Source organism: Balaenoptera physalus, assembly GCF_965194825.1.
Source record: "Balaenoptera physalus genome assembly, chromosome: 4".
NCBI lineage: Eukaryota > Metazoa > Chordata > Mammalia > Artiodactyla > Balaenopteridae > Balaenoptera > Balaenoptera physalus.
In genome coordinates, this window is record NC_138891.1 from 121,839,018 (window position 1) to 121,911,106 (window position 72,089).

Genomic DNA, 72,089 nt, shown 5'->3' on the forward strand with positions numbered 1-72,089 from the left:
GTCAAGACATGGAAGCAACCTAAATGTTCATCAACAGATGAATGATAAAGAAGACGTGGTATATTTATATAATGGAATATTACTCAGCCATAAAAAAAGGAATGAAATAATGCCATTTACAGCAACATGGATGGACCTAGAGATTATCATACTAAGTGAAGTAAGCCAGACAGGGAAAGACAGATATCACACGATATCGCTTACATGTGGAATCTAACAATAACAACAAAAAAAGATACAAATGAACTTACATATAAAACAGAAATAGACCCACAGACGTAGAAAACAAACTTATGGTTACCAAAGGGGGAAGTAGAGGAGGGATTAAAGTAGGAGCTTGGGATAAACATAAACATACTACTATATATAAAATAGATAATCAACAAAGACCTACTGTATAGCACAAGAAACTATACTGAATATTTTGTAATAACCTATAAGGGGAAAGAATCTGAAAAAAAAATATATGTATAACAATCACTTTGCTTTTTACTGGAAACTAACACAACATTGCAAATAAACTATATTCAGTTAAAAAATTATTTAAAAAAAGAAAAAAAGAAGCATCCTTTATAACATTATTAAAATCTCAATGTATTGGATAAATGGCTCGCAGCTTCACTTCATTAAGAGTTTGAAACATTCTTCAGAATTTGGAAATATATCTAATAAATATATACTAAATCACAGATTATTTTTCAGAGCTCTAAAGATTGCTAAAATGTTAAATCTCTAATATCCAACTATAAATTAAATTAGGTGATATGTAGCCTCATTAAAATGGACCATATATACATATATATAAAATCTGTTTGATTTTATTAGGATCCTAATTTTTAATGGTGCTATTGACTTTTAATAAATGAATTTTTATCTGAATACTATTCAATTCAAATGGTATGCTAATACATATAGGCTTCATAGAGTATTAAGACACATATCCTGATTCAAAATAAAATAAAATTCAAAATTTTATTCAGGATCTAAAATCAATGACAGGCTTAATGCTTTTTAAAATAGATAGCACTGTTTTAATTAAAAATGTCAGCAATGTAATTACTCCTTAAGCAAAAGGCCACAGAGAGGAAAATTGGATGATACTTAAATTGAGCATATGAGAAAATTAATTTGCATTAAAAAATAGTAATTAGACATTTCCATGTCATTATGAGCGATCATACATTCAAGTTTTTCACTCCTGTGCAAAGTAGAAATTGTTGAATTTATTTCAAAGGAAAACTGAAAATCTCCAGAAGTATAGAATATACCACTAGTTGCCATATCCAAAAATGCATGCTATCTTAAAATATTTCTAGGGTATTTCAGATTGTACTTGACCCTTTAGGTCTTTTGTTTCTTCATTCCTGAAATAAATTATTCAGACTAAAGTTTTAAGTCCCCTTCAAGATCTAAAATGCTGAGATTTCTGTATAATTTTTGTGGTTTCTTAGATAATTGCCAAAATATATACTGCTCTTTTATCTGAGCAGACTGGCCATTTAAAGTTTACTTAGCAGGAAGAAACAGTTATTTTTCCCCTAAATTCTATTACACTCTGTAGACAGATTCTTTATTCTCAGTATCCTTCTTTCATAATTTATAAAAAGAGAAACTCAACAAAGGTAATTTATTCACTTATTTATCCATAGGTAAAATATCCATTTAACATTCCTGACAGAAAATCCTCAAAGGTGGAGTATTGGATTCATTTGATTGAAAGATACATTTGTTTATCAAGCATAATTGTTGCATTATAATTTTATAAATACAGGTAGTCTTACCACTTAGATACATTCTGCAATGGGCCATTTGACTAACTAGGAATGATTTCCATTTTGTCTTTGAATGCTTACTTCGTTTCTCTTTTCCTTTGACAGTCGTTGCTATAAGTGATAGATGGATGATGCATATGGTTATCTAGTACATTAAAAACACTACATCATTTCACTGATCATAGCCACAATCACCTTTTCTTCCCCTTCATCTGGTCCTGATTTCATACTACAAGGAAGAGAGTAACAATGTCCATTTTCCATTTATTTACTTATCATGTCTTTCTCTTTCTCTCTGAAACCTTATTTTGTTCCACTGCTTCTAGAGAAAAAGCTAAACTAAATGTTCATGTGCCTTTTGTGCTATATTTTACTAAAGCTTTATAAAGAATTACATTGTAAAATATTAAAGTAATGAAATAAAGCTTTTCTCCGTAAATATGAAATATCCTACACATTTAATGAGATCTGCCTGAAGCCATTATATTCTGACTCTGGGAGAGCAAAGTTTAAATGCCACTAATAATTTAGGTATTGTTTTCTTGTTTTCATGCTTCAACACATTTCCTGGTTGTAGCACCTCTAAATTTTCTACTCTTTCAAATCAATCTAACCTCATTAAAAGCCTTCTTTTTTCTTTTAAAAAACTTTTCATTTTTCTAAGTATTTATGAGACAAGATTATTTTAAAATTTACTTTTTCTTACAATGAATGTTCTCAGACAGTATTATTGAACTATAATGTTTCCTCTTGGAAGCAAATGAATCAAAATTCAGTGGGACACAGTGATGATTGATGATGTCTTGTTAATATAAGAGTGTTCCTATATTTTATTCCTTTCCACGGCAGCACTGTTGGTGGATTTTCTGAGTGGCATTCATCCTCATCATCAGTGATTAAATCTATCTTGAAAGAAATGCAAGTGTAATTTTTTTCCCTCAAATTATTCAATGTTGCTTTTACTTGAAATACTTTTAAATTTCAATTCTTTAGGTATTCACTTTTAAGAATCTAACTTAATTTCTTTGATTTTCTCCCCCCTGGAAGAGAAAGATCTGAGTGTTGAAATGTATGTTTATTCTTGTTCCTTTGGTTTGGATCATGTTGAATGTGAATGTCTGAAGAATCTCGTGGTGTGGCCAATAAGTATATGGCTGACAGAGAAATGTATGTCTGGAACTGACAAAAGTGGTTTGAAACAAATTTTAGATTTGACAATTATAAGAATACATGCAATACATGAAATCAGGCAATTAGGAGTGGATGTGTAGTGTGTTCATAGAGAAGCTGAGGAGGTACAGTTTGGTAATGGGATTCTGGGAAGAGCCAATAATAAGAGGACAGTCAAAGAAAGGAGATTAAACGAAGACACTTGAGAAAGAATGTTCAGAAAAACTGGAGTGAAAACCTTGATGTCATAAATAAAAAGAAAGAAGAGAGAGAACCACAATATAAAAGACATGCCAATGATATAGAACGCTTCAGAGAGATTAAACAAGAATTAACTTGTGTCCATTTGATTAAGCAATCAGTGGGTTTATGGGGGTCACATTTATGAGTCATTCAGTGGAATGGTAAAAATGGATGCTTAAATGCAGTACGTGAAAAAAGCTGATGAAGTGATGATTATAAATCATGGTTTGGATAGCCTCCATTGGATAGACTGGAAAACTGAACATAGGCAAGGAAACAGCAGAGTAATTATTGAAGGAAGGAAGGTTATACTACTGAGGTTTTGGTTTTTTTTTTTTCAGCCTCATGGCATCTATATTTTATCTGTTCAGGAGGAAGCAAAATCCCTGACAGACAAAAGGTGGGTGGGAAGAGGAGTTGCTTGTTTGGGTAAAGAAGCATGTAAGGTGAGTAGGTCAAAGTTTTGACGTAGTTACCTTGAGTAAAATTATGACTTAAAATCAATACAGGAAATCGATATTTAGCAAGAATGAAGGATAAATGAAGCTATGTATCAGACTCATGTGTAGATGCTGATCTGACAAATTTGTCTGTGTCAAAATCTTCTTGCATACTAAATTTTACAGCTCTTTAAATAAAGTGTAATGGTCAGCTGTGCCCACAGCCTCCTCAGTGGTGGTACCTGGGTCCTGGTGGCAACTGTAGCCCAAGACCATACTGATGAGGTACCATTTGAGCATTCACTCGGGGAGGAGGCAGTACATATGGCTGGCTATAGTCTCAACATTTGCACTTGGCACTGGATGACCAGTATGAGGATGGGAGAGCTTATGGCTCTTTGACTACAGAAGACCTGATATTTATTCCAACTCAGAGTATCCATGTATGTCTTAAAGAATGGTTGCAGAAAGCTAGACTGATATCAATAGGAGCTGGGCAGTGAGATGTGAAGCACAAGAGGGATTCACCATCCCATCACTGGCTTAAACATTGAGGCAGCCACGTGACATGGCATGTAGGTGGCCTCTAGATATTGTAGAGATGGCCAACTTAGCTACTTATATTTACAACAGCCATATTAGTGATTATTTTAGAAGTTCCTCAGATCACAGTAAGTGCTATTTTTCTTCATACTTTCTAAACAAAAGACTAAATCTTCATGGGAAAATTGAGTACTCCTTAAGCTGCCTTGGATCTTCAGTTACTTCATTCATGCTTCAAAAAAAGAGAGAACAGAGGCTTTAATACAATGTCTCACAAATTAATTGATTTGGATTTGGTATTTCTTGAAGCATTTATCGTCATTGTGTTCTTGATATTAACCTTTGCGGTAGGATCTTGCTCTAGACAGAGCAACATCTGTAAGACAATATGCTCTTTAATTGGAGCATTTTCAGTATCCTATTTTAAAGGCCTGGGCATTATTATTAAATAACTTTTTTGTGGGAAAGTCTGTACTGGACATCCCCTGGATTGGATTCTTCTGCTAAGCTTTATAATCTGTGTAATGCACACAGATTAATTAATTATCTAAATAGGGCCCTGGATATATTCAACACTTCTATAGTGATTCTATTATATTAGGTATTCTTTACAACATTAATTTTAACTAGTTCAGCTCTTATTTTTGAGGAGTGACAAGATATGCCTGTTGATAGTACTTTGAGTGTCTACAACTTTGTGGGAAAAATGTTTAATACTTTTGTGCCTTTAAAGATGTCAGTTTTCATCTACCACGTCAGGCTATGTCTCTTCAAAGAGATGAAAAAGTAATGAATAACAATCTCTTTAATATATATGCAATTCTTAATAATAATGAAGAAAACTTAACTGGTGTCATTGAACAGCAAACTGGAGAAAATCCCTAGAGAAATGGAAATCTGATAGTTTTACGAGGAAAAATATTTAAAAGGCTAATTTGTAATTCTGCTAGTAAATGAATTTGAATATCAAATGTGTCTGAAAAAGGATTTTCCTGTGTTAAGCAGAATTTTAAGATGTCCCCCATGACCTTTACCTCTAGGTGTTAGTCCCATGATTATGTTATATTACATGGAAAAAGAGATGTTGCAGATGTAGGTAAGATTAGAGAGGAGTTGACCATAAAAAAGAGAAATTATTCAGATGGTGCTAATCTAATCACATAGCTCTTTAAAAGAAGAGAGTTTTCTCACTATTGACAGATGAGGTCAGAGGGATTCAAAGCACATGAAAGACTGACCAGGCCATTGCTGGTTTGAAAATAGAGGGAGCATATGAAAAGGAATGCAGGTGACATCTAGAAACAGAAAGCAGTTCCTGGCTGACAGCCAGAAAGGGAACAGGGACTTCAGTCCTACAATGACAAGAAACTGAATTCAGCCAACAACCTGAATAAGTCTGGAATAAAATTCTTCCCCCGAGCCTCCAGGTAAGAACTTAGCATCTTGACTTAACATCTTAACTTTGGCCCTATGAGAAACTAAGCAGAGACCCAGTTGACCCTGCCTGTACTTCTCATCTACAAAAATTGTGAGTTAATAAAAGGAGGCTGTTTCAAGCCACTAAGTTTATGGTAATTTGTTAGCAATAGAAAACTAAACAGTCCTCAAATAACATTCCCTAAAGAAAATCATCTTCAGGTTTCCCAATTTAAAACAAGAGCAATTACCTCTCTTATAACTATGGCACAGTAGGTCACAAACATGACCTCAGTGCATGGTTGGTTTCTATTTCTATTAGCATTCTATTACTCTAGAGATATTTTATATGTTGACTCCTTCACCAAGAACTAAGTGAACTAATGGCAATTTTAAGAATAAACAAACAAATACTTTATCTCCTCACTGGTGAAATAAAACTTGTAAAAGTTTGAAATATACTATTAGGCTAAAGCCTCTTCACTGATGAACTTGCATTTTATTTGGTATTGAAACTTTGGGGGGAAAAAAGGCTATCCACTGCTGTTTGTGATAGACTATATTATTTGCCCCAAATTATTCCCGTTCTATCCAACTTCAATCACGGCTTCCTTGTGAGTTCATTATTCTTTCACATACCTCACTGACTAAACATGAGACTTACTCTGGCAGATGGAAAGAAGACAGAAGTAAAAGTGGGTCAGGTTGTGAAATAAAGCTGTAAGAGACATGGCCAGTTTCACTTAGTCCTTTTGGAGCTTTTGCTACTGCCATGAAAAAGTAGGCCCCAGGTTAATGTGGCAATTTCAGCCTGGATTCCACTTTCAGCCACGGTCCCACAATGAAGATAACATGGAGGTGACTTGGACTCAATTCAAAGTCTGGAGCCCAGCCCAGCATAGATGTATCCAGCCGACCCCAGATGAGATGGGCTTAATCTGAACCAACATGCATACCTCTAAGTATGAAATAAATGCTTGTTTTCTAGCTACTGATATTTTGGGAGTTTTTATAATGCAGCATTATCTCAAGAAAAATTTAATCAGTCCAGTATTATACCAGATATAATTTATGAAGAGTATATGACATAATGTCTTGGGGATAGGAGAGGTATTATCAATATTCTCATTGCAACCATATAAAATACTGCTTTTACTAATGAGTTTGAACCTGACCAAATAAATAACCAATAATAGCTAAACAGCTGAAGGTTCTATTTTATTTTCCATTTTGATATTAATCCCTTTCCATGTAGCTTCCTCTCATCAATGTACCATAGAAGTGGAACCTTAAAAATAATCAGCACCTATTACAGAATGTTTTATAACTTTTTAACTACATCATTCATATTTAAAATATAAACTTATTTCCTCTTAATTGAGGTTGATAGACTAGTCATAATCGCTTTAGGGGCAAAAAATATCTGTATTGGGCTCAAGACAATCATGGTAAATAATTATATTAAACAGCAAACTATCCATAAATGTTGACTGACTGAAAAATATACAACAACAAATAAATCAGTGATACAGTGAATAAAGCCAGTTCTTGGCCATTAAGTGCCATCCTTGTAGTTTGCTGAGAGTGAAAGGGAAAGTTTAAAATCCTCATATAATACAGGGAAGGAAAAGGTTAAGCAGCTGGACTATGAAACTTGTAATCCTATTATAGAGGGAAAGGCACTGCAAAGAAGGAAACAAGGCAGGTTACAAGACATCTCCTGTTAAGAATATTAAAGACAAGCATACTGGTCTTGGCAGCAATGGAGGACTTATCTTTCGAAAGCTTTTAGTAGAATACATCTGGTTGGCTAGGCTTACTTAAAGAAAACAAACCTAGAATCTTTGGATTTACCTGCATGTTTCCCTGGAAAACGTCATGTAAGCTACACAACCATCTGAGTGTAAAATGGAAATGTCTTATGAACTAAATTGCTCCACTTGGGTGTGCATGCCTTATGTAGAAACCTCATCTATTAACCTGGGTCAAAGATGGTCTGCAAAGAAAGGACCTGGAAGATGAACCAAGGCAGACCCAGACTCCCTGCTTTACCTGTGCAGCTTGATCTCTCGTATACCTAAATGATTAGTAAAGCTTGATGTTGGGCAATGTCTCTGATTCATGGGCGCCTGATTTGACAATCCAATTCTTTGTGGTATCCAAATCACTTAAAATAACTAAATTTAATTGCAGTATTATATATTTATAGAAATGGCTAAGAGATGAGAAAGGCACTGACCCTTTGTTTCTATTTCTTAAATAGGTTTCTAAGCTATGCCTAGTAAATTTTTAAAATCCCATTTGTATATAGATAAATATGTATCTAGACATACATAGGTGAGTTTGCCTAATTTTTAGACATTTTCGTTGTGTCAATCAATATAGTACAGGTCTTTTACACATGAAAATAGATTTTTAAAATTCCCTTTTAAATCAGTAAAACAGATGCCTTCTTCTAACCATTGTAATACAGAATGATGATATATACAAAATTATTTTACTAATGATACATACATTTGTATTCAAACTACAAATGATTTTTCCTAGTTTGAGCATTATGGAAAATAGAAAGTACCTTTATATAACAGAGCTACTTTGTGCCAGGACAGAGAATTATCTTTGAATGCCAAAGATTAGGCTCTGCTTCATTGGCCAAGTAATCAATTTCACAGTGCAACTATTTAGTCAGCTTTACAGATGAATGTAATACAGAGAAAAGCTTTGGAAATATATTATTAGGTGTACTTAAGAAAAATACATTTTAGAGTATAGTACTTAAGCTAAAAATTTTGCTATGCCTAATGGGAAACAAAGTGCACTAAAGGCTAAGTGGGAAGATTGTTCAATTTTGGCTATAGGGAAAAAATAGGTATGTATATTTAAAGAAAACTAAAACCCAACCAAATATGTCCTACCTATTTGATATCTAGTCCTTCCCTGAAACTTTTCTGAGACTGTAAATAAGTCCATACTATGCTGCTCTTAAACATAGCAAACAAAAGACATTTTACTGTAATAATTAAGACATGTGGCACTAATTGGAAATACTTTGCAATATTTGAGTACATACAAATATGAAAATATAAGCCTTTCATAGATCATTGAAAATAAAACATACAAGAATGCATGAGAAGAGTTGGCAATTTTTTATAGTATACAAAAACATAATATATGGTAATGAAACAACAAATTTTTTCTAGAGACATTTCAAAAGGAAATTTTAAAGGATTATGTGGTTGATATTAAATTTTTATTAAAATTAGATTAAGAAAAAATACTTCCTTTTAAATAGCAAAAAATGTGAAAAAGCATACTTTGAAACACTAGTTTCTATATATTTGCATAAGGATGAGAAGGGATACAGATGTGTTTAAATTATACAATTTTAAATGTTTAAAATTTTATATTAGAGAAAATCTCCAGAGGAATTATACCTGTGCAAATATTTATGTATATAAACAGATATTTATCCAGTTAGAAAATCTTTAAGCATTTTGATCCAAATTTCTTAGGTAATATAGTATTTTTTCTTATATAGTTATTAAAATCATAACAAAACATTCTAACGTGTAATCAGTGTTCTTTTATCCTTTTGATCTAAAAGTTAAGTTGGATTTTTTTTTATTGGAAAAAAAAGAATCTGGAGAACTCAGGGAGACAAATAGCTTGATAAGCAAACTAAGATTTTTATTTACAAATTCTGCATAAAATCCAGTCTCTTTCAGAGGAATTTTCTTAAATAAAGATATGTTCTTGACACATGAAATATCACCACTTTAGTATTCTCTTATGGATATAGAGCAACTTATAACCTACTCTTTTATATTTTTATTTATGCCTTTATGCATTTATTTATGTTTGCCCAGTTAATGCATTTTAAGCTTAGCTTTGTTTCTATTTACTAAGTAGCTAATATATCTATAGAAAATGTATATAGTTTTTTACTTGAAAGGAGAAGATTTGTCTCTTATCTTTTCTAATCACATTGAACTAAATAGAAACTAACTGAATAACCAGCATATCCTGCCATCTAATAAAATAAGCTCCAAATATCAGAAAACATGAGAGTGGCATCTCCCATATGTCTCATCATTTATGATCTGTCAGGAAACTCTGGCTATGAACTAGGGATATGGGTTGGCAAACGTCTTCTATACCGTACCTAACAAATATAGGCAATTCTATATACCAAGGTTTTTAGACAGTATTGAAAATGATTTTGTTTCTTTGTAGAAATCAGTATGATTAAAATACTTGATCCATGGATAAAGGAGCTTTATTTTTAAGGCAGGCCTAACTTTTGAAGAAGGAGAGAAAGTTTGTTAAGTACATCTTTAACTCACCTAATTAACCCTTTTCATCTAACTCGGTATTCCCTGGACATTTGTGCTCTAAATCAACAAACTTACTAAATTTATTTTACATAAATTTTAAATTCCACTATGATAAACAAAACAAAAATCTATTAGAAGATGCCCTGAGATGTTTGTTGTCATGAGATAGACAGACACAAGCAGCTGTAAGTGCTATGGCAGAATAAGTTAATGTTATTCTGTAAAATTAAAAGTAAATAACCTTAGGGTCTTTGAGTAGTCATACTTAATGCTCTGTCTTAGGGCAAGACATAGCTTTGCATGTATCTGCATATATCTATACATATGTAGGATTCCAGTTAGAAAGCCATTTGTAACTGAAATGTTTTTTGAGAATTATTAGAAAACCAATATTTTCATCATATGCAAATTTGCAATATGGACATTGCACGAGATGCAACATTGTTGTTTAAGGTTTTATTGGCATTAAGGCATTAAACCAATGTAATACAGGAAAGTAATATATTAGAATAATTAAAGACATTCAGTATCACAAAGTGTTAAGGGAACTAGAGATCATTTTAACCTAGAAAGAGTAGAAAAATTTTCATATAGGGTATATAAATTGAACTATACTTTCATAGGTGGGTAGGTTTTGGAAAAATGAAGAAAATATAGGGCATTCTAGATAATAGCATACTCTAATATAAAAGGGAAAAGAGTTTGATATGTGAATAAAATAGCACGTATAAAAATTTGCAAACCCCAATACCATCAAACCAAAGTAGATACAGTATATTGGATGACAGTAAGTTCTAGTGGAAAGTAGCAGATTTGTAACCATATATGTTTTCCATTTTTCCCTTTTCTAGTAATAAAACCTCTTTCTTGGTGAGAGTTAGTGTATTGACTTCACCTGAGACAAGAAAGAACAAGTGAGCTAGATCTAGTCAGATGCCCTAGTCCTCTGGACAAAGTGATTTGTTCACAGAGGGAAAAATGAACACAAGTATGTCAATTAGACTCCCACTATGATTTTTGATGCTGAGAAAGAAAGAACTTCTGGGATTTCTGGAGAGAGATATAGTCCTGGATAGTTTAATTTGCCATCTGGTTTGGCCTTATTTTGGCATCTTAACTTTAATATTTGCATCTAAATTTGTTTAAACCCAGACCTCTGCATGAAAAAGGGGCAGAGGTCAAGGGAAATGGAGTCCAGAGCTAGAGAAAAGGAGAAGCAGAAAACAGACAACCTCATTTTAGCATCCAAATTTATCCTTGCCTGATTATTCAAGTATGTGAAACAAAAAAATCTTCTTGCTTTTTTTGTTTCTTTTACATGCAATTAAAATAAACAGGCTTTAAAGTTGGAAAGGTTATAAACGTGGGCAAAATTTTTGGCCACAGAGGTGAGAAGGTGTTTAACATATTTAATGTCAGTAATAATAATAAATCACTTTTTGAACATGTTCCAGTATAACAATGTAAATAGGAAATGCCTTATACTTAAACTCAGGGATGTGCCTGGCCAAGTGTCTTCCTAGAATATAGAAAGTGGTCAATCAACATTTGTGTAACAAATGAGGAACTGAATGGTCATGCTATGAAAAACAAATGAAACATGTCACAAACTCCTTGTTCAGTGAAAGTGTTTATATGTTCTTTTTCTTCCTTTATCCTACCTACTTTTTCTTGGTTATTTCCATCCTAGTATAAAAGGTTTAATTTACTAATATAATTTGAATGAAGAAATAATACACAATAAATTATTTCTATGACAAGAGGCATATTACCTTAGTGTGTATGGTGGACAAAGAAACAATAGACCTAATAGAACAGAAATATCATCCATTTTCTAGATGATTGGCAGGCAAAGAAAAAAGAACAACTTGCTTGATAGTCTGATATATATCTGACTGATTAATTATCAAACCAAAGAATAAACCTTCATTTTGCAGAAAACAGAAAGTAACTGCCGAACAGTTAATGACATAATCAAATGCACAGAATAATGATATAATCAAAGCAAGTTTTTAAGATAATCAATCTTGCAGCCTTTACTGGAGACTGGAGTGTTGTGTGTGCATGCATGCAAGTGTTGAGAAAGGTAATTTGTAGGATGAGGAGAGAATATCTTAGATATACTGTGTTATTATAATTTCCCTGCTAGTTCAGTCTAGGTTCAAGAACTATGTGTTATTTTTTTCCTTTTAATCTCTCTAGTACAATAACAAAGTAAGCATGTAGTCAGCAAAGCTTATAGATCTGCCTATAAAAGTTTTTGAAAAGTCTGTAGTTGAGACTAGTCAGACAACTACTAGACAGACAACTACTAGATTCAGCTGGGTTCTCAGCTAAGGGCCTTACAAAGCCTAAACAAGGGGTTTACTGATTGGACTCCTATTTGAAGGCATCTACTTCCAAGCTCATTCAGGCTGTCAGAAGAATTGAGGTCTTTTTGGATGTATGACTGAGGTACTGGTTTCCTTTCTGGTTGTCAGCTAGAGAACATTCTCAGATTTTATAGGCCAACTGCATTCCTGGTCACATGGCCACCTTCATCTTCCAGCCAGTAATGGTGGACTGAATCTCTCCATGTTTCAAATCTGACTTCCTCTTCTGCCACCAGCTGAGAAAACTCTCTGCTTTGTAAGCATGAGATTAGATTAAGCCCGTTCAGTCAATGTCTCTTCCTAAAGATCAACAAATTAGTAACCTTAACTACATCTGCAAAATCCCCTTTTTGCCATTTCATATAAAATAATAACAGGAGTCACAACAGAGGCAAAGATTACAAAGGTCATTTTATTAAATTGTGGTAAGTACGCTAAACATGAGATCTACTGTCTTAACAAATTTTCAAGTACACAATACAGTATTGTTAACTATAGGTACAATGTTTCACAGCAGATCTCTAGAACATATTCATCTTGCATAACTGAAACTATATCCTTGAACAACAACTTCCCATTTCCCAGGTGGCCAACATTCTACTCTCTGCTTCTATGAATTTGACTATTCTAGATACCCCCAAAGTGGATTCATGCAGGATTTGCCCTTCTGTGACTGGTTTATTTCACTTAGTATAAAGTCCTCCAAGTTCATCCATGCTGTTGCATATTGCAGGATTTCCTTCTTTTTTTTTTTTTATTAACTTATTTATTTTTGGCTGTGTTGGGTCTTCGTTTCTGTGCGAGGGCTTTCTCTAATTGCGGCGAGCGGGGGCCACTCTTCATCGCCGTGCGCGGGCCTCTCACTATCGCGGCCTCTCTTGTTGCGGAGCACAGGCTCCAGACGCGCAGGCTCAGTAATTGTGGCTCACGGGGCCCAGCTGCTCCTCAGCATGTGGGATCTTCCCAGACCAGGGCTCGAACCCGTGTCCCCTGCATCGGCAAGCAGATTCTCAACCACTGCGCCACCAGGGAAGCCCTTTCCTTCTTTTTTAAAGTTGAATAATATTCCATTGTATGTATTTACCACATTTTCTTAATCCATTCATCAATAGATGGATATTTAGGTTGTATCCATACCTTGGCTATTGTGAATACTGCTGCAATGAACATGCGGATGCAGAAAATTCTTTGATATCTTAATTTCAAATTTATTGGAATATACACAGATGTGAGATTGTTGGGTTATATGGTAGTTTCATTTTTAATTTTTTGAGGAAACTCCATGTGTTTTCCCTAGTGGATACACCATTTTACATTCCCATCAACAGCATACAAGCATTCCAATTCTTCAAATCCTTGCGAACATTTATCTTTTGTTTTTGATAAAATAGCTATCTTAAGAGGTGTGAGGTGATGTCTCATTGTTTTGATTTGCATTTCCCTGTTGATTAGTGATGCTGAGCATCTTTTCATGTACTTGTTGGCCATGTGTATGTTTTCTTTGGAATAATGTCTATCCAAATTATTTGGCACTTTTTAAATCAAATTATTTGCTTTGTTGCTATAGAGTTAAAGAAGTTCCTTATATATTTTGGAGGTTAAACCACTACCAGATATATAGTTTGATTTTCTCCCATTCCATAGGTTACCTTTTCAGCCTGTTGTTTCCTTTGCTATGCAGAAAGTTTTTGGTTTGATGTAGTCCCGCTTGTCTGTTTTGCTCTTGCTATCTGTGCCTTAGGTGTCACATCCAAAAAAATCATTGCAAAGACCAATGTTATGAAGCTTTTCCCCTATGCTTTCTCCTAAGGGTTACATATTTTCAGGTCTTATATTTAGGTCTTTAATTCATTTTGAGTTGATTTTTGTATATGGTGTAAAATAAAGATCTAAGTTCATTCTTTTTCATGTGGAAATCCAGTTTTCCTAGCACCATTTGTTGAACAGGCTAGTCTTTCCCCTATATGTAGCCTTGACACTCTTGTCAAAGATCATGTGATCATATATACATACGTTTATTTCTGGGCTCTCTATTCTATTGCAGTGACTATATGTCTGCCTTTATGCCATTATCATACTGTTTTGATTACTGTAGCTTTATAATATGTTTTTAAATTAGGAAGTGTGAGGCTTCCAGCTTTGTTCTTTTTTTTCAAGATTGTTTTGGCTATTCAGGGTCCTTTGTGATTACACATGAATTTTAGGATTTTTTTTCTATTTCTGTTAAAAATTCCATTGGAATTTTGGTGGGTATAGAATTGAACAAAGGTTGTCTTAAAATTCTGCCTAATACAAGGAAAATGCATTTTCAGACAGATTCTGACGTTCACATTATTTACTAGCAGGACTACATATTAGTCTTTAAACATTTTCCTCAAAAAGCCACCACACTTTCATTTCTTTAGAAGATATTTTTGTCAGTCTTCTATTCCATTCCACAGTTTAAACTGTCTTCATTTTTTGTAAAGAATTGCATATATATTAGAGAGATTTCCATTCACAAGTTCTCATTTTTAATAAAAGACAGATAAACTTGCTAGGTGAAAATTGATGACTGTAAAAGCATACAAATATCAACACAATGATGGCAAGGTAGCTATTCAAGTATAAAACCACCAACAGGCAGATTGCTGGTCATTAAAAAAAATAGCTGAACTAGTTAAAACTGATATTATAAAGAATATATAAAACTATTGGGATCCACATTCACTCAAAATTTGTTTATACAATATGAAAAAAAATTTGTTTTCAGTCCTCACTGAGCCCTGTATATTTGGTAATTTAAAAAAATACAGTTACTTAGTAAAATTGTAAATAATTAATCTCAGTAAGTATAGGAAGGTTCAAATATTGCACATTAAACAGACCAAAGAATTTTCTTTCAAGAAGAAATATAAATATTAACATTTTCTTTGAAATAGCACCTGCCACCAATAAATTAATAAAACTATTATTTTCAACAAAATTAGAATTATTAGCTACTCATAAATCTTTACTTTTTTAACTCAAGGGAAAGGGTTAATTCAAAGATCTTTTACTAGAAATAGGGTTTTAACTACTATGGAAGCTAAGTTCAATAGGGGGTATATAATGTTTGAAGATATACATGTGAACAGTAGTTATAATTTTTGAGTAGTATGAAATATTTATGTAGGTCACTGAGTATCTCTATGCCCTTGAAAAATGAAATGAGTTAAAGAATAAATAAATTAACCAAATTAATCACAGACCACAAATGGCATCATGAAACTTAACACCTGCATAGTGATTATAGTTTCAGGTTCCCAAGTTCAGTCAAATTTTCACTGATAATACTTGGTAAAATATGTAATCATTAAAACTGATTAATCCTTAAATATAAACTGTTTGATAAATTAAAGCCTACAGGTCATATTTTTCAGGAATAGATTTTGTCCTCAATTAAAAAAATTTTTTTGCACTGCATTGCAAAATTTCTAAAGATATGGATTTGCAAACGATGCCTGTTTCAAAAAAAAAAAGGGTAATATACCAGATAAAGAAGATCTTCAGTGATATTGACTATGTATTAAAAGTACAAAGTATTATCAAATTGTCTGCTATTTAGAAAGGAGAATATTTGAACTATTAAATTCAGTTTATATCAAGAATGAAACAGAATGTCAGTCTAAATATACAGCCATTGTAGTTCCTAAGTTATATTCCTTGCTTGTCTTAATTTAGCAATCTAATAGAATAACTGGCTCGATTTAGAGCTATTAAGGCATAACTTTAAATAAATAATTTTAATATTTGCTAACATAGGTAGACACATTCATTAATAATGAAAGTGGCAAGATTTATCATTGAATTATTGGACAGAGTAAGTGAATTATGGAAAAATTATAATGAAGGTGGTCTAAAATTCTTGGAAATATGCATTTGATATCTTAAAAAGATCTGAGGAAATATGTTTAATTAAAAACTTTAAGCAAATAATATTGAAAATTAAAAAATGAAAGAATAGAAAATGAAAATGAAAGAATAGAAAAATTGAAATATTGGTCTTTAGGAAAATTTGGCCTATTTGTTTACTTCCTTGTATATATTTAGTTAATTATGGAAAATGTCAGCAATAAGAGAATGCCACCATCAAGAACCCCAATGATTTAATTATATATTTTAACATTTCAAAGATAGTAGATGCTCTAGTTTTTATATAATTATAATTTTATGCTTAATTTCTTCAAATGTACGACCTCTCTCAGTACTGTCTTTGCTTTTTAATTCAGTGAAACGACCTCTGGGCCCACAGTTTATGCTACAACTGTCTCTCCATCCTTCTATCAAAAGATCAGATAAAAATGATGATAACTGATTAGACCAATTAATTTTTGTGCTGGTTCAGTTAACTACACACATGCTCCCCATTTACCCCATTTACCCTTAAGTGAGATATTGGAAGTCATTTTAATTGCTAGTAAATGGTACAGTGTAAAACACACAAAAAGCATTTATGTAATATCTACTTTATTGTTTCTTGAGAGTGTGATTGAATATATGACTTTAGGTACTTGAGTTTTTCTTGGTTTTTCAAACATGTCAGTATGATAGAATTATACTTTGAAAACGTACTTCCATTTATGAAATAATACTTGGAAATGGTAAAATAGTAAGTGAAAGTCCCTTTAGTTCATTGAAAGAGAGGGCGTTGTTACATCACACCGCCTCTTGAAATAAACATTAGGATGTACACTATATGCCCTTTGCTTAATCTCATTGCCTGTCAGCTTTGATTTTTCCACTTCAGCATATAACGCTCAGAATATTCGTTACCCAGAGGTTTTATTTCATATCTTAGAAGCTCTCTGATTTATATAATCACAGAGATTTTCTATTTAAGGTCAGTTATTATGTTATATGTCACATCTCTTAAAAAATTAAATATGGCCATCTTTATCTTTTTGTTTCACCTGAGGAGCCAGTGTATCATGCTTATTACCCAGCACATAAATTGCTCTTTAAAATAAATTGGATTTATTTGGTTTTAAAAAAACTTCCAGGCTTCCCTAGTGACGCAGTGGTTAAGAATCTGTCTGCCAATGCAGGGGACACGGGTTTGAGCCCTGCTCAGGGAAGATCCCAGGTGGCGCGGAGCAACTAAGCCCATGTGCCACAACTACTGAGCCTGTGCTCTAGAGCTCGCGAGCCACAACTACTGAGCCTGAGTGCCACAACTACTGAAGCCCACGTGCCTAGAGCCCGTGCTCCTCAACAAGAGAAGCCACCACAATGAGAAGCCCACGCACCACAATGAAGAGTAGCTCCCGCTTGCCGCAACTAGAGAAAAGCCCGCGTGCAGCAACAAAGACCCAAGGCAGACAAAAATAAAAATAAATAAATAAATTTAAAAAAAACCACACTTCGATATTTAAATTAAACACAACCTTAATTGAATTTGTACGTTTAGAGGAAAGGCAATGATGCTTCACTATTACTAGAGAGAAAAAGCAGTAATTATTCCCACTATTACAGAGATGATCCAATTTTACTTTTATCTATTAGTAAGAAATGCGTAAATATTCTGGCAACTGCCTCACAAGTTATCTGTATATCTTTATCAAACCTGTGTGTTAATTTTTGTGTAAACACTAACTTCTATTTTTTGTAATTATGAAACTATTTTATTTAGGCTTTATTTGGTGAAGATATTTCTGGTTGTTCCTAACTAATTTTAATATAATTACTTAAGCTTTTAAAAAATATGTCATTACCTAACAAAACAATTTTTTTAAATAAATTAAACCAAAATAAAAATTTTAACATTATATATACATATTCAATACCATTGTGATTACGATGGTAATCTTTTGGGAATGGACATTCAAACCTTACCTCTATTCTTTTGTAAATGTGTGCCCAAAAGCTTGACACTTAATATCATTTTTAATTTTTAACTGTGAATAACAAAGTACATGTATAAATTAGCAGAGCTTGGAATAGTGTAATCAGTCAAAATAGTAATATTTCATTAATCTGATTTTAAATTACAAAATATTTTATATAAAAGCTGCTTAAGGTGTCTCTGAAAGTCCAATTTTGATGTGTTTTGTTTTAATTTTGCCCTAATCTATAATTGGTGTGTATCTCCAATGATAATTTCTACCTCAGAATTTATAATCATAGAATTTTATAGTTGTTTTATATCTTAAAGACCATTTCATCCAGCACCTTCATCAGTGATACAGAGACTCATGACATAAAGCCCCAGCTAGTTATTAGCAGACTAGTGATTAGAACTAGGTGATAATGGTGATATTAAAGCAATCAATCTAGAATGACAAATTGCCCCACAATATATATTATTCTTAATCTTTCATTAATTTCCTTATAAATATCAGTATGGTACACATATAATTCTGATGAACAGTTATAAATAATTGAAAATTTCTTATTCTATTAATTTGGTAGGAAATGTATATCTACTTCACATTTTTCTTAATTCCTTTCTTTCTTCACTCCCTATAAATTACAGGTTATAAGCAACTAAGTATATCTATTTGCCTAAATTAGTTTCATTATATGTGTAGCTGTTGGGAACTCTTAACTGTTGAATCTGTCATTACAGGAATTAAGAACAATGTATATAATATTGTGTTAATCATCAATTGCTATATAACAAATTATATCCAAACTTTGTGGCTAGCAGGAACAATATTTATTATCTCAGTTTCTCTGGGTCAGGAAGCTAGGTGCTGTTAAGCTGGGTCTTCTGATTCTGGTCACTTACAAGGCTGCCTTCCAGGTGCCAGGTGACCAGCAGTTGTCTCAAGACTCTACTGGTAAAAGAGCCCTTCCAAGCTCACTCATGTGGCTGTCTGGAGGATTCAGTTCTTTGCACATTATTGGACAGAATTCTCGCTTTGCTCCTTGCTATGTGGGCATCTTAGGAGACTCACAACAGGGCCACTAGCTTCATGAGACTGAGCAAATGAGAAGATAAGTAAGAGAGAGCAAGATGGAAATCACAATCTTTTGCAACTTAATATTGGAAGTAACATCTAGTAACATAACTTTTCCCATTTTATATTGATTAGAACCAAGTCTCTAGTACCTGCTTGTATTCAAATGGAGAGTATTACACAAGGATACAAATATCAGGGGGTGGGGACCATTGGGAGCCATTTCAGAAGCTGCCTACCACAGAAATTATAAATGAGAAAGTGGCTTTCCCAATATCCTAACCCTCCATATAACTTTCCACCTTCATGTGGAAGTGACTTTATTAAAAAATTGACATTCTAAATACTTCATTTTTTCTTGATACATTTTTTTAATGTTGCATTTCCTTGCACTCACTGAAAGACTTTGTTTCCTTTTTTTTTTTTTCTGAGACAAGTGAAATATTTGAAAGAAGTCAAGATGATATTTAAGTAGTGATAAGCATGTAGGATTTACTTTCTAGTCCAAATTATGGAGTTGCAAATCTTTTTATATTTTCCATCTTTCTTTGTTTGTTATTTATCTGCAGCTGTTCACTTCAAATTCGAAAACTCACTTCACCACTTTACATTTTTGTGTGTGTGTGTGACAAACATATTAAACTCAGCCCAGCATGATGTCGTTAAGGAAAATTTCTTTCGATGTCAGAAGCACAAATCAAACCTTTAATACACAAAATCTATAAAATATTCCAGCAGTGTAGTTTTCAATTAAACTAAGCCCTCACTAAACTAGATCAATTCTCTTTTATAATATAGACCAAATGGGTTGCTTTTCTACTTTAAAATAGTAGACTCACTGACAGAATACTGGAAATGCAATTCACTCAGATGAGATCTAACTGAAGAAGAAAAATGGATTTATTAACACAGAAGGTAATAATCTTAGTGAGTACAATATGTGACATGAAAATCAGGAAAACCGTACAATTCAAAAGTATTCATAAAAATCAGCAAAAATGTACATTCAGAAATCACAATAAAATATAATCTAGATAACTGAGTAGCATATTTTGCTCTAAACCAGAAACAAGTACTTCCCGTCACAAATTGTTGGGAAAGTCTCATGAATTTAAACTTTTGTTGGAAGGGTAAATATGATAATGAATAGTGCAAGTACTTTAAAGTCAGCTGACTTTCGCTTTATATTTGTTTTGGATTTTATATTTATTTTAAACCACAGGGCATGTAATATCTTGACTGCGTTACTGAAATAATAATTATGGAAATGCTGTTAGGATGATATGTAACAGGATAATTAAAAGACTTGACTGAAACCATTTCCTCTAAGATCAGGAACAAGACAAGGTTGTGCACACTCACCACTATTATTCAACATAGTTTTGGAAGTTTTAGCCACAGCAATCAGAGAAGAAAAAGAAATAAAAGGAATCCAAATCAGAAAAGAAGAAGTAAAGCTGTCACTGTTCACAGATGGCATGATGCTATACATAGAGAATCCTAAAGATGCTACCAGAAAACTAATAAAGCTAATCGATGAATTTGGTAAAGTAGCAGGAAACAAAATTAATGCACAGAAATCTCTTGCATTCCTATACACTAATGATGAAAAATCTGAAAGAGAAATTAAGGAAACACTCCCAATTACCACTGCAACAAAAAGAATAAAATACCTAGGAATAAACCTACCTAAGGAGACAAAACACCTATATGCAGAAAAACTATAAGACACTGATGAAATAAATTAAAGATGATACAAACTGATGGAGAGATATACCATACTTTTGGATTGGAAGAATCAACATTGTGAAAATGACTATACTACATAAAACAATTGACAAGATTCATTATTTTAGATTTGTAGTATAGTCTGAAGTCAGGGAGCCTGATTCTTCCAACTCCATTTTTCTTTCTCAAGATTGCTTTGGCTATTTGGGGTCTTTTGTGTTTCCATACAAATTGTGAAATTTTTTGTTCTAGCTCTGTGAACAATGCCATTGGTAGTTTGATAGGGATTGCACTGAATCTGTAGATTGCTTTGGGTAGTAGAGTCATTTTCACAATGTTGATTCTTCCAATCCCAGAACATGGTATATCTCTCCATCTGTTTGTATCGTCTTTAATTTCTTTCATCAGTGTCTTATAGTTTTCTGTATACAGGTCTTTTGTCTCCTTAGGTAGGTTTATTCCTAGGTATTTTATTCTTTTTGTTGCAATGGTAAATGGCAGAGTTTCCTTAATTTCTCTTTAAGATTTTTTGTCATTAGTGTATAGGAATGCAAGAGATTTCTGTGCATTAATTTTTTTTTTTTTTTTTAAGAGAAATGGTCCTTTTCATGGTAGAACGACAGGAGTGGTGAAGCTTGTTTTTTTTTTTTTTTAAAGGGAACGCTATTTATTTATTTATCTATTTATGGCTGTGTTGGGTCTTCGTTTCCATGCAAGGGCTTTCTCTAGTTGTGGCAAGCAGGGGCCACTCTTCATCGCGGTGCACGGGCCTCTCACTATCGTGGCCTCTCTTGCTGCGGAGCACAGGCTCCAGACGCGCAGGCTCAGTAGTTGTGGCTCACGGGCCTAGTCGCTCCGCGGCACGTGGGATCTTCCCAGACCAGGGCTCGAACCCGTGTCCCCTGCATTGGCAGGCAGATTCTCAACCACTGCGCCACCAGGGAAGCCCTGTGCATTAATTTTGTATCCTGCTACTTTACCAAATTCATTGATTAGTTCTAGTAGTTTTCTGGTAGCATCTTTAGGATTCTCTATGTATAATTTCATGTTATCTGCAAACAGTGACAGTTTTACTTCTTCTTTTCTGCTTTGGATTTCTTCTATTTCTTTTTCTTCTGTGATTGCCATGGCTAAAACTTCCAAAACTATGTTGAATGACAGTGGTGAGAGTGGGCAACCTTGTCTTGCTCCTGATCTTAGGGGAAATGGTTTCAGTTTTTCACCATTGAGAATGATGTTGGCTGTTGGTTTGTCACATATGGCCTTTATTATGTTGAGGTAGGTTACCTCTACACCTAGTTTCCAGAAAGTTTTACCGTAAATGGGTGCTGAATTTTGTTGAAAGCTTTTTCTGCATCTATTGAGATTGTCATATGGTTTTTACCTTCAATATGTTCATATGGTGTATCACATTGATTGATTTGCATATATTAAAGAATCCTTTCATTCCTGGGATAAACCTCACTTGATCATGGTGTATGATCCTTTTAATGTGCTGTTGGATTCTATTTGCTAGTATTTTGTTGAGGATTTTTGCATCTATGTTCATCAGTGATATTGGCCTGTAGTTTTTCTTTCTTTGTGACATCTTTGTCTGGTTTTAGGATCAGGGTGATGGTTGCCTTGTAGAATGAGTTTCGGAGTGTTCCTCCCTCTGCTATATTTTGGAAGAGTTTGCGAAGGTTAGGTGTTAGCTCCTCTCTTAATGTTTGACAGAATTTGCCCGTGAAGCCATCTGGTTCTGAGCTTTTGTTTGTTGGAAGATTTTTAATCACAGTCTCAATTTCAGTGCTTGTGATTGGTCTGTTCATATTTTCTATTTCTTCCTGGTTCAGTATTGGAAGGTTGTGCTTTTCTAAGGATTTGTCCATTTCTTCCAGGTTGTCCATTTTATTGGCATTGAGTTGCTTGTAGTAATCTCTCATGATCCTTTGTATTTCTGCCGTGTTGGTGGTTACTTCTCCTTTTTAATTTCTAATTCTGTTGATTTGAGTCTTCTTCCTTTTTTTCTTGATGAGTCTGGCTAATGGTTTATCAATTTTGTTTCTCTTCTCAAAGAACCAGGTTTTAGTTTTATTGATCTTTGCTATTGTTTCCTTCATTTCTTTTTCATTTATTTCTGATCTGATCTTTATGATTTCTTTCCTTCTGCTAACTTTGGAGTTTTTTTGTTCTTCTTTCTCAGTTGCTTTAGGTGTAAAGTTAGGTTCTTTATTTGAGAACCTAACTTCTTGAGGTTGTTTCTTGAGGTAGGATTGTTTCTTGAGGTAGGATTGTATTGCTATAAACTCCCCTCTTAGAACTGCTTTTGCTGCATCCCATAGGTTTTGGGTGGTCGTGTTTTCACTGTCATTTGTTTCTAGGTATTTTTTGATTTCCACTTTAATTTCTTCAGTGATCTCTTGGTTGTTTACTAGTGTACTGTTTAGCCTCCATGTGTTTGTATTTTTTACAGATTTTTTCCTGTAACTGATATCTAGTCTCATAGTATTGTGGTTGGAAAAGATACTTGATATGATTTCAATTTTCTCAAATTTACCAAGGCTTGATTTGTGACCCAAGATATGATCTATCCTGGAGAATGTTCCATGAGCACTTGAGAGGAAAGTGTATTGTGTTGTTTTTCGATGGAATGTCCTATAAATATCAATTAAGTCCATCTTTTTTAATGTGTCATTTAAAGTTTGCGTTTCCTCATTTATTTTCATTTTGGATGATCTGGCCATTGGTGAAAGTGGGATGTTAAAGTCCCCTACTATTATTGTGTTACTGTTGATATCCCCTTTTATGGCTCTCAGCATTTACCTTATGTACTGAGGTGCTCCTATGTCGGCTGCATAAATATTTACAATTGTTTTATCTTCTTCTTGGATTGATCCCTTGATCATTATGTAGCGTCCTTCTTTGACTCTTGTAATAGTCTTTATTTTAAAGTCTATTTTGTCTGATAAGAGAATTGGTACTCCAGATTTCTTTTGATTTCCATTTGCATGGAATATCGTTTTCTATCCCTTCACTTTCAGTATGTGTTCCTAGGCCTGAAGTGGGTCTTTTGCCGACAGCATATATATACAGGTCTTGTTTTTGTATCCATTCAACCAGTCTATGTCTTTTGGTTGGAGCATTTAATCCCTTTACATTTAAGGTAATTAACAATATGTCTGTTCCTATTACCATTTTCTTAATAGTTTTGGGTTTGTTTTTTGTAGGTCTTTTCCTTCTCTTGTGTTTCCTGCCTAGAGAAGTTCCTTTAGCGTTTGTTGTAAAGCTGGTTCGGTGGTGCTGAATTTTCTTTATTTTTGCTTGTTCGTAAAGGTTTTAATTCCTCTGTCGAATCTGAATGAGATCCTTGCTGGGCAGAGTAATCTTGGTTGTAGGTTTTTCCCTTTCATCACCTTAAGTATGTCCTGCCACTCCCTTCTGGCTTGCAGAGTTTCTGCTGAAGGATCAGTTGTTAACCTTATGGGGATTCCCTTGTATGTTATTTGTTGCTTTCCCCTTGCTGCTTTTAATATTTTTTCTTTGTATTTAACTGTTGATAGTTTGATTAATATCTGTCTTGGCGTGTTCCTCCTTGGATTTATTCTGTATGGGACTCTCTGCGTTTCCTGGACTTGATTGACTATTTCCTTTCCCATGTTAGGGAAGTTTTCAACTTAATCTTTACAAATATTTTCTCAGACCCTTTCTTTTTCTCTTCTTCTTCTGGGACCCCTGTAATTCCAATGTTGGCGCATTTAATGTTGTCCCTGAGGTCTCTGAGGCTGTCCTCAATTCTTTTCATTCTTTTTTGTTTATTCTGCTCTGTGGTAGTTTTTTCCACTATTTTATCTTCCAGGTCACTTATTCGTTCTTCTGCCTCAGTTATTCTGCTCTTGATTCCTTCTAGAGAAATTTTAATTTCATTTATTGTGTTTTTCATCATTTGTTTGCCTTTTAGTTCTTCTAGGTCCTTGTTAAACGTTTCTTGCATTTTCTCCATTCTATTTCCAAGATTTTGGATCATCTTTACTCTCATTACTCTGAATTCATTTTCAGATAGACTGCCTATTTCCTCTTCATTTTTTTGGTCTGGTGGGTTTTTACCTTGATCCTTCATTTGCTGTGTGTTTCCCTGTCTTCTCATTTTGCTTAACTTACTGTGTTTGGGGTCTCATTTTCACAGGCTGCAGGTTGGCAGTTCCCGTTGTTTTTGTGTCTGCCCCCAGTGAGTGAGGTTGGTTCAGTGGCTTGTGTAGGCTTCCTGGTGGAGGTGACTGGTGCCTGTGTTCTGGTGGGTGGGGCTGGATCTTGTCTTTCTGGTGGGCAGGGCCATGTCTGGTGGTGTGTTCTGGGGTGTTGTGAACTTAGTATGATTTTAGGCAAACTCTCTGCTAATGGTGGGGTTGTGTTCCTGTCTTGCTAGTTGTTTGTCATGGGGCATCAAGCACTGGAGCTTGCTGACTGTTGGGTGGAGCTGGGTCTTAGCATTGAGGTGGAGATCTCTGGGAGAGCTCTCGCCAATTGACATTATGTGGGGCTGGGAGGTCTCTGGTGGTCCAGTGTTCGGAACTCAGCTCTCCCACCCCAGAAGCTCAGGCCTGACACCAGGCCAGAGCACCAAGACCCTGTCAGCCACACTGTGCAGAAGAAAGGGAGAAAAAAAAGAAAAATAAATAAAAATAAAAAATAATAAAGAAAAATAAAAATATATTATTAACATAAACAATTACAATAATAAAATAAAGAAGAGAGCAACCAAACCAATAAACAAATCCACCAATGATAACAAGTGCCATAAATTAAACTAAGATAAACATAAATATTGGAAACAAATCAGTTGCAGACAGGAAACCCCAAGTCTACAGTTGCTCCCAAAGTCCACCACCTCAATTTTGGGATGATTCATTGTCTATTCAGGTATTCCACAGATGCATGGTACATCAAGTTGACTGTGTGGATTTAATCCGCTGCTCCTGAGGCTGCACCGAGAAATTTCCTCTTCTGTTCTTTGTTCGCACAGCTCCCACGGTTCACCTTTGGATTTGGCCCCGCCTCTGGACATAGGTAGCCCTCAGGCATCTGTTCCCTGCCCAGACAGGAGGGGGTTAAAGCAGCAGCTGATTAAGTGGCTCTGGCTCACTCAGGCCGGGGGGATGGAGGGGTACAGTAGTCATAATTGGAATGCTGCAAAAGCCTGCAGTGGCAGAGGCTGCCGTGACATTGCAGCAGACTGAGGCGTGCCGTGTGTTCTCCCAGGGAAGTTGTCCCTGGATCACGGGACCCTGGCAGTGGCGGGCTGCACAGGCTCCTGGGGCGGGGGGCTGCTGTGTGGATAGTGAGCTGCGCTGGCACAGGGATTCTTGGTGGCTGCAGTAGTAGCATTAGCATTTCATGCCCATCTCTTAGGCCGTGTTCTGCCTTCTGTGGGCAGACAGGGAAGGAATCTCCTCGCGTACCCTGAAACAATTATCTCTTGCCTCTTCGGCAGGTCCAGACTTTTTCCTGGAAACCCTCCCGGCTAGCTGTGACACACTAGCCCCCTCAGGCTGTCTTCACACAACCAACCCCAGTCTTCTCCCTGGGGTCTAACCTCCGAAGCCCAAGCCCCAGCTCCCAGCCCCCACCTGCCCTGGTGGGTGAGCAGACAAGCCTCTCCAGCTGGTGTATGCTGGTCGGTACTGATCCTCTGTGCAGAAATCTCTCCGCTTTGCCCTCTGCACCCTTGTTGCTGCACTCTCCTCCGTGGCTCCAAAGCTCCCTCCCTCCCCCACCCCCGTGTCTGCCAGTGAAGGGGCTTCCTAGTGTGTGGAATCTTTTCCTCCTTCATAGCTCCCTCCCAGAGGTGCAGGTCTAGGCCCTATTCTTTTGTCTCTGCTTTTTCTTTTTTCTTTTGCCCTACCCAGGTATGTGGGGAGTTTTTTGCCTTTTGGGAACTCTGAGGTTTTCTGCCAGCGTTCAGTGGGTGTTCTGTAGGAGTTGTTCCACATGTAGATGTATTTTGATTATTTGTTGGAGGGAGGTGATCTCCACGTCTTACTCCTCTGCCATCTTGAAGGTCGCCTCAGCAAGGATTTCAACTCTCATGGCCGTGAGTCCCTAGGTCCCCTGACCGCATGGCCCAGATCGCGCCAGTCATCCCCCATAATACTTTCTTCAAATACCACCATGACTGGTAGTAATAATAGTTTATATAATAATAGTTTATTATAATTATAATTATTATTACTGTTTCATATATTTATAGATCAGTCACCTTCAGTAATTTAAGAGTACTTTCAAGTGTAAGGAGTTTAAGAGTGAAGGAGTGCATCTTTTATTCCAGTTAAAACTATTTTAAAATGTAGTCCCACAATACATAATTAAAAGTTTGAACATACAAAAAATGCTGCAACAGAGGAAATTTAATACTCTTTAGTATCAAATACTGGAAACGTTAGAGGGGGAAACCCACTTTTCTTTAGCAAAGTGTTCAAAAGAATTTCAGGAAGACTTATAGAAAATTAAGGTAGTGACACTGGGCCACAGAGTGTCCTTTTAAACATCTGTAAGGTTTTATTATTGAAAAGTCTATGTTTAAGTACAGTAATAAAAATGAAGATTACTTCATTTCCTGGCAGAAACTATAAATGTTAAATAAAGAGACTTTCACTTGGAGTAATCAAGTAGCATTGCAACTTGGCTACTCCTACCCAGGCATGTCCTACCATTCTGAGCTTCCTCAAGGAACTGTATAAGGCAATTTGTTAGGTGCCCAGATTAGTTGAAAAATGATCTTTTCAACTTGAAATTTACACAAATAATTACACTATAAGTTTCCATGCTGTCAATATCATGAAAAATGTATTATATTAAGCATAGAGCCTTAAGACAACTCTATTTATTTTGGAAGTAATACTGTGCTTTCTCAGAAGCAAAAACCTTATTTTTTTATTGAAGTATAGTTGATTTACAATGTTGTGTCAATCTCTGCTGTACAGCAAAGTGACTCAGTTATAAAAATATATATACATTCTTTTTTTATATTATTTTCCATTCTGGTTTATCACAGGATATTGAATATAGTTCCCTGTGCTATACAGTAGGACCTTGTTGTTTATCCATTCTAAATATAATAGGCAAACATTTTATTTTTAACTCTCTTTTTTTGTAGTTTAGCTATAATTCAAAGAGTTTTTATAAATTTAAGGTAGTAATCTAACATTCTAGTATGTTCCAAGTGATCAAATTTGTTGCTAATTTTTATAACATGTATTTGGTGATTAGCTAGCTATGATATCTCTTTCTCTTTTTCGTCACCTCTTTCTCCTTTATCATTCCCCTCTTCTTAGCCTATATATATATATATATATATATATATATATATATAATATTATATATATAATTCATTCTTTTAATACATATACATTATTCCCTTCATTCTTATTTCTGTTTTAAAATATATTTGTTATTGAGTAACCTGAGATAAGAAATATATTATTCCAAAATTCCATGAAGTAAGGTGATTGTTTACACAAGATGGAAGATCAAGGGATGCAAATTGTAAAGGATATCATAATGATTCACAAGACCAATTGATTGTTTGACATGATTATAGGTAAGAGGCAAGGGATATATTCCATTCAAACAAGAATCAGAAATGTCCAGAACTTAGGCACAAAGTCAAAAATATAGCTGAAATGGTGAGTCCAGAGGGTTTTCAGCATTAATTCCGAAACAGACATATAAGCCAAAAATCTTTTCACCAAGTTGACTACAACAACGCAAAAAGATTACCTTGAATTTAGTACCACTGATTTAGTATGACATGGTGTTTTACCATTAAAAGACATTTAAAATGAGACATTGCTTTTTAGGGGAGGTTGTAATTTTAAAAGAAAGTAAAAGTGGAATAAAAATCAGAAAGTGAAAAATTATTGGCTTTTTTGAGAGTCTAAAGTAAAAGCATCTGAGTTTTAAGTAGCAGTGATAATGGAAGTAAAGTATGAGCCAAAGTGCGACCTCCAACATATAAACATAGTAGTATTCCTTTACTGAGAAATTCTTAGAGGGTAGTCTGATAAATTATATATATTATTTCTTATAATTTTGACATAAAACAATTATTGTCACCATGATATAAGAAAAGAGACAGATATATAGAGTTTGAGTACTTTTCAAAAAGTCACACATTTCATAAGTTGTAAAGCATCTAAACTGCACATGGAAAGGGATAACAAGTGGTTCTTATTATCTACTATACTGATAATAAACTCCCAAATACTGAAATCATAAAACCTACGAAACTATGACAAAAATTTCTTGCTAATTAAGTATGTAGGAAATACTTTTGAAAATTTAAAATTAAATATTTTCTTTATTTGAAATAACTAGAAGAATTTTTCCCTGAATATATCATTCTTTTAAATACACAGGATCTATATTTATATTGATGTAAACAACATATAGACAGTGAAATTTTTCACTAATTGTGAAACTGGGCAAGTTATAATTCATTGTTTTAATCAAACACCTTGAACACATGTGGCACTATAAAGTCACACAAAACTTAAATACATGTAGCCTTCAACCCTTAGTGTTAAAAAGATAATCATATCTTTAAGGAAGTTCTCTTTTTAAAACAGGGATTGTTATAATGTAAAAAACACATGAAATAATTCAAAATAAATCACCAAGAACACTGTACATAACCTGTCAAACCTTCCTCTGTGAGATATTATCAGGGTGAGATGCAAAACAAACATGTTTCACCCAAGAGCTCTGCTTGTCAGGAATGAATCACAGCATAACAGTTATCACTGAAAAGATAAATGCTTAAAAAAAGAAAATTGATATTTCCAGATGTGGCCCAGAGAGATCTGTCAATTACAAGGTTAAATTCAAGAATTTTTTAAATGTAAAAGGCACAATCCTGACTCTACTACTTTAATAATAACTGATAGAGTACAAATAAAAAAAGATTCCAATGAATATGTAATTTTAAATATCAATATATGAACTAAGGGGCAAATTAACCAGCTTTTTAGAATTCTGAGATTGTTTAAATACATAGTGGATGTTCAATAAATGTTTTTGAATTAATTATCAATGAACTAAGAACTATATTTTTCCATCTATAACTCTTGCACATATGGATTTCACATTCATGTCTGCGTCTATATTTAGATTTACTTTTAAATCTCCACATTTATGGATATGACTTTGTGAGAGTTCATTTTTTGTTGTTGTTTCTTGTGCTGAAAAGTATTTTGCCATTGCTCTAAAGAAACATTTTTTAAATGTACTAATAATTAGTGCAAATTGCCCTGTAGTTGTGGTATTATCTCATTAGGTGGTCATCTCATGGATTTGAGAATCCTGTGGTTTGTAGGGGAGAATCTTTGCAGGGCTCTTCCTCCTTCCCTGTTTCACTCCTACATCTCTCTCTTGCTTTCTGGTATCACATTCCCAAATACATTACTCACAGAGAAGTCTTTGCCTTGAGTTCTGCTTTGAGCAAAACCCACAATAAGCCACTCTAATCTAGGAGTATTTATTTAAAATTCATACTCAATGTTTCATATTTATGAGTTATTGAGTATGGCATTAAATTCCACCAGAGAAAAGTTGTTGCCCTCATCTAAGTGTAGGGTTCTAGCAGGGATAATTTATGTTAAAATCATATTTGTAATACACAAAGAGCCTGGTGTGATGTCTTATGCACATAATGAATACTAAGTTTTTTGTATATAAGCAATAAATATTTGCTAAAATAATTTTATCAAGTGCTTTATTTAATTTATATTATCAAGGCTTTCTTACAATAATGTCTCATACAAAGCTAAATGATAGAGTACTGACAACAAACCAGAAATACCTTAAAGGTGAAAAATATAAATGACATAATTGTTATGATCTATAATTCGATGTTTACTACCGTAATTGTAAAAGGTGAATAATCAAAATAATAAATTTATTAAAAAAATGTTTCTATGGGAGTAGAAGGCATTTTCTATTTGGTAATCATAAAAAAGTTGCTACAAAATTTTTAAAAAGATGAGAGTTATTTATTGTAATCAACTGGCACCTCTAAATATAGTAGAGTGGATGAAATGCCCTTTATCTATAATGCACTTTCACATCCTTAAAAAGATTTACCTCAAATGCTTTAAATATTGTGAATAATGTTCTTTCACTTAAAGAATCTGATAATCATCTCTATTGTTATCATAACAATAACAATGCAGAGTTTCATCTAACCATAGAGTAAAATAATATTCTATATATGAAGGAAACCTAGAAGGCTATAAATTATTTTTGTTAATTTACTCACTGATTACGTCTATTACTATCTGAAAGTCTATAATCTTAATTATGAAGCATTACATTCAAAATATGATTTGTTGCTGATTAAAATGATTTAAATACAACTAAAAGACATTTTATATGATTAGTATGTGAAATTTCCAGGTCATCAAAATGTTAAAATGCATAATTTATTTTTTGCTACATCATGTAGCTTTCACAATTTGCAGTTTGCAACGACTCAACCCTCTGCAACCTGAGGTTAAAAAATACAATAAATTCAGAGCTGATGTTGCCACACTTCAGTCACTATCACTGCAGAAAAAATTCTCAGTCAACTGTGGTATTGCAAGTCTCTCTCACCTACTTGGTCCAGTGAAATCAAGTGGTTTAAATACCAGCTTCTGGGGACAGTGCGGGGCAGGGGTATGAACATAAAATACATAAACACAAAAGGTATCTGCTGGAGGTAGTGGTGAGGAAGAAAAGGTGGTAAACAAGAATTACTTACTTATCCTCTTAATTTCCCACCTCTTATCCTAGGACAGAAACTTATAGTCTAGATATTCCCAGTCATGAAGAATGTGTTTGACTACAGGTATGTTGTAATGACCTATTTTTGACAAGTATTTGCCTGCTTTTGGACTCTTTTTTTATTTTTCAATTCTTTACTGACTCAGTAAAAACAAAGAATGAAATCAGTTCTCAAATTATTGCTTGAATTTGCAACTGTCCAGAGCAACAATTTTTTTAAGTTTGGCAGATGTTTTTCTTTTTTATCCCTTTTTTTATTGAATGAAATATTCTTTCAATTCTATAGTGCTTTATAATTTTCAAAAGTTTCACACACATGATTTCATATAATCCCATAATAATCCTTTTTCCCTCCAGCCCTATATTGCCCCTCCCCACTTCCCTCTCCCCACTGGTAACCACTAGTTTGTTCTTTATATCTGTGAGTCTGTTTCTTTTTGTTTTATTCATTAGTTTGTTGTATTTTTTATATTCCATATATAAGTGATATACAGTATCTGTCTTTCTCTGTCTGACTTATTTCATTTAGCATAATTCCCTCCAAGTCCATCCATGTTGCTACAAATGCAAGATTTCATTCTTTTTAATCAAAACCACAATATCACCTCAAACCTGTAAGAATGGCTATCATCAAAAAGAACACAAATAACAAATGTTGGCGAGGATGTGGAGAAAAACCTGTTACACTGTTAGTGGGAATGTAAGTTGGTGCAGCCAGTGTGGAAAACAATATGGAAGTCTCAGAAAACTAAAAATAGATCTACCATATGACCCAACAATTCCACTCCTGGGTATATATCCAAAAGAAACAAAAATACTAATTTAAAAAGATACATGTACCCCAATATTCAGAGCAGCATTATTTACAATTGCCAAGGTATGGAAGCCACCTAAGTGTCCATCCACAGATGAATGGACAAAGAAGATGTGTATACACATAGCACCAGCGTCAAATGCTGATTTGAACTCAGCTGTCCCAGTAGCCCTGCTCTAACTTGCATCCTTAGGAACAAAGTTAGCTTCTCACAGGTACCTCTCCTTGAAGACAATTACATCATAAACATGGGATGTTAGGTGGGAGGGCAGTGCTTAGGTTTTAAGATATATTATCTTATTTTGGAAAAGAACATTTAGAAATATTACAATTAAAAAATACTTCAGTACAGTGGTACCAACCAGCAAACCTTTATTCATACATTCATTCAAAAAATATTTGCCAACTTTCAAATATGTCCCAAATATTTTGCTGAAAGTATAGCGAGCAAACATACATGGTACTTGCCCACGCCTACAGTGCTTACAGTGGAGTGAGAACATTGGGACATAAGCAAACAAACTACAAATAAGTAAATAATTATAGTGAAATGTTAGGATGGAAAATAAGACAGGCACTACAGTTTAGAGAATAATATGGAATATAAGTTAATGGAGAAGTCGTCTGTAAAAAAGTTGTGTTTTTAGTTTTTTAAAAGGAAGAAAAAGAATCAGAAATGTGAAGATATTTTAGGGAGAATTATGATGGACTCAAACTTTAAGAAAGATTGAGTAACTTGGCAGATTTGAGAAATGGAAGAAGGCCAGTGTCCCTGTACCTCACTGAATGAAAGGGAAAGAGACTTTAGAGAGAAACAATGATAGATTACTTGGGAACAAAATAAGCCTTGTACACAGTGTAGATATCATTGTAAGGAAAATGGTAAGGAATTGAAAAGTTTTAAGCTAAGAAGGGACAAAATATATTTTATTTTTAAAGAAAGCTTTGGCGGAATGGGTAGAGGTAAAAACAGGAAGATCTGGGAGATCAGGTGGAAGTTGATTGCAACTGTAAAAAGACAGATATTTGCTTGGATTAGGGGAGGACTCAATAGCGTTGGAAAAGGCAGATATATTTATATAAGGTTCTGGAGATGTGACTTGACAAAGCATGTGAATTGGTCCTGTTCTGCATATCAACATAATAGTGACAAATATTTAGTGCCTTGACATTTTATTTTACTAAAGTTAACTTCATGTGCTATAATGATATTATTAAGGAGGGCAGGGAAGACTATCATATAAAAAAGAAAGGAGTAGATGATATTAAAAGGAAAAAAAGCAAAGGGAGGAACTCTTCAAGAATGTAGTATAAAATAAGGCAAAATATTATATAAACTAAAAAACATTTCATAAATCTACTGAAAGTAAAACAAACTTGAGAATGTAGAAAAGGTACTTTTGATGCATCTATTATTAACATTGTTTTTCATTTAAACTTACATAATCATGAAAATGTTTTGAGAATATATTATGTAGTACACTCTGATACTGATGAGTGATACATCCCCAAACTAATCCCTAAACATAAACATAAATGCATAGCATGGAAATCTCCCCATAAAATTGTCTTATGATGATGAGTAGAGAACAACACAATCAATGAAAAGTAATGTGAGTGACAAGCAAATACTGTATTCAATAAATCTGTATTTCCAATTTGTGGAAACCTTTCTCTTATATGGCTAAATTTATTCCTCATATATGACCTAAAAAGAAGTGACAAGAGTAAGCAGTGACATAAGAAACTTTGAAGAGGTAATATATGCAAAGTGGGGAGTAGAATTTTTGAGAACTGACAGTCCCAGACCAGTATTGCTTGAGAGAAGTTAAGAAACAGAATGGCAGACTATGATTGGCCTGGGACATATGGAAAGGAAGCAGAGCAGTAGGAAAATACATATGAGTAGTAGCACAATAATATATGGTGACACTGGTGGTGATGGGCAGAGGTAATACATGAAGAGAAATTCTTCTGAATGGAAAGCAGGTACAGTTAGAAACCTACCTGATGTGATTCCAGATTCTCAGAACTCCTACATTCATAGTATCTCCTTCAATTATTTTTTAATCATATTAAAAATCCAACCATTTCCGTTTAAATAGGAATACTTTTGGGATATTTTATTTAGGCATTATTGGTTATTGCTAACATATATATTTCATAAAATTAAAAAGCAAAGAATATGAAAGTCTTTCTTGGAAAAAGCATTTGATGAAATGCCAAATATAATTTATTTGATATGTAAATGTCAGGTTAGGTACTAACTGGTCTCCTCAGAAATTTCTTGGAAAAGGTTTTATTATTTACTTGTCCTAAGACCGTATAGTAATTTCCTAATTATTGGAATTTGACAAATCAAAGTAGAAATTTAGTTTATTTCATTTCATAGGGGAAGAGAGTCTTCAAAATTGACTTTGTAATTATAATTGTTTGTAATCTTTTTCTGATTATTACACCCATTTACATGAAATCTGTCATAAAATTGTGATAAACCAATGTCATCTAATTATCAGTATTAGAAAAACACCATTATCATATTTTTCATAACAATAAAAATATTACTATTGGCTTGCATCTGTGTTAACAAACATTCACTTATGTGATCAGCAGTCATTACCTTTATATACACTGGAATATCCTAAAATATTTTTACCTTTTTCCAGAATGTATAAATTTCATTATCTACTATCAGACTATGGTATGCAGAATTCTAAGATGGACCCCAAAATTCCTGCCCTATGGTACACATGCATTGTATAAATCCCTCCTCCTGAATGTATCCTAGTCTGTGCATATGACAGATTTCACAACTGTGATTAGGTTACATTATATAACAAAAATGAAAGGATTTTGCTGATGTAATCAAGGTACCAAATCAGTTGATTTTGAGTTAATAAAATGGGAATTTTCTGGGAGGGCCTGAATGAATCATGTAAGGACCCAAAAAAGGAAGAGGTCTAGAGTGTAAGGGAAATTCAATTCCACTGTTAGTTAAGAAGATGGAGGGGACCACGTGGCAAGGAGCTTAAGGTGGCCTCTAGGACCTTGGACTACAGCTAGAAACAGAACAGGGGCCTGAGTGCTAAAAGCACTAAGACTGAATTCTATCAAAATCCCCGTTAGCCCTAAAAAAGACTTCAAGCTCCTTAAAGAAGGAAGCTCAACCAACACCTTGATTTCAACACCTGACTAGCTCTTGAGCACAGAATCAAATTAATACAAATGTCTAGACTCCTGACCCACAGGTATTTTGAGACAATAAGTAGATGTTCTTTTAAGCTACTAAGTTTGTGATAATTTGTTACACAGCAATAAAAACTAATGCAATGATCAAAGTTATTCCCATCTGAATTGTGAACTTTAGAACTAGACTAGAAACAAATTATTTAAGACCCAAATCCATCACACATAGCTGAAACTAGTCCCACATTGCTGAATGGCTAAAAATATTTTATAGTGATGGATGTTTGTTAAAGAAAGGGATGGACATCAGGAAGAGTATATTAAGCGAGTCTGGAAAGCAATGAATTCAATTTTATAAGGTGAAAGTTAAAGTGAATCTGTTGAGATCTAGATCATGACTGTAATCTTATTCACTCTGGTAACTGCAACATTATACAAACTCTAAATTGCTAAATCCACAGTCAGTCTTTGAAAGGCTGCTATACTTAAAGATAATATATTTATGTTATATAATTCCAGGCTATACACTGGCTGATGCTCATATAAATAACAACAATTACAATAATTAACAAACAACTTTTGTTCTAAACCTCTAATTTCCTCAGATATAATTAATGACCTTGGGAAAACTATTACTTTGATTTTCAAATAAGTTTGGGAGGTACAGTAAAAAGAATTGATAATAATGATGGTTCTAATCTTTATATCATAATTGTACCCGTATGACAACTAATTGAGATTGCTTCTCTTCATATCTTATACATGAAGAAACTGAGACCTGAAGAAGTGTCCAACACAACATACCCAGTGTGTAGTATACTGAAGTAATGAAATTAACCATTCTCTATCTCTACAGCCCAAGGTTTTAACTACTAAATTAGTCCAACAGTAAAGATCTATATAGTTCATGGTTTTCAACCTGCTTCAAATCAAAGATTTAATTTCTTCCTCAAAAAGCCCTTGATGCAGTCAATGTGTTCAGTGGAACTGAACTGAAAAAAAATATTTCTATAAAGTTTTATTCAGTTATTCACTTCACAGTTAATAAGGTATACAGTTAATGTTTTCTTGCAATATTACTAGACTTACTCATTGCCAGCAATGAATTTTGAGAAAACACATTTCCTGACACCCAAAAGTTAAATTACTCTTTTCAAAACATAGGAAAAATTCCAATTCTTGCAAAAGTATTACATCCATCATTTTCCCATTAATACTTGTCTGAACTTACATTATTAATCTACATCAGTAGTGTATAAATCAAAATACTAGTAGCTAAAATTAGACAAGAGTATTTTACAAGTGTTACATTACATATCTTGCAATTTGAAACATTACATTTCATATTTGTGTAAGTTTATTCTAGATAACTGAAACTTCGCAGAATTTAACAGCAAAAAAAGTTTAAAAAATTGGTTTTGCACATTAATTTCAACTATCTCTATTTCAGTCTATAAGACTCATGTCATAGTTCAGCTCCAAAAAGATCTGCAAAACTATCTAACCAGTCTTATTCATCTCATGTGATAGTTTTTGTTGTTTTTTAAGGTGGAAGTCTGAGAAAATGCTTTGAAAGAGAGTCTTGGGCTTTTTATTTTGTCATCTTACTGATATCATCTTTCTCAAATTATTTTGACCATACAGTAAACAGCTAATGGCAATATATAGAAATATATATTGAGAGTAAACTTTCATAAAAATAAAAATTTTAATGCAATTAATCTTATAATGTAATTTTTATTTACAACCAAAGAATTGCATTTAAAACATATAACTATAAAATGACCAATTATAGTTCACTACTTTAGTTCAGTTGTAACCCGTTTGAAATAATATACTACAGAACTGAGAGAATTAATATACAAAAGAGGCAATGACCAGACTGCATATGGCAATGGAACTCTAACCCACATAAGAAGCCCACAAAGCCAATCCACAACGTCTGCATCAGTTGACCAAGGACATTCAGGAGTTGATCATGACTACCAATTTATCTATTTTTTTCTCAAACCAATCATATAATGTGCTCTGCTGTTAGTTAGCTAACCTCAAGCATCCTTATGACAATGACTTCCAGTTACAGCATACCTGAAGCCTTCCATTTTTTTTTACTATAAAGCATTCCCACTGCCCTGCCTGCCTTTGAGTCTCTGTCAGATTTAAGCTTGCTATAGAAAGCTCTGAATAAACTCTGTCTTCAGTGGTGGTCTTCATTTATTTCATGAGCATACTCATAAAAGTATCCTCAAGTATATAGTAATCACAATGATAGCCATCAGGATTAAACGATACTTGAATACCTCATTACAACAATTTCCTTCAAATCTAGTTTACATATTACAGTATACTGAAAACTGTATTTTTCAAAGTGCTTGCCATTAGATAAACAAAGTAGGCATTAAACTAGCTTTTCTTAGATAGGAATTGCTAAATAGCTTTATTATTTCCTATATACAAAAATGAAAAATGTGAAATTTTATCACATTAAAGACTACATCAGTGGGGCATATAAAGCAGTCAACAATCTCTGCAGAAATGTGGAGAAAGTGATAAAAGCATGAAAGAGAAGAGGCTCTTCTCTTCTGTGGTGTGTGTGTATATATATATATATATATATATATATATATATATATATATATATATATATATGAATATTAATCAGTCTTAAAAAGAAAGGGAATTCTGACACATGCTACACCATATATGAAACTTGAAGAACTGGCAAAATGACAAATATTGCATGATTGTACTTATATGAAGTACCTAAAGTAGTCAAATTTATAGAGACAAAATAGGATGGTGGTTGCCTGAGACTGGAAAGAGAGGACAGTGGGGAGTTTTTTTGTTTAAAGGTTACAGAGTTTCAGTTTGGGAAGAAGAAAAAGTTCAGGAGATGTATGGTTGCACAGCAATATGAATATTCTTAACATCACTGAATTATACATTAAACATGGTTAAAATGGTACATCTTAAAAAAAAAAGGTTTTATGTGTTTTTGGATCTTTAGTAAGAAGGTCATCAGTTACATGAAAATTTACATTTTTAAATAATAGGAAAGTCACTATTTACCATAGTACACAAGAATGAGAAGGGTTTCAAGAACTGAGCTTTGGAGAAAAAAGATGTCTTCACCAAAGTTCTCAATTCTTAACATGGCTGTTTTTTGTTTGTTTGTTTTCCCACGGAGATACCTTAGTTTCTTCCTGGATTTGTGGGGTTAAATACTGTTTTTTGTATAATTCATAAATGTTATAATAATAATAATCTTTATTATCCATTACAGTACTATATTAATTAAAAATCCTTCTATGATTTTTAGATATCCTATTACACAAGCAAGTGGAGAGGACCAGGGATCTCTCAGTCCCTATAAAGTTTAATACCAAAGCCCTCAGTAGTTTCTAATGTTCCAGAGTCCATACTCCCTTTGGTAAGTCTCTCCAGAGGTTAAATTTGGTCTTCACCAGAGCTGTTTTCTTGCTGAACATTAGAAGAAGATTATCACTGAAATGCTTCTTTCATTCAATTTGTTTGTATTTAATTCTAGTCAGCACGTCTACATTCAAAAGGCGTGGTATTTTCCTGAGGCTATGTTGCAAAATTCAGGTTTCTGTTGTTGGCCTATTCCTGTTTCTCATGCTGGGACTTACCTTTCGGCTTTTTCTACTCCATTCAGTCAGTTGAAACATCCTTTTGTTTTCCCAGTTTGCAAATATAATTGATTCCTCTTCTCTTTGCAATGTAGATGACCTTATGAATTTATGCTTTTAAAACCATTGCTATCATTTAGTGTGGTCACAAAGGAAAGAAAGTAAAATTGTGTTCAATCCATTATGCTTTGCTTGCTAATGCCAACCTACAGGTTTTTTTTAACATACTTATTGAGTATAATTGCTTTACAATAGTGTGTTAGTTTTGCCTTTATAACAAAGTGAATGAGCCATACATATACATATATCCCCATATCTCCTCTCTCTTGCGTCTCCTTCCCACCCTCCCTATCCCATCCCTCTAGGTGGTCACAAAGCACCGAGATGATCTCCCTGTGAGATGCAGCTGCTTCCCACTAGGTATCTGTTTTACATTTGGTAGTGTATATATGTCCTTGTCACTCTTGCACTTCGTTCCAGCTTACATTTCCCCCTCCCTGTGTCCTCAACTCAATTCTCTACGTCTGCGTCTTTATTCCTGTCCTGCCACTAGGTTCCTTAAAACAATTTTTTTTTTTTTTTTTTTTTTTTTAGATTCCATATATATGTGTTAGCACATAGTATTTGTCTTTCTCTTTCTGACTTACTTCACTCTGTATGACAGACTCTAGGTCCATCCACCTCATTACAAATAACTCAAATTCATTTCATTTTATGGCTGAGTAATATTCCATTGTATATATGAGCCATATCTTCTTTATCCATTCATCTGTCGATGGACACTTAGGTTGCTTCCATGTCCTGGCTATTGTAAATAGAGATGCAATGAACATTGTGGTACATGACTATTCTTGAACGATTGAACGATGGTTTTCTCAGGGTATAAGCTCAGTAGTGGGATTGCTGGTTCAAATGGAAGTTCTATTTTTAGATTTTTAAGGACCCTCCATATCGTTCTCCATAGTGGCTGTATCAATTTACATTCCTACCAACAGTATACGAGGGTACCCTTTTCTCCACACCCTCTCCAGCATTAATTGTTTGTAGATTTTATGATGATGGCAATTCTGACTGGTGTGAGGTGATACCTCATTGTAGCTTTGATTTGCATTTCTCTAATGATTAAGGATGCTGAGCATCCTTTCATGTGTTTTCTGACAATCTGTGTATCTTCTTTGGAGAAATGTCTAATTAGGTTTTCTGCCCATTTTTGGATTGTGATGTTTGTTTTTTTGATATTGAGCTGCATGAGCTGCTTGTAAATTTTGGAGATTAATCCTCTGTCAGTTGCTTCATTTGCAAATATTTTCTCCCATTCTGAGGGTTGTCTTTTCGTCTTATGGTTTCCTTTGCTGTGCAAAAGATTTTAAGTTTCATTAGGTCCCATTTGTTTATTTTTGTTTTTACTTCCATTTCTCTAGGAGGTGGGTCTAAAAGGATCTTGCTGTGATTTATGTCATAAGAGTGTTCTGCCTATGTTTTCCTCTAAGAGCTTTATAGTGTCTGGCCTTACATTTAGGTCTTTAATCCATTTTGAGTTTATTTTTGTGCATGGTGTTAGGGAGTGTTCTAACTTCATTCGTTCAGATGTAGCTGTCCAGTTTTCCCAGCACCACTTATTGAAGAGGCTGTCTTTTCTCCATTGTATCTTCTGGCCTCCTTTATCAAAGATAAGGTGACTATATGTGTGTGGGTTTATCTCTGGGCTTTCTATCCTGTTCCATTGATCTATATTTCTGTTTTTGTGCCAGTACCATACTGTCTTGATTACTGTAGCTTTGTAGTATAGTCTGAAGTCCGGGAGCCTGAATCCTCCAGCTCCGTTTTTCTTTCTCAAGATTGCTTTGGCTATTTGGAGTCTTTTGTGTTTCCACACAAATTGTGAATTTTTTTGTTCTAGTTCTGTGAAAAATGCCATTGGTAGTTTGATAGGGATTGCATCAAATCTGTAGATTGCTTTGGGTAGTATAGTGCTTTTCACAATGTTGATTATTACAATCCAAGAACATGGTATATCTCTCCATCTGTTTGCATCATCTTTAATATCTTTCATCAGTGTCTTATAGTTTTCTGCATATAGGTCTTTTGTCTCCTTAGGTAGGTTTGTTCCTATGTATTTTATTCTTTTTTTGTAATAGTAAATGGTAGTGTTTCCTTAATTTGTCTTTCAGATTATTCATCACTAGTGTATAAGAATGCAAGAGATTTCTGTGTATTAACCTTGTATCCTGCTACTTTACCAAATTCATTGATTAGCTTTATTAGTTTTATGGTAGCATCTTTAGGATTCTCTATGTATAATATCATGTCATCTGCAAACAGTGACACCTTTACTTCTTTTCTGATTTGGATTCCTTTTATTTGTTTTTCTTTCTGATTACTGTGGCTAAAACTTCCAAAACTATGTTGAATAACAGTGGTGAGAGTGGACAACCTTGTCTTGGAAATGGTTTCTGTTTTACACCATTGAGAACAAAGTTGGCTGGGGGTTTGTCATATATGGCCTTTATGATGTTGAGTGTTCAACACCATTTAGTGTGTTGAATATTGTTGAAAGCTTTTTCTGCATCTATTGAGATGATCACATAGTTTTTCTCCTTCAATTTGTTAATATGGTTTATCACATTGTTTGATTTGCGTATATTGAAGAATCCTTGCATTCCTGGGATAAACTCCACTTGATCATGGTGTATGATCCTTTTAACGTGCTGTTGGATTCTGTTTGCTAGTATTTTGTTGAGGATTTTTGCATCTATGTTCATCAGTGATATTGGCCTGTAGTTTTCTTTCTTTGTGACATCTCTGTCTGGTTTTGGTATCAGGGTGATGGTGGCCTTGTAGAATGAGTTTGGGAGTGTTCCTCCCTCCGCTATATTTTGGAAAAGTTTGAAAAGGATAGGTGTTAGCTCTTCTCTAAATGTTTGATAGAAATCGCCTGTGAAACCATCTGGTCCTCATCTTTTGTTTGTTGGAAGATTTTTAATCACAGTCTCAATGTCAGTGCTTGTGACTGGTCTGTTTCTATTTTCTGTTTCTTCCTGGTTCAGACTCGGAAGGTTGTGCTTTTCTAAGAATTTGTCCATTACTTCCAGATTGTCTGCTTTATTGGCATAGAGCTGCTTGTAGTAATCTCTCATGATCCTTTGTATTTCTGCAGTGTCAGTTATTACTTCTTCTTTTTTGTTTCTAATTCTATTGATTTGAGTGTTCTCCCTTTTTTTCTTGATGAGTCTGGATAATGGTCTATCAATTTTGTTGATCTTCTCAAAGAACCAGCTTTTAGTTTTATTGATATTTGATATTGTTTCATTTCTTTTTCATTTATTTCTGATATGACCTTTATGATTTCTTTCCTTCTGCAAACTTTGAGGTTTTTTTGTTCTTCTTTCTCTAATTGATTTAGGTGTAAGGTTAGGTTGTTTATTTGAGATGTTTCTTGTTTCTTGAGGTAGGATTCTATTGCTATCAACTTCCCTCTTACAACTGCTTTTGGTGCATGCCATAGGTTTTGGGTCGTCGTGTTTACATTGTCATTTGTTTCTAGGTATTTTTTGATTTCCTCTTTGATTTCTTCAGTGATCTCTTGGTTATTAGTGTATTGTTTAGCCTCCATGTGTTTGTATTTTTTATATATTCTTTTCCTGTAACTGATATCTTGTCTCATAGCATTGTGGTCAGAAAAGATACTTGATAGAATTTCAATTTTCTTAAATTTACAAAGGCTTGATTTGTGACCCAAGCTATGATCTACCCTGAAGAATGTTCCATGAGCACTTGAGAAGAAAGTGTATTCTGTTGTTTTTGGATGGAATGTCCTATAAATATCAATTAAGTCCATCGTTTCTAATGTGTCATTTAAAGCTTGTGTTTTATTATTTATTTTCATATTGGATGAGCTGTCCATTGGTGAACGTGGGGTGTTAAAGTCCCCTACTATTACTGTGTTACTGTCAATTTCCCCTTTTATGGCTGTTATCATTTGCCTTATGTATTGAGGTGCTCCTAGGTTGGGTGCATAAATATTTACAATTGTTTCGTCTTCTTCTTGGATCCATCCCTTGATCATTACATAGTGTTCTTCTTTGACTCCTGTGATAGTCTTTATTTTAAAGTCTATTTTGTCTGATACGAGAATTGGTACTCCAGATTTCTTTTGATTTCCGTTTGCATTGAATATCTTTTTCTATCCCTTCACTTTCAGTCTGTATGTGTTCGTAGGTCTGAAGTGGTGCTCTTGTAGACATCATATATATGGGTCTTGTTTTTGTATCCATTCAGTCAGGCTATGTCTTTTGATTGGAGCATTTAATCCATTTATATTTAAGGTAATTATCGATATGTCTGTCCCTATTACCATTTTCTCATAGTTTGGGGTTTGTTTTTGTAGGTCTTTTCCTTCTCTTGTGTTTCCTGCCTAGAGAAGTTCCTTTAGCATTTGCTGTAAAGCTGGTTTGGTAGTACTGAATTCTCTTAATTTTTGCTTGTCTTTAATGGTTTTAATTTCTCTTTCAAATCTGAATGAGATCCTCGCTGGGTAGAGTAATCTTGGTTGTAGGTTTTTCTTTTTCATCACTTTAAGTATGTCCTGCCACTCCCTTCTGGCTTGCAGAGTTTCTGCTGAAAAATCAGGTTTTAACCTCGTGGGGATTTCCGTGTATGTTATTTGTTGCTTCTCCCTCACTGCTTTTAATATTTTTTCTTTGTATTTAATTTTTGATAGTTTGATTAATATGTGTCTTGGCATGTTTCCTCTTGGATTTGTCCTTTATGGGGCTCTCTGAGCTTCCTAGACTTGATTGACTATTTCCTTTCCCATATTAGAGAAGTTTTCAACTATAATTTCTTCAAATACTTTTTCAGTTCCTTTCTTTTTCTCTTCATCTTCTGGGACCCCTATAATTGGAATGTTGGTGCGTTTAATGTTGTCCCAGAGGTCTCTGAGACTGTCCCCAATTCTATTCATTCTTTTTTCTTTATTCTGCTCTGCGGTAGTTATTTCCAATATTTTATCTTCCAGGTCACTTATCCATTCTTCCACCTCAGTTATTCTGCTATTGATTCCTTCTAGAGAATTTTTAATTTCATTTTCTGTTGTTCATCATTGTTTGTTTGCTCTTTAGTTCTTCTAGATCATTGTTAAACGTTCCTTATATTTTCTCCATTCTATTTCCAAGATTTTGGATCATCTTTACTATTATTACTCTGAATTCTTTTTCAGGTAGACTGCCTATTTCCTTTTCATTTGTTTGGTCTGGTGGGTTTTTACCTTGCTGCTTCATCTGCTGTGTGTTCTCTGTCTTCTCATTTTGCTTAACTTACGGTGTTTGGGGTCTCCTTTTTGCAGGCTGCCAGTTCGTAGTTCCCATTGTTTTTGGTGTCTGACCCCAGTGGCTAAGGTTGGTTCAGTGGGTTGTGTATGCTTCCTGGTGGAGGGGACTGATGTCTGTGTTTTGGTGGATGAGGTTGGATCTTGTGTTTCTGGTGGGCAGGACAGCATCTGGTGGTGTGTTTTGGGGTGTCTGTGACCTTATTATGATTTTAGGTAGCCTCTCTGCTAATGGGTGGGGTTGTGTTCCTGTCTTGCTGGTTGTTTGGCATGGGTGTCCAGCACTGTAGCTTGCTGGTCGTTTAGTGGAGCTGGGTCTTAGCGTTGAGATAGAGATCTCTGAGAGAGCTTTCACCATTTGATATTACATGGAGCTGAGAGGTCTCTGGTGGACCGATGTCCTGAACACGGCTCTCCACTCTCTGAGGCAAAGGCCTGACACTAAGCCAGAGCACCAAGATCCTCTCAGCCACAGGGATCAGAAGAAGAGGGAGAAAAAAAAGAAAGAAAAAAATAAAATTAAATTAATATAAATTATTAATGTGATTAAAATAAAAAATTTAAAAAATTATTAAAAATAAAAAACTTAAAAGTAATAAAAAGAAAGAAGAAAGCAACCAAACTAATAAATAAATCCACCAGTGATAACAAGCGCTAAAAATTATACTAAAAAAAAAAGAAAAATGGACAGACAGAACCCTATGACAAACGGTAAAAGCAAAGCTATACAGAGAAAATCACACAACGAAGAATAAACATACACACTCACAAAAAGAGAAAAAGGAAAAAAAAATATATCTATATATTGAAAAAAAAAAAGAAGAGAGCAACCAAATCAATAAACAAATCTACCAATAATAATAAACTGTAAATACTAAACTAAGATAAACATAAAAGTAGAAACAAATTAGATGCAGAAAGCAAACACTAAGTCTACAATTGCTCCCAAAGTCCACTGACTCAATTTTGGGATGATTTGTTGTCTATTCAGGTATTCCATAGATGCAGAGTACATCAAGTTGACTGTGGAGATTTAATCTGCTGCTCCTGAGGCTGCTGGGAGGAATTTCTCTTTCTCTTCTTTTTCGCACAGCTCCTGGGGTTCACCTTTGGATTTGGCTCCGCCTCTGCATGTAGGTCACCTGAGGGCATCTGTTCTTTGCTCAGACAGGACAGGGTTAAAGGAGCGGCTGATTAGGGTGCTCTGGCTCACTCAGATCGGGTGGAGGGAGGGATACAGAATGGGGGGCAAGCCTGTGGCAGCAGAGGCCAACATGACGTTGCAACAGCCTGAGGCACGCCGTGTGTTCTCCTGGGGAATTTGTCCCTGGATCACGGGGCCCTGGCAGCGGTGGGCTCGATAGGCTCCTGGGAGGGGAGGTGTGGATAGTGACCTGTGCTTGCACACAGGCTTCTTGGTGGCTGCAGCAGGAGCCTTAGCATTTCATGACTGTCTCTTGTGTCCGCGCTGATAGCCGCAGCTTGCGCCTGTCTCTGGAGCTCGTTTAGGCGGTGCTGTGAATCCACGCTCCTCGTGCACCCCAAAACAATGGTCTCTTGTCTCTTAGGCAGTTCCAGACTTTTTCCAGCACTCTCTTCCAGCTAGCTGTGGCACACTAGGCCCCTTCAGACTGTGTTCACGCAGCCAACCCCAGTCCTCTCCCTGGGGTCTGACCTCCAAAGCCCAAGCTTCAGCTTCCAGCCCCCACCCATTCCAGTGGGTGAGCAGACAAGACTCTCAGGCTGGTGAGTGCTGGTCGGCACCGATTCTCTGGGCGGGAATCTCTCTGCTTTGCCCTCTGCACCCCTGTTGCTGCGCTCTCCTCCGTGGCTCTGAAGCCCCCCCCACCCCCACCCCGTCTCCGCCAGCAAAGGAGCTTCCTAGTGTGTGGGAACTTTTCCTCATTCACAGCTCCCTCTCACAGGTGCATGTCCTGTCCCTATTCTTTTGTTCCTGTTTTTTCTTTTTCCTTTTGCCCTACCCAGGTACATGGGGAGTTTCTTGCCTTTTGGGAAGTCTGAGGTCTTCTGCCAGCATTCAGTAGGTATTCTGTAGAAGTTGTTCCACATGTAGATGTATTTCTGATTTATTTGTGGGGAGGAAGGTGATCTTCTCATCTTACTCTTCGACCATCTTTAAGGTCTCCCAATGTATTCTTAATCTTAGTTATTTACCTCTCCCATTCTGTTCTGTTTCTTGTTTGTTTTAAATTGAATTGCACTGTTTTCTGTATATACCCTCTGTACCTTGGTTTACACTGTTCTCTCTCTTCCTTTCATAATCCTTTTAACATTTATCCAAATTCCAGATTATTTTACATTGTATGTGCTCCTGGGATAACTTCATCTCCCAAACTGCCTACCGTATTTGTATCTCAATAGACGATGTTGAATGATTAAATTCCAAAGAGAAAACCATGGAGAATGAGTATATGTTGTAGAAATAAATGCTGTATATATTTGTTTTTGCATATATGTACTTGTATAATTTTTGTTACTTTACGAGTGAATGTCCCAATTTATGTAAATAGTTAGTTCAAAAGGAATACTGAGGGAAAAAATGTGGGCATGTATCTCTTTATTACTCCAGACACAAAGTAAAAGTAGTACCTTCCTAAGAATTTCATATACTTGAAAATTTCTAGAGATGTTTTAAAGAAAATTAAACTTTACTTTTACAGTAATAAAACAGAAATATGAATTAAAACTCGTATGTTTATTAGAAGAAAAATTAAGTAATTAGTGATTATGAAGTGTGAGATTAATTAATATGTCATAGCTTTTTGTAAACACTGGATATGGTATAAGATATGCTGAACTGTTTGTTTAGGAAAGGTTGGAGGGTTATTTTGTCTATAAAAAACACGGATTGTTAATTAATTTATTGACATTGTAAACAGCAAAGAATATTAAAAACAAAGTGACAGGTATAGGATTATATACAGTAGTCCCCACTCATCTGTGGGGGTTGTGTTCCAAGAAGCCCAGGGGAGGCCTGAAACCACAGATACTACCAAACCCTATACCTATTATTTTCTCCTGTATGTACATACCTATAATAAAGTTTAATTTATAAATTAGGCAGAGTAAGTGATTATCAACAATAATTAATAATAAAATAGAACAATTATAATGATATACTTCAATAAAGATTATGTGAATGAGGTCTCTTTCTCTCCAAATATATTACTGTACAAATTTAATACCTTTTCCATCTTAACTAAGCACTCACCACACACTGTGGCCATAACTTTTGGGTTTTGAGGTGCGACAGCAAATCTAATGTGGTTTTCTTTTCTTCCTCACAAGTTCATAGACATATTAGTTCTTATTATAGATCTCAGCGATCTCAGCATATGATTTTTTTCTTTCCTCGTTAAGTCTAGAACTTTCACCTGTTTGCTTAAAGAAAGTACCTTATGGCTTCTCTTTGTCATATCTGAGTTGCAAGCATCACTACTCTTGTGCTCTGGGGCCAGTATTAAATAAACTGAGTTTCTTGAACACAAAAACTGCAATACCCTGACAGTCGAACTGATAACCAAGGCAGCTACTAAGTGATTAACTGGATACACTGAAGAAAGTGAGGATTCATGTCCTAGGCTCGATGGCAGGGACCACATGAGATTTCCTTATACTATTCAGAACAGCACATAACTTAAAAATTAGGAATTGTTTATTTCTGGAATTTTCCATTTAATATTTTTGAATCATGGTTGACTATAGGTAACTAAAACAGCACAAAGTGAAACCAAAGATAACAGGGGACTACTGTGTTTATACGTGCATACATATCTATGTATATATAAAAGAGCAAATTATTAAACAGTGTATTAAATACACACTCTAAAAGACTTGTCTAGTACATACATGTATTTAATCCTCCCTTCTTCTGTTGTTCCAAGAATAAAAGCAGTGAAATTAATTGCTCTGATGGTTATAATAATAACCAGTGGGCAACAGGAAAAATATAGAGGCTGGAAGCAGAAGACAATGAAATGTATTTATGATATTTGTCAGAAGTTATTTCAATGAAAAGACATCACATCTAATTGTGACTAGTATATTCCATTCCATTATGAAGTAGAGTTTTAATGTTTGGTTATTCTACAACCCTTGAAAATTGGTGCAATTTTGAAAAAAAAAATTAATTCTGTAACAAGTTACTCTTTTAATTGATTTTAATGGTTTGAGAACATCCTAAAATTATTAATAGTGAAAAAATATTTGACATATAGATTGTACCATTGGTCATGCATACAATTTGCCGTAATTCTTTATTTCTCCATTTCATAAATACAAATTTCTTAAATGGCAGTGTGATTCCAAAGTAAAGGTTAAAATAGAACTGGCTATCTGTTATGATTAATTCTAATATGATTATATAATCCTTTGATTATAAAACAAAGAAGCCAAAACAATAACAAAGAGGTAAACAGAGAAACATACAGATAAAGAAGTAAGAATTGGGAAACATAAGATTGCTTTGATTGACATGGCCACCCAAAATGGGAGTGACTGGTCCTATAAATATTAAGAGAAGCAAGAAGACATTGTAAACTCCTCATTTTTACATCAAAATACCTTACCTTCCTTTTTATAGCCTTACCTTTCTTTTATTTTACTTTTGAGAAAATATTAAACATAATTCTTCAATAGCTTCCTGCCTAGGACATTCAGCTAAAGGTTAAACCTCTGTGCTAAAACCTCTATTAACAGTGGTGATTACTTCCATCTTAGGTGGTAGAATTAATATTGAGTTCAACATATTGAGTTCCATAATTACTCTTCAAAATAGTGAAATAAATGAAACCAATCAACAATAATCTTCTAATATTGACTTAAAACTGAGTGTGTTGGCTTCAAAACAAAAAAACAAAAAACACAGCTATCTCCTCTACTGAGCAGTCATGGCTAAATACATTTATATTGATAAAAGATTTAAAAACTTAACACTTTTGCAAAAAATTATGTGTGTACAACACTGTACTATTGTTCTTACCATTAACCAGCATTTCGCAATTGTGCTCATTTTAATATATTTCAAAACTCTGTAACTTTATAAGACTTTTCAATACTAAAACATTTATATTGTACTATTAACTCATGAGCATTAATTCTGACTTAAAAGTTATAAGGAAAATTAATTCAAGTTTTAAAATATATACTTCTTCGGAATTTCAAGATTTTTAGCAAAAAGCACAGGTCCTAAATAAATTAATCAATAGATATGTAGACAGATAAGTAAATAAATATATTCCAGGTAATTAATTTGTTCATTATTCTAAGTGAATTTCCTAAATATTACACATTTTTGCTTTTTTTCAAAAAATAAATATGATTTAGCTTGATATGTTTTCTCTATTTCATTTAAATTTTATTTAATTACTATTAAAGATCTACAGCTCAAGAAAATGAGAGCTTTGATAACCCACAAATAACTTTTTTCTGGACAATTACTGTCATTATGGGAGAATTAACCACTAAAATAAAATACTTTTTGGAAAAAAAGTATTGTATTTTTTAAAGGCAAGACACCAAGCTGAGTCTAAATTCTTACTTTGATGGAACTTTTTTTTACAAACTGAACTCCAAACTTTATTTAGATTTCACCAGTTTTTACATTAATGTTCTTTTTCTGCTCTGAGATGCAATGCAGAACACCACATTGCATTTAGTTGTCATGTCTCTTTAGTCTCCTCCAGTCTGTTTCTCCTATTTTCCTTGTTTTTCATGATCTTGACAATTTTGATGAGTCACAATCAGATATTTTGTAGCACATTCCTCAAGTTGAGTTGTTTTATGTTTTCCTTCTGATTGCAGTGCATTTAGGGGTTTTCAAAAGAATTCCACAGAGGTGAAGTGACCTTCTCATCCCATCACAGTAGGACTTATAGGATATCCATATTACATCACTAGTGATGGTAACTTTGATCACTTAGTTAAAATAATGTTTGCCAGGTCTTTCCAGGTTTCCTTTATAGTTACTATTTTCCCTTTTTTATATTCTTACGATTTGAAAGTGAGTCACTAGGTCTAGACCACACGCTAAAGGGGGAAATATTAAGCTCCTTCTGGAGAAGGATTACCTAGATGTATTATGTGGGATTCACCTGTAAGATTTGTTTCCTTTTTACTGTTTGTTTATTCAATTATTTATTTATATCAATGTATATTTATTATATACTTGGGCTTATAATCAAAGAATATGTTATTTCTTTGCTCAAATTGTTCCAGATTTGGCCATTGGGAACTATTTCAGTTTGGCTCTTGTGTCTCTGACATACTCTTATCCTTTTGCTCTTTGAGCACATCCTTACAGTTTAGTATTGCAAGATGCTACAGATCCATCTTGTATTTGCCCTGCCCCTGCTGTAGAACCATCCATTTCTCACAGAAGCCCTGGTTCTAGAAATTGGGGAATAGTATTTAGTGTCAAGGTCTGGGAGTAGGGTATGCCTGTTTTTACTAGCATGTCATGAATTTTTAAAAATATTTTTTGATGTGAGCCATTTCTAAAGTCTGTATTGAATTTTTTACAATACTGCTTCTGTTTTATGTTCTGTTTTGTTTTGGCCCTTAGGCATGTGGGATCTTAGCTCTCCAACCAGGGATTGAGCCTGCAACCCCTACACTGGAAGGAAAAGTCTTAACGACTGGACCACCAGGGAAGTCTCTGGCATGTCATTTATTTAAAGCCCTCTCAGCAGAGACAGAGTTAGTAATAAATTTATGTAAACTATACCATGTATACCTGCAGATCTATAATTGTTTCTGCCTTTATTCATGTGCATTTATATTAAACTAAACATAATTCATATTGTCTTCAATTTAACCAGTTTATTCTAGCCTTCCCCCTCTTGCTTATCTGCAACTTCTATGCCAATAATGAGAAGCTTACTCTCAGCATAAACTATATATTTACATATTTATTCAACCAAGTATTCATGGAAAGCAGTTTCAGAATGTTAAAACTGTGTGCCTGTAAGAAGCTAATTTACCAACTTGAGTACAGTGTTTATTATGCACAATTCATTTTATCCTTAGCCTTACAGATTCCAGTCAAAACACTCTTTTCCAATATTACTTAGGCCAGCTTCCTTTTTCCCGTTGAACAATTTCAATGTGGTTATGTCATGCATTTGTAATATAGTTAGATTTATTTGTTTTCATTGTGATATAATTCACATAACCATGCAATTCATCTTGTTAAAGTGTACAATTCAGTAGTTTTAATATACTCACAAGGTTGTGCAACCATTACTACTAATTCAGAATATTTTCAAGATGCCTTAAAGAAAACCCATATCAGCAGTCATTCCACAATCTTCCCCACACGTAGCCACTAGCAATCATACAGTTATTTTCTGTCCCTAAGGATTTGCTTATTTCAAACATTTAACATAAATGAAATCATACTATATGTGACCTTTTTTTCCTTTGGTCTAGCTTCTTTCATTGAAAATATTTTCAAGATTTATCCATTTTGGAACATGTATCAATACTATGTTGATTTTTTATGGCTGAATAATACTCCATTGTATGGATATTTCACATTTCGTTTATCCATTCATCACTTAGAGGCATTTCTTTTTAGTTTTTGGCTGTTATGAATAATGATATTAAGAATATTTCTATGCTACATTTTTGTGTCAACGTATGTTTACAATGCCCTTGAGTATTTACCTAGGAGTAGAACTGCTGGGAGGAAATGTATAATGGTTCCAACTTCCCCATACTCTAATGAATGTTCATGGGGTTAAGTAGCTGAGTACAAAGGAGCACAGTGGAATTTGTTGGGCTGATACAGTCTTCTTTAGTTTGATTGTGGTAGGGGTTACAGAATAAATGTATGCATTTATCAATACTCGCAGAATTTTACTCTAAAAAGGGTTAAAATACTGTATGTAAATTATGTCTTAATAAATAATATTAACATTTAAAAATATCAACTGAAAAGACAATAATTCTGGCACACAGAAATATCATGGGGAAGAGATCTGATATAATTAGATATCCAGGGTTGGGTAAGTTTATTCTTTTTTTGTGGTAGATATAAATTTACAAGATGATAATTTTATTTAAAATCTATGGATAACTATCAAAATTCCCTAAATATTTGCATTTTTTTAATCTAAATTTACTCAATGTTACATAAAAACAAATTGAGCAAACATTTGTGTGAGTGTAATTAACAGTGTTTGTCACCTTTATCATTACATTTCCATAGATGCAATATATAGCTTATTTTATCTTTTTATGCATTATAAAACTAGTTTTCTCTTTGGAATAAACATAAAGTACTTCCAGATTTACATGTATAACACCCAGAAGAAAAGGAAAGCTCTTTGTAGGTTGTGACATAAATATTATTGACTTATTTTCAGAAAAATGTGAAAATTTTATGTTTTGAATATCATGTTAAGTATCTAGGATAGATATCAACAGGGCTGAATGTGTGCTTCTCTGTGTGCATGCTTGTGTGTGTGTGTGTGTGTGTATGTGTTTGTGAGAGAGAAAGAGAAAGAGAGAGAGAGCACATTTAGAATCCTTCTCTGAGAACATAAAGGCAGGAGTACAAAAGGGCAGTTATTAATACTTAATGTACAGTTTAAATCTAGGCACATACATTCCTGTAGAACAGGAAAAGTTTCAATCCTCTTAAATTGGTCTTCTTCACTCATGGTTTAAAAAATAAATATATTGAAAGTCTTCTATAACAGACTCAGTACTAGTCACTGTGGGTGTTGTGATGAATAAATCAAGTCCCTGCCACGGGAACATTTATAGTACATTGAAAGAGAAAGGCTTGTAATCAGATAAACTCACTAAAACTCATGAGTGCAGTGAAAATGTCAAAGGTGAAACTGGAGAGGGCAGAATAATCATATTGCATCCATTCTTTTGCTGAATGCCCTCATCATTTTCCAAATTCTATTCATTTTAATCAGTATTATTCATGACATTGCATATTGGTGACTACACAAGTCTTGAGATTATTTAACTGTGTAAAACTTTTCATCAAGAAACTCATAGTCAAGTACAATAACTTCTATTCAAATGATGTATATACTATATTTACATATAAACCAACGCCTCTGAGTACAATTATACTCTTAGGGAGATGTCTAGCTGGATGATGATAAGCTTTTCCTTGATATGGGACTACTCCCTACAACATTTTGAAGAAAACTAAAAAGAAAAAGGGAGAATAGGAAAAACACATTAGGAATAGAGTGTTAGCTATGCCTCTTGAATAAATAAATGTATACACATGATCCTATTTACTGATTAATTGCTTTTGCAAAAAAATGATGTGTGATTTATTGAAGAGATATTAAAAACTAATTAATGTCTACAGGACATCCCTCTGGGTGATCTGATTCCAGTATTCCATTGCCTTTGATCTGTTTTATAACTCTGTAGTTGTAGGTAAACGATAACCAAGTAAATGATTCCTATGTACATTCAAATTCTGTTATGACCAGTAGAATTTCAAATAATGAACTTCCTCCGCTGAAGACAAAAATATTTTTGTCTTCATTTATATATCCCTTTCAAAAATCTTGGTCAATATATGTATCTCTTCTTTGGATTCCCTTTTGAATCAGTTACATCGTCAGCTAGGTTGCCTCAAGAGTTAAAATCTCTAACTCAGCTTCAATTTTATATCAGTATGAAAGTCATGGTTTTACTCTTTTCAAAAAATACCATTCAGCACTATTAATAACACTCTCTCTAAGTACTTCAAAGTGTTCTTTGAAAATATTAAGTGAGCTGGATACTTAGGACAGATCCACTAGAAGCAGAGCCTGCGAGAGGGGTTAAGATATGCCTGAATTTTGGGGTAAGTGCTCTTCAGGAAAAGAACTGAAGCAGTATAGGGAAGGGAAAGAGAAGACCAAAGATGTTCCACACCACAGGGGGAGGACTCTGGACTGTACATCACCCCACAAGATTGTTTTTTATTTTAGGTCACAGGGTGGGGTTTTTAAACCCCAAATTGTTAATCATAAACTGAAGGCCATTTTCTGAGGGAGGGTTGATGTTGTAAGTTTCCTAGTGAGGTAGCTCCCATTAGTCATTTGGGGTAATTCTCTGGAGATACCTGGCAGCTCTGAGCTCTTACCAGCAACTCTCATAACAGCTGGGGGCTGCATGTAAAGGGGGTCTAGATTGGACAATTTTACACCTACCGCTGCTCATAAAGATGCTCTATGTCTAGGCCCTCATACAGCAAAGCCTAGATACAGTAAATATTTATATTCAGTAAGTTATATTTATTTACCAAATAAATACAAGTATTTCAGCAAAGGATTTTGCTAATCCTATCTACAAAGCCACAGACTTTGTCCACTTATACATACAACTTAAACTTTTTTGAAAACCTACCACCATTCTTCCTAAAAAAACAGAAACAGACCATTCAAGCCAGAGAATATATGTGGCTGACCTCAGTACAGAAATGGGCAGAGGGAACTCATAAAAGAAGAAATACAAATCATCGATTAAAATCTAACTAACTATTTAACCTCACCAGCAATAAAAATATTTCACTAAAAAGTGACGTATTTTTCCCATCTAATGTGCTAAAATTTTACTTTCTTGGATTAATGAAGGTGGCAGTTAAGTAAACAGGTTCACTTATGATTGTGAAACTTTTACATCAGTATAACCTTTTAGAGCAATTTAGTAAACAGGAGGATATTTTTCGAAATATCAATTCCACTGGTGAAAATAATCCAAAGGAAATAAATCAGAGCTATATAAAACTGAAAGTTATTCTTAGATAGGCAAAACTGAAAGAAAGATACTCTCTGAGGCACGTCCTGAAAATATACATGACAAATGTCTACAAAAGCTAAGTTCTCTACTTTGTATAAAAGAAGTTCTATCATGGCAGGGGTGGGAGATTTATACGACAAAATTATATACCCTAAAAATTATTCATATATAAAAGTAATGGGAAGAAAGAAAGGAGGGAAGGGAGGAAGGAAGAAAGGGAAATCTTGTACATTCATAGATATAGGACTATACAAGTCAAGTTCTTCTTGAGAAAATAGAGTCAAGACAATAAAAAATCCAAACTAAGAATTTAGTCTTGGTTCCACTTCCTTAATTTTTGTCCCTGCTCTTAATGTAACAACATAGTACCCATGATAACGTATCTTCAGGTCCCTTAAGCCTGTATTAATACTACTTAATGTTGCTCCTCAGAAACCTTTGCATTTGACTGTACAGCGCATACAATTGAAAAACCCAAGTTAAGTTGGTTCTTATTTCTTTCACCAACTAGAATTATGCTTAGCTTTCTTGGTCAAACGTAATACCAGGCTTTAATATGAGCAGCACGTGAAAATATATTTAAACTATAAACGGTCAGCTCTAAATTTTTTGTTACTTTAAACATTTAATAATAACCTTTTCATTATAATGTTAATTTCTTGTCGCCACAGAAAAGTGCCCAAAGAGGTACATAGGAAGGGATGTTTCATCAGAGGCTGCAGTATGGCTGGTCTTATATGCATCAAAAGATGACAGTCACATTTTAATTATTCCAAGTCTAAGTCTCCAGTGTATGGATATTCCAAGGTTCCAAAGATCCCAGGCAGAGAACAGGACCAGGGCAACTATCAAATGTCCATAGTTACTGTCCTAATCATTTAGGAGCCTTTAAAACCTAGTGTTTTCACTCAAGCCCAAAGAGACCTGAACCTTCAGTAGCTCTGAGAAATGACTCAAGACTCATAACTTTTATCAGAACCTTCTTGTTCATGTGTAGTATATACAGTTTCTACCATGTTACCTTGTATTTAGATAGCGCTAGATGTCCTAATTAGGAATTGCAAGTCAGGTAAGTCTCACTGTCCCTCTTAGAAATTATTCTCAACCCCAAGTTCTTCAGTCAATCATTCCTATCCCAAACCTCTGCTAAGTAAAGTTCCCTCACCCCACAAAATGAAAGGAATTCAAGATACATCTTTGGTTCATTACAGGACACTGTGAAAGCATGTCTTGAAAGAAGTAACTGCATTAGTATTTTGGATTCTCTTCAATCATTAATGTGTAAATTTTCTCTATGTAAAATGTATTACAAAAGAATTACAGAATTTTAAAAATTTCTCTGTAATTATGAGCCACTGGTTTCTTTCCTTTTATAAAAAATAACGGCAATAGGAACAGTAATGCAAATCAGGTTCATAACCTACCATTTTTGTGTCTTTTTTCCTACTGTTATATGTGACAGAAATAACTGTTTTGAAATAACTGAAGCCAGACCTATTGTACACAATCATAATTTTATCTATTTTGAATATCTAAACAACCTCACAGTGGGGTCATGGTCTCTAGCAAAGCTTATTCTCTGCTAAAAATTACCTAAGAGCATTGGAAAAAAGTCAGGCATTTTCACTCCCTTTCAAACACAAAGAGGAAATACAGTTATTTTAAAAGCCTGCTAATAATTAAATGGAGATCTAAAGGACCAATTTGCAATAGGCTTTTTTAAAAGGGAAGTTCATTGTGCTGCATTGAACTTATAATTGTTCATGGAATACTTGCATATGAGAATTATCTGCATTCCTCAAAACAGTGGGATAAAATTGGAACTCTCCTCTTTTTAATATATTTGAATGCATCTACATGTGCATAGTGAATTGGAGAAACATGGTTATTATATGGAATAACATTTACCACTTTCTGAAATCTTTGAATATAGAGGCAAATGGTATTTAAAAATGGAATTATTTTTCTCTCTAATTCAGTATTTCTATTTTAATTTTTAAGCTCAAGTTATAGATTATTCAGCAACTATGACTGAGTGTAGATACATTAAATATGCAGATCATCTGACTCCTTTATTTAAAATAGCAATGGGTAATTCATGTCCTCGGTGTCACAAATCCTTGCCCAAATGTGTTACTTTTATAGAAACCATGAAGGTTTCATTTCTATTGATTCCAATATGGTTAAATAAACGTGTCTCTGAAAAAAACATCTAAATCTGTCTATTTATAAATACTTTGTTATGGCATCCCATTAGATAATTCCATTACTTTTATGAGGAATTTTATTATTTTTATGTATAATTTTAATTGAAAATTGAAGGTGACAAAAGTATTAAAAGAAAAAATCTAAAAATAAAAAATCTTCCATAACTTTTCTACTTTAAACACATATTTAATATTTTTAATCAAAAACATTTTATTATTTTTATTATAATCCTCTTTCTTGTCCACAGGTGTGATGGTTAACTTTCTATATTAACCTGACTGGGCTAAAGGATTCCCCGGGTAGGTGGTAAACCATTATTTCTGGCTGTGTCTGTGAGGGTGTTTCTGTAAGAGATTAATATTGGTCTCTGCAGACTGAGTAAAGAAGATCACCCTCACCAATGCAGGTAGGCATCATGCAATCTGTTGAGGGCCTGAATAGAACAAAAAGTTGAAGAAGGGCAGATTTGCTCTCTCTGCTTGAGCTGAGACATCTATCTTCTCCTGCCCGCCACATTCATGCTCCTGGGTCTCAGGCCTTCAGACTCAGACTGAATTATACCGCATGCTTTCCTGGGTCTCTAGTTTGCAAATGGCAAATTGTGGGACTTCTCAGCCCCCACAACTTCATGATCCAATTTCTATGATAAATCTCTCTCTCTCTCCATATAAGTTAACTATGTTAATCTGGCTAGGCTGAGCTACATTTAATATTTGGTGTAGCTATAGGTGCCAGAGTTTCAGCTTCCTCTAGTGCCCTAATTTGTTTTTCTGCCCTACTTTCTTTGGATTATTCATTCATTCCTAGTGTGAAATTTGTAGACTTAATGAGCCAAGAGTTTGTATTTGATCCCAACATTTCAATAATACAAAGATCCATCTCACTTCTGCTGCTACAATATGACCTATAGACTGGAGAATGTTTACAGCATGACATGTATTTTTTTGTGTCCTTTACTCTGCAATTTTTCTTTCATCACTCAAAGCAGAATAACTTCCCTCAAATTAAGTTTTTATTATTCAGACACATTCCCATGCATAAAATTGGATTATAAATAGAAAAATATAAAATACACATAATCACTATGCTGGTTCCCCTATGTTAATAATTGTTCTTTATAGATATAGTGTTAATTACATGAGAAAATAAAGAAAGAATATTTATGAGTATAACCATAGCCATTTTGGTTGTTTTGATATGACATTCAAATCATACCTTATTTCCTCTAAAAAATACTCCACTATAAACATTAACTAAATCCCAGTATCAAATATAGTCTTTCATGTTTTGTAACATCCTGTATCCACCCACTAAACATCTGTAGAAACAGTGAAAGGACATGATAAGACAAGCACACTCTAAGGATCATATGTATTTAGGTTATTGTTACAATGACAACATTTGTTCCATAATACACATGATATTATGGAAAACAACAACCTAAAAGGAGAAATGTGTTTGGATAAAGCACTGAGCTGGGAGTTTCAGGGTTGAGTTGCCCATGGGGTGAGTCTGCTATCAGTCCACTACACAACCACCAGTTGTCCATGCCTGATTTCCCTCTAAAAGTCTGTGGGATGTTCAAGGGACTTGGGGGTTGATTAAGGATAAAGGTAGGACCACAAGAGGCAGTAACTCACAGTAAGCTTTATTGGGCAGAGCTTAGACAGGATTGCATGAGAGGGGAAATCCCTGAGAGCATGAGACCATCCAGACACTTAAAGTGTGGGGGTCACCAACCAGAAGTAGAGAAGGGTAGGGGAACTCTTAGGGAAGAGGGAGATCAGAGAGGGTGCTTACATGTCTAGGTGATGCTGCTCAGTAAAGCATGGTAAAAAGTCGGTGCCAGAGAGCTACAAACGGTCACAGAAGCCTGAGGCCTTAGAACTATAAGGCCCTATATTATCAATGGACAGCAAATGCAAGCTGAAGTTTTACAGCTATGCAAAATAGGCGGGCTCTAAATGGCTAAAAATCTGCTTTGGGGAGGGGCTATTTTTGAAATAACTGGATATATAATTTTGAGTTTGGCACTGGCGGGCTTTCACACTACTGGGTGTCAGCTTGCCGTGAATAAATAAACAACCTAGGGACCAATACACAGACGCCATCTTTAGCTCATTAGTATAACAAAGTGGACTAATGATTCTTGCCACATACCTGCCATATGAGTGCTGGGGGGATTAATGAAATAATATTTGTGAAGTCTTTTGGGATTCTTGTCAATGAAGTACTTTATTAATACAAAACAGGCTATTATGGTAAGAAGCCTTTTCTCAAAGTAGCTTACACACCATCACTTCTGGTATATTCACTGCAACTGAAATGAGCTGTTCACGGAAATTATAAACATTAAAATGATTCCTCTAGGTTTTATTGGGAGGGTACTAGTTTTCATATAAAAGTATTTCAGGAATTTTTAAAATCAATTTAAAGCATGGTTTAAACAGAATTATAAAATGAGCATTTGGGTTTGCATAGAAATATTTAAATAATTAGTTTTCCAAGCATTTTTTCTATTTAAATAAGACTTGTTAAGTATAAACTGAGGGAAACATTCTTAGCATTATAAAATATAAAAAAATTCCTGGGTTAATAATTGTGTTTAACATCTATCTAAATCAGTGCTACACAATTTAACATATATCTAAATCTGCATCCATGATCCCTTTGGGGTAATATTTTTTAGAATAAATGAATTCATTCTTCATATAAGTCACTGTGAATGTCACACTTTAGAACATATGTGTGTGTGTTTCTGACCAACTTTTCTGTAATTCTTGTGTTTTTTTACATAAATGATTGTAGTATTTAATTATTTTCAATCAGAAGAAAATTCCCTCTCTCTGTCATTACTTTGCTCTCTCTTTTCTGTGTGTGCGTGTATGTGAGTATATGTATATACATATATGTTTAGTGAGACTGAATGCACAAGTTGAAAGAAATTGTTTTGTATACCAGGAGAGCAGATATGTCATGTTTAATGAATGCCTTTTGTATGATTTATTTACATTTATATAGTTAATGTCACCATAGCATAGGTGAGTGAAAAGATAGCTAAAATAATCTCACATATTCTTATTAGCAAATTGTATATATTTTTCACCATTAACCTTTTATCAATTAAAGAGCAAATAATAAAAATAACAACAGATGCTTATATTTCCTCTCATTTTTTTAATATATCTCTTCTTAAAATTGTGAGTTTATGAAAAGAGGAGCAAATATCTAGCTGGAGCAAGATAAAAATTATATAATCTGGTCCAACTGATTATTGTTAAGGTACCATTTATTAGTTATTTACCCTAGGTGTTAACTTTCCACTTTCCATCTTCTACTGGATCTATAAATTCCTACATATTACCGTACTTCAGATTCCTGAGAAACATTAACAGGCAAATGGACACTATTTTTGTTTGGAGTCCTGGCCTTTAATCTATGCTTAATCACTGGTGACCAGGGCTGAACAGTAATTCACATGAAAAGCATCTATTGTAGTAAATACAGATATTATATTAGGTAATTTAAGAAAAGGAACTTTTAAAAAGGAACTTCAGAGAATATTTTTTTTTGATTTTCTACCAAGCAAATAAACACACAATAATTAAAATAACCAGAAGTTAACAGGATGAAAACATCCAGAATAATTCAATATATTCAATTTAATGATTGATGATCAGATCAACGTAACAATTGAGAACGATGGAATACTTTTGCCTTTTATGCTCTTAATCCACAAAATTGATTTATAATGAGTAAAACCTATTTGTGCTCAGTTGCCCCCGTAGAATCTAGGATGAAACAAATGACCAAGGGCCAGAAAACAGATTCAAGAAGATGTGAGGTGATAACAGAAAGTATCTTATACAGTCAGGTTAGTTCATTCGGATCCATTTGTGTCCTTATTACCAAGTTCCCATCTAACACTAGGGAGCCTCCAAATTTTGTAAGAATAACATGCTTTCACTTCTTACCTGAAAGAGTTGACATGCAAATCCAAAGAATCACAGAATTTCCTTCAAATTGGTGACCAGCCACAATATCTGAAAAGACAAAGTGAGAGAATTTTAGTGAGACAATCTACAATCCCCAGTGCTACAGCTATTCCCAAGGTGTGATTGCATTTTTTCCACAACCCATTCAATATTTCCTTCACTTTCAGCCAGCATTTCCACTGGTCTGGTTGCTTGACTAGTAATGGGTCTCCAAACCTTCATCCCTGAGAGATTTGTGCTCACACAGTTACTCTGCCCTTGTTATTAGGTGGTTGCTGCAATTTACCATTTTCAAGTCTTTTTGGGTATGGATATACCAAGAAATGTCCCGGAAAATCTCCAGGATCCAGACATATTTCTGCCTCACCCCACCATGTATAGGAAACAATAGCCCACGTGGGCAAACAGGGTTGATTACCCAACCAGTTCTGTAAATCCTTTCCTTTCTTCTTGATTCATTGGTGTGGGGAAGCCAAAATGGCAAGAAGGTCTATTCTGCTTCTAGTTTAGTGTAACTCATAATATTTTTCTTGAGGGAGGTATTCTTTTCCTAGGATCAAAGACCTTAAACCTAGTACTGTCTAAGACTGCAAAGATGTGAAGCACACACTGGAAATGATGCAGCTAGAGGCTGATTCTACTTCTACTCCTTGGTTCTAGATCTACTACTATTGAGGCACTCTGCCATATGTCTGCCCTTGGAACAGTGCATCTTGCACATGCTAGAAACAATGTGTCAATCCTATAGGGGTTTTTGTTCATGCTGACTCTTTAGGAGAAATCAAAAACTTTATAGACAAGCAAAAGCCAAAAGAATTCAGCACCACCAAACCAGCTTTGCAACCAATGCTAAATGAACTTCTCTAGGCAGGAAAGAAAAGGCCACAACATTTTTGAAACAAGAAGATTACAAAATGGAAAAGTAAAGGCAAACATATAGTAAAAGTAGGAAATCACCCATGCACAAAGGTAGTAGGGAGGTTAAAAGACAAAAAATAGTAAAATCATTTGTATCCACAATACACAGTTAAGGGACTGACTCTTTATAAGAGCCTTTAAATGTCATTACATTGGCTATATATGTATATATATATATATATACTCACACACATATATATAAAAATAAATAAATGTCATCATTATTATGCCATTGCTCTTTTGCCATAAAATGGATCCCCTTCTCTGAGGTAGTGTTGTTTTTGAGATACTGCATAAAAAAATCGTCCTTGAGCCTTCAGATATTGGGGATGAAGAAGTCACTGAATGTGAGCAAGACAAATACTTATCTAGAAAATTACATGATTGATTACCTAGAATAGTTATCAGTTATGGTAAGGCTGTCTTCTCCAGGCTGGAAGAACTGATATAAGTGATCTACTACCAAATGGCTGAATGGTTCACTATACAGTACTCACTCTTGGTATCTGCAGTGGTGATATTGACATTTATCAGTGGTAGAGGTTAGAACTGGCTTTGGCAAGAGGAAGCCTATGAAACTGGGCCATTTTATAGTTGCCATCCTTGCCACCATAACTCTTCTTTTAATGAGGTTATTATACTGACCCTGGAGTAGCTAAGAAGAGAAGATGATTGACATCCTTCTCTGGTGGCAGTGGTAGTAAGAGTCAAATATCTATACATTTTGTGCTTACTTCTATACCTCCTTCTCAGACCTCCAGGCTCCTCATCTTCCATCAAGTCTTATTCTTTCCAATCCCATGATGAAATGTTCAGTTGTTCATCAGGCAACCACACTTAGGCCCCTTCTCCTTTCATAGAAATCCACATGAATTACATGCCCAAGTATAAGTGTCACAATCCTTCCCATGGGAGCCATCCTTAAGTAGTGATATAATGTGACAGTTTTTTTTCTTTTTCCTGGCTATCACCAACACAAATCCCTAACTTACCTGTGATCTAGACCTAAAACTCTATCAGTTAGTTGCAGAGAAACCCCATGAGTCTATAGTTGTGAGGTAGGTAACATGGTGGTTTGGACCCCTTATCATATACTTTACTCATATATACCATCTTATTCATATGCCATAATCATCTGGTTTTCATAGAGGCCAGAGAAATAAAATGAATGGAAATTGATGAGAATCACTACTCCTTCATTCTTCAAGACTTTGAATCTGAATTCCATCTGAAATTTGATATTGCTTTTGATTTGCTATTTTCTTCAGAAATAAGCTATTGCCTACAATATGTCCTTTTATTCCACATGTGAGATAAAAGACATGAAAATTCTATCAGATTCTAATTATATCCCTCTAAGTTGAACCCAATGTGATACAGGCTTGAACCAAAACTCTAGGAGCAGACTAATCAGAAAATCTGACAGTGTCTTAGGTCTCAGTGTAAGAAGTTATTTTACAGCTGGACTGGGACTGCCTCTGCTTATCTCTGAGGAAGTTTGGAATTATGATACTTAACTTTAGCCAAATTAATGTCAAAGGGGCTAAATAATAATTTATAATATGCTGTTTAAAGTTCTAAAATCCCAGTGGTTCCCAAGGCTGGCTTGTTTACTGGGGGCTGTGTGAAAAGAAGGACATAAAACACTCTACTAGAAATGTTTAGAGAGTTCTTCTAAAAACAAAATTCCTCACACAAATCTTAATCATTCAAAATTTTGAGATTAAAAAACTTTAAATAAAAGAACCTGGGGGATATGCCTAGGAGTCTTCTGGGCGTCACAACTTGTTTGCACTCATTTTTCTCCTCCTATATCATACTATTTATCTTCAATAAAGCCTTATAATAGAATGCTTTGTGGAGTTTAGTAAGTCCATTTAATTACCTGATGTGTATAACATGTGTGGTGCCCTTACAGCACTGTCAACCAAGATTCAAAATCTGAGTTCACATTTGATTATTGATTTTTTTTTGGGTAGGATCCAAGGAATGTCTATCACATATACATGAAATATCATTTAAGTGTCTTTGTTCAAGAGGACTCAGCACTGTTTGATCAAGAGACTCTGTGCCTGATTTACATTAGTACACTGGGTGGGAGATGACTTTTCATGCAATGGTAGCCTTTAGCCTCTGCTCACCAGGTCTTATTTTTTATTTCTTTATTTTATTTGTTATTAATTTGTTTATTATTCTTGAATTTAGACAATTCAAGAAACACTACAGTTAACTGTGTACATAGCATGCCCCTAAGAGCGCCATAATATATTACCTTAAGATATCAGGTCACTGAGAGTCAGATAACCTGATTTTCACTCTGGCCTTCCATTCTTCTATGGCAATCATTTCCACCTTGCTTTTGACAGTTAAATGCTGCTATCCTGAAGTCCCCAGTATCAGTACTACTATGGACTCAAGTTTCATGGCAACAGTGCCCATTACCAACTCTTGTCTTTAGAGGATAGCCACCATGGAGTCTCTCAAAGATACCAGCTCCCCTTACCAGGGCATTCTTTATTTCTTCATTTAAGGGAATGTCTTCTGGGCTCAAACAGGAAACAGAGTTCTTAGATAGTATATGCTAAATATAGTCTGAACCCTTTTATCCCTTCCTCAGTACTCCAACAAAGTGGTTCTGTCATTTTTAACTCACTTATTCTAGGCTGTTTTCAACTTTCAAGCAGACATTTCAGGAAACTATGAGGACTAGGTTTAATTTTCTTTCCAGTACCTAAAATCTTGAGCAACAGTGTGGTCGCATAAATAAATTCTCTCCAATACAAGCTTATATCCCACTTGCCTTATTTCTATACTCTTCCAATATACCACAAAGTTTTCTACCAGTTTCTGCAGGACCTATTTCCCAGATTCTGTATTTTCTTTAGCAAATAAATTATTTCATTTCACTGGATGAACCACACTGCCCTTCTGACGCTCTTCTCAGAAGTGATCCTGATTAACGGCCTGAGGGTAATGAGTGGTAAAACAGACACATATTGAGGAGAAAAAACATTATCTTATGAGGAACTTACCTCCCATGAGGTAACTGCACATGTTTAGACATGAGGACGTTTCTCATGTGTAAGACTGGGAAGAGAGTGCTATTTATTTTAGCCCAGAGGATTTAGGAGAACATAAGGGTTTAATATTTTCATGTTCAGTTTCCTCATTCTCCTTGCCAGGTCACAAGTCCACAATATTTACTTATCAGAGCCATGCTATAATGTAAGAACATTGTCAAGGCTGGCCATTAATTTTAATTGTCAGCTTTGTTACCTTTACAATTAGATCTGTGGCTTAATTTTCAATAAAAGCTGCCCTAAGCCTGTAAGAGATGAGCGTCTACTCAAAAGCTGCCACAGAAGCTCTTTGCTTTTACAGTTTTACAGAACACCTTCAATTTCCAGTTGGCTGCCCTGAGCCTATAATTTTCTTTCTGTGGGCTTTCCAATGTCATTAATGGAAGCCAACCCACTCTTCAGTCATTATCATTATCATTGCCCTTGTACCATTCAAGTGCCACAGTTCCCATATATCCAACAGCTCTCCATCCACTTACACCTCATCCCGATTAATCAAAGGTGAAATCCTTAACACTTGCGATGTGAATACATGCCACATTTTATCACTGGTTCATTTCTGGTATCAGCTGTTTTATTGTGGGCTTTTGGGAAAGCAGACCTTGAGGCAAACACTCATAGGCTACTACTCTATTAGGAAGTACAATCCTAAAGAAACCAGAGGTGGGGAAAATGTGAGTGAGACAAGGAATGTCAGAGAGAAAATAAAACCTCCCGGTTACCAGAAACTTCGCATCAAGTAAAACCATTTTTCTGAGAAGCAGTATATGTTACTCTGTCTATCAACAAATCAGCCCTGGAGTGGAAGGAGAATTTATCTGCTGGCTTCTTCTCTCTCTCATTGGTTAAAACTTTGCTTTATCTCTCTGCAGCGTGGGACATGTGAGGGTAATATGCATGTCGCATGGATGTGCATGTTTCGGAGTCACAGGGAAAAATTGAGGGGGAGGTGAGGGACACTTGGTGTGGACATGAGGTAAAGTGACATTGGGCTGTGCCTGCTGCTTGGGCTGCAGCTTGGCTGAGACAAAACAGAGATTGTTGCCATGCTTAGTTGGTATGAAACATGTTGGCAAGAGCTCCAGACATATGCATATTATAAGTTTATGAAATTGTGTAAATGAAGTGGCTCATCCAAACATACCAAAACCAAAACCAAAACCAAACAGCATTTCTTTTCTCCACACTCTGCTGCCCTCTTGATTTTTACCTCCCAAAGGCAAAACTTTCAACTCTTTTTAGCTCTTTCTTCTGGTATTTAGCAAAATCTTTTTAATAACAAACTTACTGGTGTTTAGGCAAACATTTTAAAACAACATGCTGCTACTATTCTTCCTTTTTTAAAAAAAATCATTTTAGGCAATAACTACTGACCTTCTGAAGCTGATGATTAGGTCACGTGAATTACACTACCACATCCAACATTTACACACATACACACATACAAAATGCACTCATGCTCTAATACGCATACACGCACCCAAGCGCACACACACACACATCTGTTCTACCCACTTAAAAATAAGATTGCATGATAACTGCTTGGTTGAATTACTGTTATGACCACATAAATGCTATTCACAGCTGGCCCACATTCTAATATATGTTTTTGTTGCTGTTCCATTGATCTAGCTTTAATAATTGACTAATTTATTTGCTTGCACAGTTTTTTCTACTGCTGCTAATTCAGCATCAAACATTAACAAAAGCGAAAACTATAAAAATTGTCCTCAGGTTCATCAAAAAGAAATCTCCCATGACCCACCAGCCTCTTACTCTGCACTGAACTGCCAGCTCCAGCTTGTAGCCATGCTCCACAGCTGTCCTACTGCGATGTCCTCAGCTGTCCTTCTGTGATGTACCCTCATAGGTACTTTGGGATTCACTTATTCCTCAATCTTATATTAAATCCCTCATTTAGATTCCTGGGTTCTAAGGTTTTCTTTTGCTTGTTTTACTTCATTATTTATTATGGAGTGTATCTTTTAAGAAAGGAGAACTGTAGTATAACATATTAACACCTTGTATTTCTTAAAACATATACATACTGCTTTCATATCTATTTTGCCTGTACCACTCTGCCAAGTCATTTAGCATCCTCGTATCTCAATACCTCCTCCCATTTTCCCAGGTCCTTTTTTTTTGTTGTCTCACATTTGATCAGGTCTTCTGATTTTTTTTTATTTATATAGAATTTTTATTCTCTAATATATTTTGCGTGAGAATTTAGGAGGGAATGGACATACACATGTGCATCAACCACCCATGTTTAATCTTAAGTCTATATTCTCATGTCTTTTCATTTTTCCTAAATGATGAAGAAAAGATACTGAAAGAATTACATGAATCTTGTGATATCATCACTTATGTTATATACCATTTTTTCCAGTGGGACATTCAGTTCTTCTGGACATAGGATTCCCCCAATACCCTATACAAACAACATGCCAGAAAATAATATTCAAGCCCAGAAAAATGAAAGAATCTCCACAGTTCAGTGGGTCTTTTACTAACAGTTGGGTGAGCCACTTCTGAATCACTCTAATATGTAAAAACAAAATTGTGTGATAGTTTCTTCAGTAAGTATGTCAGAATGCAAGCCTAAATCTTGCGATCAAGAACATTCTACTCACTGACATTTTCTGAAGTTGCAAATTTAAATTGGACCCTACAAAATTTGTATTTTCTCTCAAACTCTCTTGCATAGGTATTATATTTGACTAGATTAGGCAAGTTATGTTTAACTTTCTCAATGGAAAAACAGTAATATTTATGTCATTGTGCAGTAGGAAAACAATGAGTTGCAGTGTTTAAACTATACATTATTACAAGCATTATTTATAAATATGAGGTAAAAAAACAATATACACCACTTTTCTTGTGAAAATACACATAACAAAGGTTGACATCAGTTGATAGGAATTATTTTCTGAATGTCATAGGTGGAGATTGATTGCCTGCTCTTTAAATATACAATGGCTATTACTATTTATTTATTTTTCTTATATATATTTTTATACGGCAGGTTCTTATTAGTCATCCATTTTATATCCATCAGGGTAAAAATGTCAATCCCAATAGCCCAATTCATCACACTACCACCCCCACCCCCCGCCGCTTTCCCCCCTTGGTGTCCATACATTTGTTCTCTACATTGGTGTCTCAATTTCTGCCCTGCAAACCGGTTCATTTGTACCATTTTTCTAGCTTCCACATATATGCGTTAATATATGATATTTGTTTTACTCTTTCTGACTTACTTCACTCTGTATGACAGCCTCTAGATCCATCCACGGCTCTACAAATGACCCAATTTCGTTCCTTTTTATGGCTGAGTAATATTCCACTGTATATATGTACCACTACTTCTTTATCCATTTGTCTATCGATGGGTATTTAGGTTGCTTCCATGACCTGGGTATTGTAAATAGTGCTGCAGTGAACATTGGGGTGCATGTGTCTTTTTGAATTATGGTTTTCTCTGGGTATATGCCCAGTAGTTGGATTGCTGGGTCATATGGTAATTCTATTTTTAGTTTTTTAAGGAACCGTGACACTGTTCTCCATAGTGGTTGTATCAATTTACATTCCCACCAACAGTGCAAGAGGGTTCCCTTTTCTCCACACCCTCTCCGGCATTTGTTGTTTGTAGACTTTCTGATGATGTGCATTCTGACTGGTGTGAGGTGATACCTCATTGTAGTTTTGATTTGCATTTCTCTAATAATTAGTGATGCTGAGCAGCTTTTCATGTGCTTCTTGGCCATCTGTATGTCTTCTTTGGAGAAAAGTCTATTTAGGTCTTCTGCCCATTTTTGGATTGGGTTGTTTTTAAAATTTTGAGCTGCATGAGCTGTCTATGTATTTTGGAGATTAATCCTTTGTCCGTTGCTTCATTTGAAATATTTTCTCCCATTCTGAGGGTTGTCTTTTCGTCTTGTTTATGGTTTCCTTTGCTGTGCAAAAGATTTTAAGCTTCATTAGGTCCCATTTGTTTATTTTCGCTTTTATTTCCATTACTCTAGGAGGTGGATAAAAAAAGATCTTGCTGTGATTTATGTCAAGAGTGTGCTTCCTATGTTTTCCTCTAAGAGTTTTATAGTGTCCGATCTTACCTTTAGGTCTCTAATCCATTTTGAGTTTATTTTTGTGTATGGTGTTAAGGAGTGTTCTAATTTTATTCTTTTGCATGTAGCTGTCCAGTTTTCCCAGCACCACTTATTGAAGAGACTGTCTTTTCTCCATTGTATACCCTTGCCTCCTTTGTCATAGATTAGTTGACCATAGGTGTGTGGGTATATCTCTGGGCTTTCTATCTTGTTCCATTGATCTATATTTCTGTTTTTGTGCCAGTACCATATTGTCTTGATTACTGTAGCTTTGAAGTATAGTCTGAAGTCAGGGAGTCTGATTCCTCCAGCTCCGTTCTTCTCCGTCAAGACTGCTTTGGCTCTTCGGGGTCTTTTGTGCCTCCATACAGATTTTAAGATTTTTTGTTCTAGTTCTGTAAAAAATGCCTTTGGTAATTTGATATGGCTTGCATTGAATCTGTAGATTGCTTTGGGTAGTAGAGTCATTTTCACAATATTGATTCTTCCAATTCAAGAACATGGTATATCTCTCCATCTGTTGGTATCATCTTTAATTTCTTTCATTAGTGTCTTATAGTTTTCTGCATAAAGGTCTTTTGTCTCCCTAGGTGGGTTTATTCCTAGGTATTTTATTCTTTTTGTTGCAATGGTGAATGGGAGTGTTTCCTTAATTTCACTTTCAGATTTTTCATCATCAGTGTATAGGAATGCAAGAGATTTCTGTGCATTAATTTTGTATCCTGCTACTTTACCAAATTCATTGATTAGCTCTAGTAGTTTTCTGGTGGCATCTTTAGGATTCTCTATGTATAGTACTATGTCATCTGCAAACAGTGACAGTTTCACTTTTTCTTTTCCAATTTGTATTCCTTTTATTTCTTTTTATTCTCTGATTGCCGTGGCTAGGACTTCCAAAACTATGTTGAATAATAGTAGTGAGAGTGGACATCCTTGTCTTGTTCCTGATCTTAGAGGAAATGCATTCAGTTTTTCACAATTGAGAATGATGTTTGCTGTGGGTTTGTCGTATATGGCCTTAATTATGTTGAGGTATGTTCCCTCTATGCCCACTTTCTGGAGAGTTTTTATCATAATGGGTGTTGAATTTTGTCAAAAGCTTTCTGTGCATCTATTGAGATGATCATATGGTTTTTCTTCTTCAATTTGTTAATATGGTGTATCACATTGCTTGATTTGCGTATACTGAAAAATCCTTGCATCCCTGGGATAAATCCCACTTGATCATGGTGTATGATCCTTTTAATGTGTTGTTGGATTTGGTTTGCTAGTATTTTGTTGAGGATTTTTGCATCTATATTCATCAGTGATATTGGTCTGTAATTTTCTTTTTTTGTAGTATCTTTGTCTGGTTTTGGTATCAGGGTGATGGTGGCCGCATAGAATGAGTTTGGGAGTGTTCCTTCCTCTGCAATTTTTTGGAAGAGTTTGAGAAGGATGGGTGTTAGCTCTTCTCTAAATATTTGATAGAATTCACCTGTGAAGCCATCTGGTCCTGGACTTCTGTTTGTTGGAAGATTTTTAATCACAGTTTCAACTTCATTACTTGTGATTGGTCTGTTCATATTTTCTATTTCTTCCTGGTTCAGTCTTCGAAGGTTATCCCTTTCTAAGAAATTGTCCATTACTTCCAGGTTGTCCATTTTATTGGCACAGAGTTGCTTGTAGTAGTCTCTTAGGATGCTTTGTATTTCTGCGGTGTCTGTTGTAACTTCTCCTTTTTCATTTGTAATTTTATTGATTTGAGTCCTCTCCCTCTTTTTCTTGATGAGTCTGTATGATGGTTTATTAATTTTGTTTATCTTCTCAAAGAACCACCTTTTAGTTTTATTGATCTTTGCTATTGTTTTCTTTGTTTCTATTTCATTTATTTCTTCTCTGATCTTTATGATTTCTTTCCTTTTGCTAACTTTTGGTTTTGTTTGTTCTTCTTTCTCTAGTTCCTTCAGGTGTAAGGTTAGATTGTTTATTTGAGACTTTTCTCGTTTCTTGAGGTAGGCTTGTATAGCTATAAACTTCCCTCTTAGAACTGCTTTTGCTGCATCCCATAGGTTTTATTTTTTATTTTTTTTACTTTTTTTTTAAAGGAATTCCTTTTTTTAAAAAATTTTTAATTAATTAATTTATTTATTTTTGGCTGTGTTGGGTCTTCGTTTCTGTGCGAGGGCTTTCTCTAGTTGCGGCAAGCGGGGGCCACTCTTCATTGCGGTGCACGGGCCTCTCACTATCGCGGCCTCTCTTGTTGCGGAGCACAGGCTCCAGACGCGCAGGCTCAGTAGTTGT